The 62,943-nt window shown below is 44.3% G+C and overlaps 2 protein-coding genes across 2 annotated transcripts; both read left to right on the forward strand.

Annotated features, from left to right (window-relative positions):
- Positions 1 to 1,531: 1,531 nt before the first annotated feature.
- RTEL1 (regulator of telomere elongation helicase 1) lies at positions 1,532 to 46,000 on the forward strand (the record flags this gene model as incomplete). The annotated part of the gene is made up of 36 exons (XM_082292591.1): positions 1,532 to 1,552; positions 2,140 to 2,256; positions 3,766 to 3,964; positions 4,337 to 4,430; positions 5,347 to 5,428; positions 6,039 to 6,099; positions 6,339 to 6,414; positions 6,581 to 6,665; positions 7,791 to 7,856; positions 9,311 to 9,464; positions 9,790 to 9,828; positions 10,470 to 10,548; positions 11,178 to 11,275; positions 12,317 to 12,372; positions 14,977 to 15,054; positions 15,865 to 15,946; positions 19,216 to 19,348; positions 19,653 to 19,766; positions 21,208 to 21,248; positions 21,893 to 21,978; positions 22,593 to 22,670; positions 23,368 to 23,445; positions 24,626 to 24,769; positions 25,527 to 25,642; positions 26,491 to 26,614; positions 27,786 to 27,939; positions 29,487 to 29,641; positions 31,631 to 31,726; positions 32,863 to 33,070; positions 34,270 to 34,407; positions 35,091 to 35,207; positions 36,982 to 37,224; positions 38,662 to 38,832; positions 39,686 to 39,871; positions 40,377 to 40,480; positions 45,926 to 46,000. Exons 2-36 carry the CDS (start codon positions 2,155 to 2,157, stop codon positions 45,998 to 46,000), a joined length of 3,912 nt encoding a protein of 1,303 aa, XP_082148717.1. The 5' UTR covers positions 1,532 to 1,552; positions 2,140 to 2,154.
- Positions 46,001 to 51,221: 5,221 nt separating this feature from the next.
- Positions 51,222 to 58,093, forward strand: TNFRSF6B (TNF receptor superfamily member 6b). Its single transcript, XM_082292740.1, has 5 exons — positions 51,222 to 51,356; positions 52,038 to 52,114; positions 52,592 to 52,970; positions 55,132 to 55,326; positions 57,686 to 58,093. Exons 2-5 carry the CDS (start codon positions 52,073 to 52,075, stop codon positions 57,961 to 57,963), a joined length of 894 nt encoding a protein of 297 aa, XP_082148866.1. The 5' UTR covers positions 51,222 to 51,356; positions 52,038 to 52,072; the 3' UTR covers positions 57,964 to 58,093.
- The last annotated feature ends 4,850 nt before the right edge of the window (positions 58,094 to 62,943 follow it).

The raw sequence follows: 62,943 nt of genomic DNA on the forward strand, positions 1-62,943 counted from the left end.
GGAGTTTTAAACCTTTATTCTCCCCTGAAGTTATCCCACACTCTCATTTCCCAATCTTTACAAACTAATTTCTTTTGCAGCTTAATCGTGCATGACTGATACCACATTAAAGAGTTCACAGTCAGAAACATGAGCAAAACCAGCTGTTAAATGTTGTGTGGAGCACATGAAGAGCCACAGGAATAGCTCTGTGTTCTCCAGCCCATTTCCTACAATTAAAGACAGTTTATGATCCAGGGAAGTTCAGCTCAAGGAATTTAAAGGCTGGCAACCAAAAGAGCAACACCCATGAGCTCCCCTGACCCAAAACCACGACACAGAAGGTACCACATGTTTGGGAAGACAACAGATCACACAATGTTTAACTTCCATAGTTTCAAGTCTGTTCCTTTTAACCCCAGAACTGTTCCACACACAAACAAGCTGTGCAGCTGGCCAGGAATAAAGCATTTTAAAATTACAATAAAAGAAGCCACATCCTGTTCTACATCTACGCAGTGGCAGCACGAGATACAGCAATAAACCACAGAAATGAGTACAAAATATTTTCTTCCCACCTTGTCTCTCAAATAGCTGCATAAAACACAGTTGTACAAAATTTGAGGATCCAGGTAATCCATACCTATGCATTTATTAAAACCAGATTCTTACAAAACTGGGTAATCCATCAATCCAGAGCAGTTCACCACAATCACACGGCCTGAGCACCTGGAATGCCGACAAAGCCGTTCCTGATGTGCCTGGATACACTGTCAGGGGGCTGAAGGGTGGGAGCACCGTGCTAGGGAAAAGCCGGGAACAAAGGAGCGGCACATCCACCCCTAACAAAAGAGACCCGTCAGGATTCATTACTGTTCCTACGGCAGGAGCTGCGAGGCTCAACATAAAAGCCACAGAACCCTCCCACCTCAAACGCCGAGGGTTTCACAAAGAATCCTGCCGTGTTCTGTCCTCTCCGGCGTGCCGCACCGCCCAAGGGTGGCAGACCCCAGCACAAAGCCCAGCACGGCCCTGGAGGCAAACTCTGGCCAAGGGCATCGCTTATCACACGCTCCCGAGCCGTTCAAAAGGGGAGAAACGCCAGTCAGGGGCGGCCCTGGCGCGGGGGACTCCGACAGGGCTAGGCGGCTTTGGATATGCAGCTTTTAGCGAGCGAACAGCCGATATTCTGCCTCTTCGGCGCCGAACCTCGACCTCCGCCCCGGGAAACGCGGCTGCGGAACCGCCTGGCTGAACCACCCAGGGCCTGTCTGGGGAGCGGAACCCGCTTTCCCCAGACCCGGCAGGGCTCAAACCCCACCGGGCTTGCGTCGCTCCTTCCCGGGGCCCCTCATGAGACGGCACCAACCCCCAGTCCCGTTCGCTCCCCGACACTCCGGCCTGGGCTCCACCAAGATCCCCACCGGCCCAGGCCCGCCACGGCCGCCGCCTCCCCGGCCCGTTACCCGGGCAACGGCGCGGTTCTCGCGAGAGCGCGCGCCGGAAGTGGCGTACAGAACGCGGGGGGTGTCACGTGACAGGGGCGCGGGGATTCCGAACGGAGGAGCGGGAGGTGCGGAGCTCCGGGAGCGCGGGGACGCGGGAATGCGGGGGCACGGGAGCACTGGGGTACAGCAGTATGGGGACGCGGGACCTGGGAACCCTGGAGCACAGGCATCTGCAGGAACACGGGTCGGAGTGGGCGGTGCGTTCCGGGATTCCGGTAATGGGACCGGGTCCCAAGTGCCCGTGAGTCTCCTGCAGAGCTGCTGGTATCGGCCCGTCCCGGAGCGGTGTGACCTAAGTGCTTCTTCCCGTTCCTGATGGAGCCGACAAGAAAGATGGAGGGAACCACTTTGCAAGGGCCTGGAGTGGCAGACCAGGGGGGGATGGCTTCAGCCTGACAGAGGGCAGGGTTAGATGCGATGTTGGGAAGAAATTCTTCTATGAGGGTGGTGACAGCACAGGGACAGGTTGCCCAGAGAAGCTGGGAAGTGTTCAAGGCCAGGTTGGGTGGGGTTTGGAGCAACCTGGGATAGTGGAAGGTGTCCCTGCCCATGGCAGGAGTTGAATAAGGTGAACTTTTAGGTCTCTTTCAGCCCTATCTTGGCATGTTATCACCATGACAGCAGGGTCATCATGGTCTTCATTTCCTTGCAGGCACCTCAGGGAGCCATGCCCAGGATCACTCTGAACGGGATCACGGTGGATTTCCCCTTCCAGCCTTACCCATGCCAGGAAGCCTACATGGCCAAGGTGCTGGAATGCCTGCAGAAGGTGCGTGAGTGCTGCCTCCTCAGGGGTGATTGTGTTCATTTTCCAACTGTGTGTCCTTTCTAACTGTACAAAATGATTTCTCTAAGAAGAGGTTGTCACGATTCAAATTTTCTTTATGCACTTTGTATGCTGCCTGTCCAAATATTTTCTGACCTTTTACGTGTGTTTTTATTTTACTCTGTGGTTATTAAAATCCTGGCTGGCAGGTGACAGTCAGTAGAAATATAGACGGGATGTTCCTGCCTAAACTGAGAGAAGGAAGAAAGGCTGAGAAAGCAGTGCTGGTATTCATGCAATCTGTCCTTGGCTCTCTGGGGTTCCACAGAGTTACAGAATCATGAATTGTTAGAACTGGGAGGGATCTTAAAGCTCATCTTGTTCCAACCCCCTGCCATGGGCAGGGACACCTTCCACTATCCCAGGTTGCTCCAAGGCCTGTCCAACTTGGCCTTGGACACTTCCAGGGATGGGGCAGCCACAGCTGCTCTGGACAACCTGTGCCAGGGCCTCACCACCCTCAAAGGGAAGAATTTCTTTCTAATCTCCAATATAAGCCTACTCTCTGTCAGTAGGAATCCATTCTTCCTTGTACAGTTACTACAGGCCCTTGTAAAAAGTCCCTCTCCGTGTTTCTTGTAGGCTCCCTTCAGGTACTGGAAGGCCCCAATTAGGTCACCCTGAAGCCTTCTGTTCTCCAGGTTGAACAATCCCAATTCTCTCAGCCTTTCCTCATAGGAGGGATTTGGTCTTTTCTTGTTGATATTTGGACTATTTGTATAATTTTCCATTTGCTCTGGGAGAGGATAATTTTACTGAATTAATGTCAAAATAATGAAATGTTTTTTCACAGTAGTTATCTTTTTTTCTGGACACATCTTCGTGGTCCCTGTTCTCCTGAGGGACCAAACAATCTTATTGTGGAAACTTCGGCTTTCCACTCGGCTCTGCATTCCTCTGTATCACAGTACGTGCTTGGCGCCTCCTCTCATTGGAACTCAAAGTGTTGTGAGCTTGTTATCTATATAAATTCCCTTTATACACTTGAGCTCAGCTGCTGCTTTTTTCCAATTTGTAGCATTGTCACACATTTTAAAATTGTAACATCCAGCAGGACAAGGTGTTATAAGTGCTGGCAAAGTTCTTTGCCCAAACTGACATGGGATATAAACTTAATCCTAAAGGAAACCATCACTCTGTTACCTGGGAGTCGTTTTTCAATAACTTCTCGTATTTTCATCTATTTTTTGCTGAAGTGTGACACACTCCAATTGCTCTAAGAGTGGAGAATTGAATTCCTGTGCTAAATAAATGTGATGGCTGGCTCTGGGTTTTTGATTGAGCCTCATTAAGTTGATTAGAGGGTCCTACAGGTTGACAAGACCTCGTGTGTGGATGTTCCTTGGTGGGGCTGCCAGCTGGTGTTTGCTCCTTGGCAGAGGACGTGCAGTACTGCACCAAGACCTGTCCTACTGAACCCTCAAATCACTCTTTTATTTCTCTCCAATAAAGAAGGTAAATGGCATTTTGGAGAGCCCCACAGGCACAGGAAAGACCCTCTGCCTGCTGTGTTCCACCCTGGCCTGGCGGGAGCACTTCAAGGACACCATCTCAGCCCGGAAAATTGCCCAGCGCATGAATGGGGTGGAGCTCTTTCCTGACAGACCTGTGTCCTCCTGGGGCACTGCTGCCACAGATGGAGATGTCCCAAGTGAGTATCACCATCTCTGCACTCCAGGATGTTAATCAACACTTGCTTTTATTTATCTTTTACAGTAAATATGCACTGATAAAGCTACGGAGCTATTGGTGAGCAGATGAAGCACAGTTTCAGCGTTTTATAGATTTTCAAGGTGTTTTATGTAGTTTGAATTTTTCTTGGAGCTCATTTAGTTCTTCAGCTTCTTAGAAACTCATTTAGCTCATTTTTTGTGTGTGAGTAGTTAGATGACAGAATTTCCTGTTGTCTCTACAAGGCAAACTGTTACCATAGTACCAGCTGGGGAAGGAGGCTAAGAATATCCCTGGTTCTCCTTTCTATGCTTATAATGTCTTTCTGCTTTTTTCCTCTTCTATTTGGCAGCTTATTACACTGACATTCCAAAAATAATTTATGCCTCCAGGACTCACTCCCAGCTTACACAGGTCATTAATGAGCTAAAGAACACAGTGTACAGGTGAGTATGATTTAGGATGGTGTCCTTATTCAAAGGAAAGATAGAGAAACCCCTCTGGTAGAGTTATTGTTTGAACTTCTGTGGATAAATGCATGAAAGATGATATCCAGAGAAATGCAGTTTCTTTAATATGCATATTTAGAACCTGGTTTTCTTTGTTGATGGGTTTGGTTTATTTTAATACTTCACAGCTTCTCTCCTTCAGTCATAGAATTTTCTGAATTTAGTCTGGTTTTGGTTTTTTACTTGACACATTAATTTATAAAATTACTTTTTTTAGTTTTCCCTCTTTATATTTTTCTGGGGGCATTTTTTAAAGCAGTGGGGAGCCATTGCCAAGTAGAACTCCTTGGGCTGATGTAAATCTATGAAGAACTTTGTGGTTTTGTTATAGCAATGCCTGTCACAGTTTTCAGCTGTTCACATGCCAGTGTGTGGCTGAGCTCTTTGGACAGGCAGCAGTGATTTGTTTATGTAGTTCTTGTAAAGATACAGCCTTGTAATAAGCAAATAAACCCATAGTGAATGTTTGTAGTGAATCAGTTCTGTCCTAACCTTACTCTGAACATCACAACCAGCCAGGAAGAGCTTGTAGTGGATGACAGGCCCCAGCTGACTGGGCTGAGCTGTCATAACAGAACCCAGATTTTGTGGTGGATGGTGGAAGTTGCTGCTTGTGACTTCTTGCTGTGAGCTGCTGCTGCTGCTTATTAACACCCACCACTGCCAGCAGAAATGCAGTGCCTCAAAGTCCAATAACGCACGCATTAGTTACAGACAGACTAATTTACTTGTTCTGGCTCTGACCCTTGCTTTGGGCTCATCTGTTCTCTTCAATCTTTCACTTTTGCTATATTGAGCATGTACAACTCTGTTCTTTCTTGCCTTAGTTTTAATGCCAGTTTTGTGTACCCAGGCCAAAGATTTGTGTGCTGGGATCCAGGGAGCAGCTCTGCATCAATCCTGAAGTGAAGCGACAGGAGAGCAACCACATGCAGGTGAGATCAGAACCTGGAGAGGATGTTCAGGGAGAACATGGAGGCTTTTGTATAATTTGTGTGTCATTTGTGTGTCCTTCTTCCCTCTGACATTGTTTAACTACAAGAGGCTTCAGGGAAACCCAGTAGTTGTAAATATGTTTTTAGGAATGTTTGGTTTCCAGTTTTGTGAGTGCAAAATGTAATTCTGAGTCTCTGGTGACATTTTCTCTCCAGAGGAGAATGTCACTGTGTAGAACATGACAGATGGTAATTTGTAGTTTACTTTCTGACCTGCCATTTATGTGTTTGTCAAGAGCAATAATAATTTCAAAATACTACTTCAGTTACTGATTTAGCAGTTATTTTTACAATATCAAAGATTACTATTTTGAAAAGTATTAATGGTAAAATGTAACACATTTTTCTCTGAGCATCTGAGTGTTCTGTGCTGCAGAAAAAGAGCCTAACTTGCAAGGTGAGCAGAAGGACATGTGATTTTAAAGCCGAAGAACTGTGATTAGCATTTATTTATTAGCTGGTGTTAAAGAGAACTGATTTCACTCCTCAACGTGCTTCCAGTGCTTGACAGGCTGTGCTACTCTGGGCTGAAACAGGCTTTGTTTTACAGATCTACATGTGCCGAATGAAAGTGATGGCTCGTGCTTGTCATTTCTATAACAATGTGGAAGGTGAGTGTGGCTCACCTTAACTTCCCCTGGAAACAAAGCCCTATTTTTTGGAGAGGGAGAGATTTGCTAGGCAGGTAGAGAGGTTTGGAAGAGTTGGCAGAATCCACCTGTGTGTGTATTTTTCTGTTACTGTCTTTCAAGAACAATGTATTAGTGGATGAGTGGGATGATCAGGGTAACAACAAATCTTTGTGTGAAGCCTTCACCTAAGCTGGTGGTTTTAATGTCATCTTTTACAGAAAAGAGTACAGAGAAAGAACTGATTGAATCAATCATGGATATTGAAGACTTGGTTAAAAATGGAAACAAGCACAGGTGAGTGATCCTCTCTGACCTTCCTCCCCCTGACTTGTGAAAATAATGAGAACTGTTTCTCTGTTCACTTTTATTAATCCCTTTGTGTATCATAGTGCATGAATGTTGAATGCTCTCCTGATATTTCTGCAAGTATTATAGTCTGTACTGTTTTGTTTTTAAACAGGGCTTGTCCTTATTATCTCTCTCGAAGCCTGAAGCAGCAAGCAGACATCATTTTTATGCCTTACAACTATTTACTAGACTCAAAGGTAACATGTAACTTTGCTTTTAAATACAATTGTTCTTCTATTTGTCTAATGTTGGCTTTTAGTGGATAAACAGCGAAGAGTGATGCCTAGCAAGTGGATGCATTATGTATGCTTCAAAACTGATCAAGCCCCAGTTCAAGTTCAGGACCATAGAGGATGCCATTTGGGGGTTTCCTCTGTAAATTCTTTCCCATGGTTAAAAAAAAAAAATTGTTTGAGGTTTTTCTGTATTTCTAGAATTAGCTTTGCAGAGTGTGGTGCCCTTTTTAGGTGATATTCACCTCCTTCCCGGATCTTCAGTCACACATTGTACAGTGTTCTTGCATGCATTCTGAGGCATTTTGGTTTCTGCAGCTGCTGCATGATTTTTAGAATAAGGAAGCTTTCAGTAGAGATTGGACATATCCCTTGGAAATAATTTCTGGCTTTGTGTACAAACAGTTGCAATAAGTTATCCATATTTCATGGATAGAAAATGCAACCTTTGAAAACTCTGCTGAGGAAACAAGTGTGCTGACACCTTCATGCAACTTAGAGTAATTCATCAATTATAGTAAAGGCCAGATTACACTCCACTGCTGCAGGAAGACAAAAGTTTAATAAATTAAAAAATAAATTTAAAAAATCCCTTAAGCCCCATAAGCAGAGAAGCATTGTGAAATGATGTGGTACTGGAGGGGGTGTTTCCAGAATATCCACTTGCAAAGACAACACAAGCATAAATTTGTAAATACAAGGCAAATCCTCTTCTTTACTCCCCACTCCTCCCCGGTCTCTGTTGCCAAAAATGACTCAAAAGTGACTCAAATTAATAGTTAAACTTGTGCATCCCAGTATGACACATCTGTTTGTTTGTTTGTTTGTTTTCTTTATTGCAAATTGTAACCTCTGTAAACATTTGCATGATACATTTTAGCACCTTTGGTTCCAGAGAAAGTGATTCTGTGGTTTCTGTATTGGGCAGCCACAGCCATTACTTGCTGTTTTCTCAAAGGAAAAAACCAACCCAGCTTCAAAATACATGAAAACACAGAAGTATCTCATCATCCAATTTCTTAGTCAATCAAATCCATGTATCTCAGTGGCCTTTTTGTCCATTTCCTTGTTCCATTTTTTTGTCTTTAGAGCAGGAAATCACACAGCTTGGACCTGAAGGGGACTGTGGTGATACTCGATGAAGCTCACAATGTGGTGAGTTGTTCTGGACTGTTACCATTTTTCAATCTTCATCTGAAAAATAAAACAGACCCCTGTATTTTTATAAACAGCTGTAAAATCTGCACTCAGATGTATGTTGTTAATATTCATTATCATGAACATTTCTTATTTCTGTGACAGTTAAATCTTTGTAGTTTAATTAACAATCCTTTGACACTGCTGATGTTTTACAAGGTGATAGTTTCTTTCTAAAGGGTGCATCTCCAGCATTATGAGGTGCTTCTTTTCTTGGAGACTTGCAAGAAAACACTGTGTAAGAAATGATGAAAGATCCATTCTTGAAGCTCAGCTGCATCAGCTCTCCCAAGTACACTTGATGGCAAACAGGACTCTTGTAATATTTCCAAGTCCTCACTCATAGAGGAAAACAAAAAAAATAAATAATGCTGCCGTATGAGTTCTTCCTTTTAGCTGGCTTGAAGCTGCAGCCCTTTGCCTAAACGATGAAATGCAAAGGAACATTTGAAATATGTCCCTTTCTCTGCCACACAAAGCCACAGTCTCCCAGTGGGATTTCTGCTGAACAGCTGTGGTTTGTTGTCTTGAGTGCCCGCTGTCCTTTCAGTAAACAGCCACTTGGGTCTGCTCTGCTTCACTTGAGAGACTTGCATAGCTGCGTCCAGGATTTGCTCCTTTCATCAGAACATCTCTTTTTCTGTTGAAAAATGTGTTGAAATCCTATTAGAGTTGTTTGGGTTTGGGATTTTTTTTCCCTTTGTAGTGTGCAACAAGTACTAATTGTTGCCTGCATGCAGAAATTAGCCAGAACAGCTTCTCCTTTTGCCAGAGTTATCTGATGGTACTGTGTTCCACGTTAATATGTGGAAACTTAGTGATTACCCTGAAATAAAATTGATTTCTTTCTGATTAGATTGATTACACATGAGGCTTGCTCACCATTTATTTTTTCTTTATAACTTACTTCTTCATAGCTATTACAGTCAAATATTTGTGTAGGTTAGGCCTTACTATTTATTGTCATTCCTCAGGGAAAATGATTCTTTTTGTGAATGAAAATTTCTGGTAAAGCAGTATGTGACTTAATTTTCAAAGTCAGAGAAAGTTTTGTCAAACTTATTAATCCTGAGTATTTAAACCATTACTACTTTTTAAATGGAAAGTATAAAAATAGCTTTTTTTGAAGAACAAACCAATTCTCTAAGTAAAAAAACTTCCTGCTTGAACATCAGACAATTACTGTCTGTACTCTCTAGAACGTTGATAATGTGGAAGAGGCAAAATCTGTTGTGCATTTCAGAAAAGATGATGCTTACTAATAGTCAAAGTCTTCAGGTGTTTATAAAATATCCTCTGGCCTGAGCTGGAGATCAAAAATGAAATCAAGCCTGGTTATCTGGACTTCATCATGTTTGAAACTGCCTGAACAAACAGCACACAGAATAGTTCTTCCATTCCTTATATTTTAGGAGAAGTTGTGTGAGGAGTCCTCTTCTTTTGACTTGACTCCCTATGATTTGGCTTCAGCAATGGATGCAATAAATGTTGTCCTGGAAGAACAAGCCAAAATGGTTCAACAGAATGAAATCAATGCTGAATTCAACATGGAGTTGGCCAGTTCAGGTGTGTTGACAATGACAAATCACTGTTTCTCTGGAATTATAAAGTTTCACTACCAAGAACTGGAAAATAACTTTTAGGGAAAGTTTGGGAAGTTTACACTCTCGTTAGTAAATAAATTGTTGTTAGTTAGTAATTGTTGCCAGACACTGAAAGATTTGATCAAATCAATGTGACGTGAGGGGTTATGAAAGAGAACAGTGAGGGGACACAGAAAATGTCTTTCCATGCACACAATTCTGACCTTCATAGCCATAATTTCTGGAAAGAAACTGGGAATGAAATAGGTGTGAAACAACCTCTTTGAAATCTTTACTTTTTTCAACAGGACTGAACATGGAACTGGAGGATATAGCAAAGATCAAGAGTAAGCTTATTTTTTGTGTTGAAAATTGTTGTTGAAACGGTTTTAAAAGGACAGCAGCTATAAATCAAGCTCATGTAGCATTGCCATATACATTACTTATAACTGAGACATTCATAGAGGCTTAAGTTGTTGGGCTTTTTCCAAGAACTTTCTGGAATGTTTAGTTAGTTTTTTCTGAAGAAGAGAGATTTGGCAAATGAATGTGTTGTCTCCTTCTTTGTTAGAAGTCCCCGTGGTTTCCAATCCTGTCAATGTGCTGGAATTGCATCAGTTGCATGATTCTGCTCTCAGAATATGATGCTACCTGAAGTTAACAGCAAAAAGCTTGAGATAGCTCATTTATACAAAGCATTCCCAAGAACAACTTTCCCTGTCTGTAAAGAAGAATTTAACATTTAGCTGCTGACTTCAGCTTCGTCTAGGAATTGAGGTCATGGAAGTTCTTAAGAGTTGAATATGAATATTTAAAGTTGATATCCAGGAAATTGGTTTTGATCATTTTGGTTTGTTTACAGAGAACAGCTGGGCTACTGTCTTTGGTAGCAGCCTTTGTAATAAAGTATGTTTTGAAAAGAGACTTAGATGTGTCCCAGACATGAGTTCTGTGCACCTTAACTTTTTTCCTCTTGATTCTCCTGAAGAAATCCTTCTTCAGCTTGAAAGTGCTATTGATGCAGTGGAGCTGCCACCAAATGGTAGTGGAGTCACCAAAGAGGGAAGGTAAATTTCTTCTCATTAATGTGTTTAAATGTTAAAAAGTACAGCAAATTGGAGCTGGGTCAGCTGTTGGGGTTATAGCACTATACTAGTTTCTGGGAATAGTATTTCTTCAAGGTTTTGGTTTTCCTTAAATTCTCCATCTGTAGTAATCATTATTTTTGGAGGAACTCCCCTGCTTGGGTTTCCTGAGCTGGAAGAAGCTCCCCACTGTGCTGCTTTCAATTTTGTGTCATGATTTAAGCAGAGGTACCAAAGCTGCAGTGATGTGTCTGAGGCACCTCTGAGCTCTGGAAGCCTGTTTCTAGACTGGTGCCTGTTGTACATCGTAAAATAAAATCATGGAAATAGCATGCCAATCTGCTTCTAAATTAGTATGGATTGTATGTTAGAGAGGAATGATGGAAAAAGGGAATGACGTGGTCAGTGTGCTTTCTGCCACGTCAGTACTGTCCACTGTCTTTATAAGCAAGGACTTATTTTTATTCTTGTAAATTTTTCTTTCTCATGGAGACAGAAACATGTTTTGCTACTTGATGGTGAAATTGTTGTTATGAAAGAGTAACATTATTTATGCCCATTTGATTCTTTACAGTGTTTACCCATATCTGCTTTTTCTTTGTAAATTGCAGCTACATCTTTGATCTGTTTGCAGAGGCCCAAATAACATTCCAGACCAAATCCTCCCTCTTGGAGTCACTGGAGCAGATTTTACAGTTTCTTTCAAGCCGTAAGTGCATGAACTTTTTAGCTGTTTTACTCAGACTTTCCTCTTTAGTGTGAGTAACTGGGAATTTGTGTTGTTATAGGAGAGAATCAAATGATAAAGCTTTTATAAGCTAAAATCTGACCTTAAGGACTTGTGTCTTTTTATTAAGACTTGTAGGGTCCTCTGCTGGGAAGCATATTTTATGTCTGTTCATGTAACTGAACTAATTTGAGAACCACTTTGTGTCCAAACCTGAGTGTGTACCCACGTAGGTGTCCATCCATGTGCACACATAGAGGATTTTTGCACAGACACTATTTTTCTCTAAAACCAGATGGATTGTGGTGTGAAGCTTGTTGGCATTTTGCTGATGGTACTTTTAGTGTCTTGAGTTCTGGAGTTAAAAAACAGGGATGTAGAGAATCATAGAATATGAGGGGTTTTTTCCTTGATTTAACAAGCTTCTGTTCTAATGTCTGCCAGCATCTTGTTCTTAATTTGCCCTTCTGTAAAGAAAATTCTCCAACTTCTTACATGTGTTAAGAAAATGATTTAGCTCTTAGCAGCAGACTCTTCAGAAAAAGCATTGAAGGGAGTAGAATACAGACTGTCAGTTCTGCAACGCCGTCCTTGGACAACACATGCACCCTTCCTTTTTTCTTTGCCCAGCACCTTTTAGGTGTTTGCATTCTGGCCTGACCAGTGCATCTGTTGATCATTTCTGCTGCAAAATCCCCATCATCAGTGTATTTCATATGTTTTTTTAGCTGCTCCTCTAATTGCTGTTTTAATTAGTTCGTTTCCCATTTTTAATGCAGAGGAGCTTTAAAAAGTCCATTTAATTTTCTTGGGTGACAGCTTCCCAGTGTGTCAGACATGGAATGCCAGTTTTGTATTTCTCTTTGCATCTTGAATAATGATGAAAAACTTGAAATAAGTTATTTGTTTCAGAGAATATTTTCAAGTCATATTCAGAGTGTTGAGCTGTTCAGATAAGGTGTGGATATATACAAGAGGATGGATATTTGTGTTTTAAGAGTAATCTTGTGTTGCTTTCTCCAGGTACTGGCATATTTATCAATACATCTGGATTGCATAAGCTCTCAGATATTATCCAGGTAAATAATTATTGCTGTTTCTGTAACTATCTGAAGGATAGAAGAGTTGGTTTAAAAGATGTGGAAAGACATTGGATCAGTTTTATTCTTGTTGGTATGTACACTTATGCAATGGTGCAAGTTTTTAGTTTTTGAGGGGAAAGTAGCTGCCTGATGGGCTGGGCTAATCTGATTTTTACCCAGGTTGTTCTTTTGCAGTTCTGGTCTCCCTTTTTGGAGATGCTGGATTTAAATTTTCACTAGGCTTAGCATCCACCAGGTGGAGCTGGGTCATTGAACTTGTTTGCAGCAGGGTTTGGGAATATGAGACCATCTCATGAAATAACAGGAGAGGCTAAGGAAAAAAGCAAACAAAAGAGAAAATGTAATGTATTTTTTCATTTAATTATTAATTTACAACATCGCTAAACCAAAAATATTTTCAGTTTTATAGGAATTGAATATGACACTTGTGGAAATACACATAATGCTGTCAGTCATCTCCCTGTTGTGCACTTCCAAAACTTTGGTTATGAAAATCCCAAGCCCCATAAAATTCAGAGGTGCAGTGGGCCAGTGGTCTGTCCAACATACATGTCCAAAAGGGCAGCAGAGAATTACACCCTGTTTAAAACTGAAAATGAAGACGTGTATTGAAACCTTACAGAGCTGGATGATAAAGACAAATTACCTGGGTGTGTTTTGAATGGTCCTGGCAGGTTTGCAGCCCTGAACTCTGAATGCATGGGTGTTTGTTGGTGTGCATACACAGGTTTTCATTTTTCTAGCAGTGGTTAAGCAAAACCTCTGTGTGTGTTCCAGTACAGTAGTAGCAGTTTGTGTACACTGGTACCAAAATGGTTTTTACTGGGAGATGTCGCTGTTCTGAGGGGAAGATCAAGTGAGCCTGATTTATGTTCGTTTCTCAGGGTTTCAAAACTGAGAGATGAGAAAATTCAGAAGGAGAAGCCAGGTCCCCTGATCCCAGTGGACTGTTCTCCAAGGCTGAGAATCATTGTCTGTGTGTGCTCTTTTGGGCTGTGGATAGATAAAAGGGGATTTGAATTTGGAAGAGAAACCTCAGATCCCTTTTCTGCTGCTGAGGACCTGCACGTGGACAGTTGCTGCAAAGGATCTGCCAAGTGGTAGTTTGCTATCTTGAGATAGGTAGGACTAGGACAGAGCTTTTGTTGGTTTAACACAGTGTTTGCTTCTTGCAGAGCCTTGTCTTCAAGTCTTAGTTTATCACCAGCTTGTTTTAATTAATAGTAAATGTTCTTCTTCCTTTTTGAAGAACCCTTGCCAAAAATCTCTTTTGTATACCATATCTTTGGCTATTTTTCAGAAGTAAATATTTCCAGGAATTGTGCTTTTTTTCAGATTGCTGGAGAACATCTTGTAACTAGCTGATACTCTTATGAGCTTGGGTAATTCCTTTCAGTGTCTGGAGAAATATTGTTTAGAAAAATTAACAGAGTTGTAAATATTTGAGAACCACAGCTGTTTTCACTGAAGTTGCGCTGGGATCCTTATGTTTGAAAGAGCATCATCTATAGTCATGAGACATCACACGCAGGAAAGCGGGAAAAAGCATAACTCTGTTGATAGAAGCTTTTAATTTAATATGTGGACAATTAGATATGATTACAACTTGATTGTTTTTCTAAGCAGAGTATTATTAGCAGAGGGATCAAAGATGAAATTTTAAGCTGAAGGAATCCAAAAAGTTCTTCTACACTTGGTTGTGACTGATCTCATGGGTGTGTTTGTTTATCCACAGCCAGAGTCATGAAGAGTGTGAATAATAATATTGTCATTTGTATAGTTTGAGTGTATTTAGGTCCTGGCTTGCAGTTTTTGGTACAATGAGAGCACCATGTAGGTAGCAGGAAGCGCCCGGAAGAACCATATTTATTCCAGGTTCTCGGTCTTATTTGATAACAGGAGTAAGGAAATAAATTTAAGGTTATCACAGCAGTAACTTTTGTGGAGACACTTCTCAGTGCAAAGATACCCATTAGGAGTTTTACTGGAAGCAAAAATCAGAAGTGTATGTATGTATCAAAAATAACGTGGCCAGCAGGACCAGGGAGGTGATTGTCCCTCTGTGCTGGGCAGTGGTGAGGCCTCACCTCGAGTGCTGTGTCCAGTTCTGAGCCCCTCACTTCAAGAAGGACACTGAGGGGCTGGAGCGTGTCCAGGGAAGGGAACAGAGCTGGGGAAGGGTCTGGAGCACCAGGAGCCATTGAGGGAGCTGGGAGGGGCTCAGCCTGGAGAAGAGGAGGCTCAGGGGGGGATCTTCTTGTTCTCTACAATTCCTCAACAGGAGGGGGCAGCCAGGTGGGGGTCGGGCGCTGCTCCCAGACAAGAGGAAATGACCTCATGTTGTGCCAGGGGAGGTTCAGGAAGAATTTCTTCATGAAAAGGGTGGCCATGCATTGAAGGGGCTCCCCAGGGTGTGGTGGAGTTCCCATCCCTGGAGGCGTTTGAGGAATGCCTGGACGTGGCCCTCAGTGCTCTGGGTTGGGTCTCAAGGTGGGGATCGATCACAGGTTGGACTCAATGATCTTGGAGGTGATTTCCAACTTAATTAATTCTGTGATTCTGTTTCCCTCCATTTTCCAGACAGTGTTCAGCATCGATCCCCCAGAAGGAGTCACAACAGCGTTCCTGCCACGTCAGGCAATATCTAAATACTACAAGGTACGGGAGGCTTTGTGTGCTGTGTTTTCCCTCGTGGCATTTAATGTCTGTGCTTAGTGTATCTAAGACATGGAAGGATGTGGATAGTACAGCAAATTATGTTGATTATAGGGAGAAAAAAAAAAAAGACACAACAAAAAAAAAATCCACCAAAGGAACTGTATTTAATTTAGATTCTGAAGAGAAACAGAATTTTTAAAGGAACTTCTAAATTAAATTACAAAAGTGCAGCCAATGGGAATTTCAGAAAATTTTTATATTGGATATTGAGCAAGAATTGATGTGTTCTTCCAGTAATCTGGTTTTAGTTTAGCCTAGTGCCAAGCACGTCCAGCAGAACCACCGAACCTCCTCCCTGAAATTGTTTTGTGTATTGTTGTGATGAATTTTAGGAACAGATCTTTTTCTAGGTATCACATTAAGACTTGATACTATTTTTGTTGTCAAATGAAGCAAATCTTTCCACCACAATAGTGTCCTACATTTAATCTGTGTTGTTTATGCTGGTGGAAATACCCAAATAATTGGGTTCTCAGTCTCTGCTCAAGTCAGCCCATGAAAAGCTGCTCCCATCATCTGACTCAAAAATGACTGGTTGAATGGTGATACACTTTTTTCCTCCTTCTTAGAAAGTTATGAAAGATTGGAAGCAAAATAGAGAAGAGACCGGAAATTATATAACCTTAGTAACACTATAAAAGTGACACTAATTGCATTAATTACTCTTCGTGTGGGTGAGGTTTTTTTGAGGGATGAAGTGCAAGTTCATTTCTGCAGCCCTTGCTAGAAACGTTTGTCACTTTCCTTCAGGTGCATATTCATGTGGATAATGGTAATCAGAAAAAGAAGCAAAGGACAGATCTCTGGAATTCATCATCTTCAAAAAAGCAAGGTATAGGAGTCGCCTTGGGGAGGTTCATGCAAAAAGCTGGATTGAAAACTCAACTGCTCCTTTCTGATTCAAATAAAAGAAAACAAGTTCAGCTCCACTGTGGATATGATGAGTTGGGGACAAGCTTTTCACTCTTATAGTTATTTCTGAAGGGGAGATGACAGTGTGCCATCTTAATATAAAAATTTCTTGTACCGCTGGTGTTTTGTGCACTGCTAGAGTTCTTTTAAGGCAATTATTCCAGTGAAAGATGATCATCTCCATTATGTAATTGTTGGTTGTATTGATGTAGGGAAAACCTTCAGACCAGCCAAGAATGGGGAACTCTCCTCCAACCCTCAGGTTAATACTGAGGTTCATGACATGTTCTGTTCTCCTCAGACCAGCTCTATTTCTCTGTACAACTGTATTGAGTTAAACACAGTTGGTGTTGAATAAGGCTGTAACTGCCTTTGGGAAGAACGAGGTTCCGTTGCAGTTATGCCAAAAATATTTGTCCAAGGGTGGTGTTAGAGTAAATTCTGTTAAAGTTCTCATTCTCTGTTGAAATGATTCACAGTGTGGAGGTGTTACAGTTGGCTCATTTAGGAGCCCTATAGGGAAGGTTCATGTGCTGTGCCAGAGATCTTGTCCAGATCATGTGAATTCTTAGGCAGAAAATGCCATGCCTTAGGGCACACTTATCTTTTCTGTGATGACCTACTTTGAGAAACTTCCTACTTTGAGCAACTTCCTAAATTCTTCAGGATGTGTTTGTCAGTTCTTGATAGTTTCACCTTCAACTATACTTTGCAGTTCAACTGGGATTTCTCCCTCTCCTTGTCTCTCTCCTCCCACCCGTTTTGTTCCTTATGCTCTGCAGAATCCATCATCTGGAATTATTTCAGTATAATCATTCTTCAAAACAATATATTTAGCAGAAAAGAATCTTTGCTTCTGAATCAAAGGCTTGTCCTAATGGTCCTATAAAGCATCACCAAGCAGCACCAGTGAAGGGCAGCATTCATTCTCTCTGATTTTTCAATTTATTTTTTAATAATTAGGTTGAAAACAAAACATTTTCTGATTTGAGAAGACAGATGCAGGTCCATTTACCTCAGCCTTCTTAACAGAGCACTCTCCAGGGATTTTTGTAAATACTTTGCCTCATAACTATCTACTTAATTACTCAGTAAAGTGCTCGTGGGTATGTAGGTATCTGTTTCACAGAAGTCCTTTTTTTAAGGACAAAAGTAACATGTTTCAAAGAATGAATTTACTGGGTTTGCAATAATGTCCCCTTAAATGTTTCCACAAAGTTAATGCTGTTTGGTAATCTGCAAATGTTGCTTTCCTGAGATATTGCTCAGTTAGGAGTTTTAAGATACAGGAATAATTCTAAGTAGATTGGGTTAATGATGGGTGCAGCAAGAGGCTAATACAAACACTTCTAAGTGTTTTGCACAGTTTGGAGGATTTTTACACAGAAACACAAAGCAGCGAGAGAATTCTGTGATTTAGTAGATGGATTCTGATATATTTGTTTTTCAAATAAAAACAGCATTTGCAAGTATCTGTGCAACACACCTGAGTATGTTGAGATTTGTGCTTTGTGCAAGCCTAGCAGAGGCCAGATGTGCCTGATCAAGTGTCTGATTTCCTGTAGTGATACAGCAAATGGTATAGAAATAATTCAAGCATTTAAGAACAGCTGTTTCCCAGGGATTTTGTGGAAATTATCAACTCAAACATCATTCTGTACAAACTGTAATTGGTGAGGAGAAGGGGCATAGCTTGAGATAGCTGATGAGATTCATGCCTGAGCCATTTGTGAACAGATGCTGTTTATGTCAATGATATTGGACTGTTGCAGTTTAGCATTAAGTTAAAATGCTCTTATTCATGGTTTGCTCTAAGTCATCATGTTGTAAACTATCAGCAAGCCACTTCTCCTTGCTTTAGCTGTCCTTGTACCAGGAATGGAAAAAGCTGCTGCAGAGATCTGTTTTGTTTAATGCCCAACATTTCCTGCTGGTGAATGGGACCTTGAAAATGGATTTAATGTTGTTAAGCTTAAAGACATAATTGCAGCACACCAGGCTAAAAATGTACAGCAATCTCAGCTTGTCCAGGAACTGGGAACTGGTGCCTGGCAGTTGTCATGCTGTGTTACAAAAGTGTGTTTCCAGCTGAGCATTGGAGGAGCAAACATGAGGGGTTGGAGTCCTTTTCCAGGCCATGCCATATCAGCCCAGTTTACTTTTATGCTGGGATTTCTTGGGTTCCTGGCTAAGTGACTTTGTTCTTGTCTGTAGATACTCACTGGCCTGTCCATACACAGATCCAAACTAATTTGCACTGTTTGTGTGAGTTAGAAAGATACAGAATTTGCTAAATTTTGAAATGTGAGTCTTCTAGAATTTGGACATTGTCTGGATGGGTTTGTCCAAATGAGATGGAAGGGTAAAACTTCAGCTAAGAGTAAATGTTCACTTGTAAATCTAAGCAGTGAGTGACTCACTGGGCAGATATTAATGGGGATTTCCTGAAAACGTCAGCTTTTTCTTTCAGAAACGCAGGCTTTGATTGAAAGGCGTAAATTTAAAAGACATGTACATGATACTTAGATGACTTTTTATTACTGAAACTAATCATGCAAAGCAGAATCAGAAGCAAAAGCTGATGTTTTCTTTGGCTGCTCTTGTTCTTCACATTATTATTTTCATTCCCTGGTGCCTGTGTCTCTGAGAAGCTGATGCAAAGTTTTCAGCAAGCTCAAGCTGAGCAATGAAGGAATAGACTGATGTGATTTATTTATTTTTCTTAATATTCTTTCTGTTGATAACTTACATATTTTCAGAGTCACACACTAATATATATATATATATATATATATATATATATATATATGTCTCCACATCCCACGAAAGATTTGAGCAGAACTTGAAAGGTTTGGGAGTTGACTGTGGGGAAAGTGGGAAGTTTAGGTGAAAGATTTATAGCCTATATAGATATATAAGAAATTACTTATTAAAAAGGGGTTCATTTTTCAAGCAAGTGCAAGGGTGGGGATACTTTCTTATTATAGTAAGAGGGAGCAATGATGTTTTTATTAAAAGTCATTAAATCTGGGAAGAACCAAAGCAGGACATACCATACATCTGGAATTTTAACTTTGGATGCTGCCTGGTTTACTCTCAGAAGTTGAGGTGCAATGTGCCGTATGCTGGTCACAGTCTAATTTTTCCACTTTGACTGGCTTCTTAGTGTTTTCTCTTTATTTAATGCAGGGAAGACTTTAAGCTATTGGTGTTTCAGCCCTGGGTACAGCATGCACGAGCTCGTTCGACAGGGAGTCAGGACAATCATCCTCACGAGCGGGACACTCTCCCCCCTCTCTTCATTTACAATGGAAATGCAGATGTGAGTACCTGGATGTGGGAACAGTGCCATTCCTGGAAAATGCACAAGCTGCTCTCGTGGATTTAGGTTTTATCTCAGGATTTTAAAGTGTTCTGTTTGCCCAGAGAAGCTGTGGCTGCCCTATCCCTGGAAGTGTCCAAGGCCAGGTTGGATGGGGCTTGGAGCAACCTGGGATAGTGAAAAGGGCAGAGGGGTGGAATGAGACGAGCTTTAAGGTTCCTTCCAACCAAACCATTCTATGGTTCTGGAACTGGTAGGGAGTCATATAATGGGTATGACTGGGATCTTCCTCTTTTTCCTCCAGCCCTTTTCCTGTATGCCTGGAGAATCCTCATGTAATCGATAAACATCAGCTCTGGGTTGGGATCATTCCCAAGGGACCTGATGGAACTGTCCTTACTTCCACCTATGAAAGAAGGTAATGAACTTCCATGTGGAATCCTGCTTTGAAGTTTTGGGTTCCAACACTTTGGGCTCTGCTAACAGGAGGATGCTAGTGAAGCAAGTGATCTCTAGTGGTTTTCTTGGATAAATGCTGAATAACAACACCATTTAACCACGACTACTGAATATTTAGAACTAGAGGGCTGGAAGGGATCAGATATCAAGGCACCGATAGTTCTTGGTGACCCTGACCAGCCCTAGCTGGGACCTGTACCCACAACCATCCCCCAGGAGCTGCACTGAACCCCATCCAAATTTTTTTTTGCTGAAGGCTTAATTGACTTGAAACATGGCTGGCCTTTGCAATAACTGTTTTTATACTTAAAGCTTGGAACCATGCCTGGCCTCTCTTTCACCTCTGGGTTGCCTGCTTAAGGAAAACATATCCAGATGTTTGTCAAGCTTTTCATCATCATTTTTCTTGCTGTTCTCTGGTCTTCCATCACTCTGCATCTTTCTGTTGTTTAGAATTGGCAGTGCTTCTGCTGCCAGCAAAGGCCAAATGTTCCGTAGAACTGGAAAGGCCCTCAGCAATTGTAATGGATTTTTACAGAGAAGTAGTAGTCTGGAAAACCCTCCAGCTGGATTTGTCATTTTCAGAAGTTTCGAGTGCCGTTTTGGTGTATTTCTGTTGAAGATAATGTCTTTTAAAGAAGGAGGGTTGGGGATTCCACCCCTCCAAGGCTTTAGAACCATGGCGGTTTTTTGAAGGAAAGGGATTCACAGTGTTCACTGTGTTTTGACAACATCTGTGTGTTGATACTAGTATCTGTAGGTCTTACAAAGATATATATGTTAGGTTTTTTCCCTGCATATATAAATCTGCTGGGAACACAGTACACAGAGCTACAGGACACTAAAAAGAAAGGAACATAAAGGCATGAGAGAACAGGTAAGTTTTCAGTCAGAGCCGGAAGAACATAAATGGGGCTCATTGGAGAGCAGAACTTCTTCAGGCAAAGCAAAAGTGATTTACTAAATAGTAACCATAGTGACCAAATTCACCCTTTTTTTTTTGCCCTGCAGCAACACCACACCTAATTCATCAATTATTATTTTAAATGGTTGTAGCGTTAGTCAGGCTTGGCAGTGCTGCAGACCTTTCTGGCACAACTCTCACATATATGTTGTTACTATTAATAATAAAACTTATATGGCTGCCTGTTTCCACCCGTGCACTTTGAAGTATTGAAGCTTCGATCACCTTCAGTGCTATCAATAAGAATATTTCATACTATAATAAAGTGTTGTGAAGTATTACTAATTCTTGCCCTCGGTGTTGGTGCTTGTCACAGGAGGGAGAGCAATTGGGAGTCTGGAAATGTGGCTTTAGATGAATATCTAAGGAAGTCAGTGTGGATGAAAAACATAGAAAAGGAAATGCAATGGTGTTGTTTGATTTTTCTTCTTTGTAGGTTTTCAGAGGATTATTTATCTTCTCTGGGGAAAACAATTGGTAAGTGAAGTGTGTGGGTTTCAGAAATGGTTTAATGCCCAGGATTTTTGGAAATCTAGAAAGGGCAATGCTAAAGAAGATTCAATAGAGAAAGGTAAAGGATTGCAGTCCATATCTCACTGCTATCTGGTTTTGTGTGCTTCTGCTTGCTCAAGGCAGCTGGCTGCTTTAATAGCACACAAAATTGAGTCCCTGGCTTAATATTTCCAAGTCAGGACTCCATTTTTACCGTCAGAAGTTTGTTTTTTGGATCAAAAATGTGGTTCCTAAGCACAGTCAGAAAATGAAACTAGGAAATCAATAGCCAGAGATGATGCAGCCAAGGATGATTTGCGGAGAGATTGAGGATCACAGGAAATCAGTGCAATTTCTTGTGATATTTTAAACTGTGTCAAGCCTGTCTGAAGTCAGCATTTATTGTTTTGGTAATATATATAGATATAATAGAATTACAAAGTCATAACACATAAGGACAGAATAACAGAAGAGCATTTGTGCAGCTTGGCTAACATGATTGAAAAGAATCTGTTAAATCTAGAAATGTTAGAAGGACATGGAGGAGAAATGAAAGCACTGCTCTGAGGTGTTTGGCTTGGCCTAAAAGGTGAAATCCTCAGCTGCACCCTTGTCTTATCTCACTGCAGGTAACCTTGTGCGAGTTGTGCCACATGGGCTGTTGGTGTTCTTCCCATCGTATCCTGTCATGGATAAGAGCCTGGAATACTGGAGAGTATGTTCATTGCTCTGCCTGTATTAGGTGGTTTGGTTACATGCATCAGACAGCTTGTAGTTATTCCATTTAACCATGTTAATTAAAAACCATCTAGTAGATGATGTTCCCTGCTCATGGCAAGGGGTTGGAACTAGATGATTATTAAAGTCCCTTCCAACCCAAAACAATTATTAGAATTGGTCTCTGTGTTTCAGCCCTTGGGGGAAAAAAAGCAATATGAGCATTTCTCCTTTATTTTTGTTTTGTAACCATTGCAGCTGTAATTTTTGGTACTTCTGTGCTCATGAGTTGAATGTCCCTAGTGAGACTTGCCAGAACAGTTCTGGTTTAAATGCTCCTTGAAAAGGCAGGGGCGGAGGTTCCATTCTGTGGAGTTGGACTGGGAGGTGAGTGCTGGAACTCCCCCATCTGCCTGATGTCTGAGGTGCACCAGCTGCAAGGAATCACTGTTAGTGCTCTTAGGATTACATGTTTCTGCCTCCATCTCTTCCTGTGTTTGGCAAGAGAGGAACATGCTCTGGTGGGGAAGTGTAGTGATATTTCTGAGTGTTTCTGTTCTTGTGGTGTGTGCTTACTTGGCATTTCTGTCTTGTTCCCTCTCTGTTTAACAGGAGCATGACTTTGCCAAAAGAATAGAAGAAGTGAAGCCGATGTTTGTGGAACCCAGGAACAAAGGAAGCTTTTCAGAGGTTGATTATTTGCATTACATACTTCTGTGATTTTCAGAAACAGTTTTTATGTTTCATGACCTTCTCTAAGGTGTGTTTGGGTATGAAACACCCAAATTTTTGGCCTAAGGTGAAAATAAAACTCTCTGAGTGTTTCTTGGAAGTGTAGTTTTCCTGTGCATCCTTCCTTTCCTCTCGTCTGGCCATGCAGGGTTCAGTCTTCGTTTGAATCTGGTGATGTAACAGCAGCTAACATACACAAGTGCTGAGTAATCGAGCTGGTGGAAAGCTGTCACTTCAGTACTCAGCATTTGTGAATGTTCTGCAGGGCTTTTCCTCCCAGCTCATCCTGCTTTGGATGTTAAAGGATTGTGCAGTGTCATCCTGTTTATAGCTGTTTGCTTCTTAGAATAAATAGTATCTGAGAATTGCTTTCCTGTTTTGTCAATTTTACTTAAGGATCTGCAGAAACACAGGATGGTCCATCTTCTCATGAGAAGTATCTGACATTAATTTTTTTATGCCTACCAAGATGTGTTCTGGATTTCACAGTGATACAAAGATTTTGCTGGGAGAACGACTTCTCACATTTGCAATTAGTTAAAGACAATTATATGAAGCCAAATTAATCACAGTTTAGATCTTAGTGTACAAGTCAAATTTAGCTAGTACAGGATAATACCATTCTTCCTCCTGCTTAAAGTTGTTTATATTTTAGGTTATTGATGCTTACTACGATAAAGTCACCTGTCCTAAGTCCAATGGAGCTGCATTTTTGGCAGTGTGTCGGGGCAAGGTAATGTAACTGAGAGTTTGTTTCATCTGAGATCAGATTATAAAATTGATAGAAAAACCCCCTTCATTCTGGATTTCAATACATTTCTGTTTGACTGTAATTATATGTGGAGAAAAAAAGAAATGCTCTGAAGCTTTTTCAAAATTAGGTCACATTTCTGTGTGATTCACTCCTGTTTTTATTGAAGGGACACATTTTGATTTCTCTGAAGTGGATGAGCATCATACTTGCATTTCATGTTGGCTGCTGACTGAAAACATAACGCATTAGATGAGAACAGCTGTTCTGGAGAACTGTAATCAAAGAAGTTAAAACAACACTGCTGCAAACCAAACATAATGCTTCCCTTTAAAACACTTGCTTCATTAACTTCATGTTCTCTGGACACATTTGGTGGCCTTTCCTTTGCATCTTCCAATGCTGATAAATTGACTTATGTTTGTCGGTGGAAATATTTGTGAAATTACTCTTAGAGCCTTTTTGCTGCTGTTTACTGTGTACCAGGAGAAGATCCAATTTCTTTTGAACCTTTGGTCCCAGTCTCCAAAGAAGCTGTTGGAGTGAAGAAAAGACATAACTTTCTCAAGCCTTGTTGCTGAGATTTGGAGAACTGATTCAGCTGAAAAACAAAACAGCTTTTTTTTTTTCTTAATTGTTTTTCAGTCAGTTCAACTCTGTTAATTTCACGGAGTGATTTGCCAGCACAGTGAGCATGTACAGGGGACATGAGTGACAAATACTTGATGGGATGTCAACAGCACAGCTGCTGGACATGACACTATATTCTGGTGAATCTGATGGCTTTCTGTTGTTGCTTTGAAATGATTCTGTTAATTTTTACTGACAGAGAAGGCTTGCTATGTTCTTATGTCTTGTTGACAACTCAGGGTGTGGAAGGTTTAAACAAAGGTGTTGACATGTTCTCAGTACAGCTGTTCTGCTTATCCAGAAACAAGACAGCCATTAACAGGGATGTCTGAGCTGTGCTTTGGCAGAGGAAAAAGCCAAGTTTAAACTCCTGGTAATAAAAGAAAAAAAATCTGGTTGAAACTATTCATTGAAACAATTGACAAACTACACTTGGCCAGGAGTTGAATGGAGAAAAAGGGCCAACAACTGCTGAATCGCTCTGAAATGTCACTTCAAACCCTGCTGATGATGGAAAACTCTGTCTCTGCAGGCCAGCGAAGGCCTGGACTTTGCAGACATAAATGGACGAGGAGTCATCATCACTGGGCTTCCATTTCCCCCTCGTATGGAGCCCAGAGTCATTCTAAAGATGCAGTTCCTGGATGAGATGAGGAGAAGTGATGCAGGTGCACAGGTAAGACTGGGCAGCTTCTCACTCCTGGCTGTTTGCATGTTTGTGTCATTGGTTTTCCCTCTTGTCCCAGTGGGTTTTGGGTTTTGTTATCCTCTCAGCCTCGTGGAACTATGAATATCAAAAATTCAAACAGGCTTGGGTATCTGTCACAAATACAGCCACCATTTTTTAATAGTGTTGAGGGTTCCAAATTCTGGCACAGTCTTAAATATGAGCCCAAAAAAAGAATATAATTAAAGTTTACATCAAAATCTTTGTATGTGTGTTATCCATCTCTCATTCTGAGGGATGTATTTCATCCAGAGACAGTGTGGGCAGGAAGAATGGCCTGTGCTGGCTGGTTTGGGAATTACTGTTTTGGAAGTGTGGTGGTGTATGTTGGGGTGTTTGAGTTTGGTTTTTTCTATTGCTTCAGGCACAAGCATGAATGATGTTACAATTTAGTCTGTTCTGCAGGTCTTACAGGATACGGTGAGTCTGCTGTACTGCCAAGGCTCTGAGTACACCATATAGGAAATAGCCTCTCAAGCTGGGCATTGCTGCTCGAGTTTTCTGTGCTCTATAAATCAGGTGTGACTTTTGAATCCACCTGTGTTTGGTTTTCCTCAGCTCTTTGAGATTTATCAGTACATCTGGTTGATACTATCCAACAGCTGTTCTGTACTTTTTATTTCTATAGGAAAAAAATGGTGACTGTACAGCACAGAATACATTTTACCTGGTAAATAATGTTAATTGTGCATCCCACCTCTTGCAGTTCCTGTCTGGGCGTGAGTGGTACAGTCAGCAAGCGTCCCGGGCTGTCAACCAGGCCATCGGCCGGGTCATCAGGCACCGCCAGGACTACGGGGCCATCTTCCTGTGTGACCACAGGTAAACCTCAGCTCACTGAATCCCAGAATATTTTGGCTTGGAAGGAACCTTAAAGCTCATCTCGTTCCAACCTCCTGCCAAGGGCAGAGTCACCTTCCACCAGACCAGGTTGCCCCAAGCCCCATCCAACATGGCTTTGAACACTTCCAGGGACGGGGCGTCAACAACATCAACAGCTTTATATCCCAACATAGGTGTTGGTACTTTGAACATAAATGTGCTGGTGTTGCTGTTAGGAAAAGGCTACAGTTCGTAATAATGAAATCAGTTTATTTAACAGGCTATATAAATATTGCACTACTTCAAGAAAGTAACTAGGTTGTTATCTTCTGCTCCTTAGCTATATAGGCTTGAAGCTGCAGAAGGAGATTAATGGTTTTAGTGGAAAATAAACCAATTTTTTGAATTCATGTTTGTAATACCACAGGGAATTATGTGACAACAACTTATGGTCTTGCATTTTCTCCATCTTTCATTTGAGATGACAGTCAGCAGCACTGCAGTGTTTTGAGAGAAGGAGGATGGAAATGAGGACAGATTATGTTACTGAAACAATACTATTTATATTCAGATTTTATATTAACATTATACTGCATTAATATCCATTTCTGTAATGCTAATTAGTATAGTATGTATATTATAGGCAACAGGAGTTTAATTGATAGAACATGGTATCAGCAAAGCCCTTTTCTCCTGAGTGAAGGCATCACCCCATTATATTTACTGCACTGTTTGTCTTTATTTGTGTTGCTGCTCCTCCCTTATCCTTTTGGATACTGATCTAGGGTTTGTTTAATTAATTTAGCCCAACCTGGCAAATAATTCTCAGGTTTTCCCATCCTGCCCAGGTTCACAACTGGTGATGTCAGAGGCAAACTGCCTTCGTGGGTCCGTCCCTATGTGAACGTTTATGACAACTTTGGGCATGCAGTCAGAAGTGTCTCCCTCTTCTTCCGTGTTGCTCAAGAAATTGTAAGTGTCTTAAAAAAACCCCCACAAAATAAACAACTTTCCTGAGTAGTGCTGGAAGCTGGGAATGCTGAGATAGGTGAGAGGTGTGAGAGAATCCCAGAAGATCTCAAATTGGAAGGGATGCATAAGGATCAGAGTCCAGCTCCCTGCTTCTCACAAGCCTGCCCAACGAGGAGTCACTTGACACTTCTAAACGCTGGAAGATTTACTGGAAAGGAGATGTGCCTCATCTTTCTCCGAGAGTGATCTGGGACAGGATGTCGTTCTTATGCTGGGCAGCTCATTAGGTTAGATCACAAAAATAACTTCCTCTTCCAGTTCCTCCTAAAAAAACATGTATTTATTGGCTGGTATGCAAATCCTGGAACTGATACTGGCATCCAGAAGCTTTCTAGCTCAGGGAGAGGTTATGTGTGGGAAAGGATCACACCCTAAAATTTAAATTGAAGCTGACTAGTAATAAAGAGAAATACAAACCATCAGTTGTTATTGTAGTTCATGACTGGGTCATCTTTACTAATACAGCTTCCTTATTAGCATTAAGAAGCTGATGTTCCCTGTAATAGTTCCTTGATGTAAAAAGTAATATTGTAAAAAGGCTTCCTAATTTACTGGAGAAAGTCATAGCAAGAAATGGGCTGGAAGCCAGAATGGGAAATTCTTTGCTCCCAAAATGGAGGTTAAGATTAAAATAAGCACTTAAAATTTAATATACAGACTTGGATGACTTCCTGGAAGATGCCGTAGCCAAATACAAGTTGTTCAGACTAATTAGTTACAGATGGATGATGCTGCAGGACTTGATGATCTTTTCTGATCATGAGTGAGAGTTCCATGGTAAATCAAAACCGCAACCCGATGTGCTTTGTCAGAAGGAGCTGTTATTGCAGAGATAGCATTAGGAAGTGATTGTTCCTCAGCAGGTCATGATCCTTTTTCTGGTTATCAGGTCACTTAGAGTTGAGCCTGCTTACTGCACTTCAGCTATGTCACTCCTGAGCTGTTTATCCTTTCTTCAAAATCACATAAACCCAGAGTGTGTAACAATCTTTCTACCAAAGGTTATTTGGGCAAAAAAGAGATGTCTTTGGATTGTTGCTGAGATTTTTGGTCACAGATGGAGTGCAAAAGTGGCCTTTGCCTATTGCAATGCTTTGTAAACTGCTTGCAGATGCCCCCACCCCTGTCTCAGTGCCCTCCTGGACATACTGGTTCCTTAAGTGAGAGCAATGCAGCACCATCTACTTCATCTGAGCAGATCCTCTCCCTGAAAAAAGCTAAAAACCTGGATGATCATGTTCCCAGTTTGAAGAGGAAAAGGAAAGGTATGTTTGGGTCCTCACAGATAAATGTTTTTTTTTGTTTTAAGCTGAACCATGAAAAGGAGAATCAGGAGGCTAGAAACTGAAATGGGAGAGAAAGCAAGAAGAGCTCAAAGACTGATGTAAAAGTCTGATCAGAAGGGACATAGTTAAGCATTAGAAAATGGGGGGAAACAGTTGCAGTTACAGAGAAAAGTGGCAGATGGGGGTGGAAAAAGTGTCCCACAGAACAGGAAGAGTTTTTGGTGGAGTGTCACAGATAGTTTTGAAAATAAGAACTGGAAGTCTCTTTCTGCCTAGCACAATATGTCCTTCTTCCATCCTGTTGAATAAATGACTCTTACTCAGTAATCTGTCTAAGAAAACAAAAAGGACATGGGAACAAAACAATATTTAAAAATTTGTGGATAGCTAATGCCAAAGAATAAAGCATTTTTCATGTCAGATATTATTTCAACACTCTAGACTGCTGGTTTGGAGCAGAACAGTGAAGTTTGGTTAAAGCTGTGGTTCCTAAGCAGTTATGAGTGAGTGTGAGTTCACATTACATTTAAGCCAGTGTGATTGCTGATTGTCACTGAAAGGGATTACTTTGGCCACCACATTTTTCTCCCTCTCAATTTCCAACTGTGCACTTTTTACTCCTTCCTTTGATTTGAGTCCATCTTTTGTGCAGCTGCAGAGTGAGCAGCTGAGCTTTGCTGAACCAGTTGACCTTCCATCCCCTTGACTGGTAGCTCCATCTCAAAGGATGGGCTGGAATGTGTGATTGGAGGTGAAGGGAAGAAGCTGCATTTCCTGTTTAATAGAGATTTTCAGTTGCATTGCATCAGCTGTAACATCAAACTCACCTGTAGTCACAGTGATCATAATACACTCCCATTCTTCTGAAAATAGTGACTTTCCTTAGTAACTGACTGTTAAAGTAATTTCACAAAGCAGTGGAAATACATTTTGAAGGTAATGCCTTACAGAAATATCAAGCAGATACTAAGTTAACCCTACTTACAACTCAAAATTCTTGTATTTAAAACCTGGATCTTGACTAGTGAGAATATGTAATTTGGGACCTTGGTGACTGTGTCTTATGGGTATTGATACTGTGAGAATTGTAGGCTTTTATAAAACTTGCTCTGTTTAAAAATAATAAATTGTGTTTTGTACCAAAATCTCTCCAAAACTCTGGAACTCAGTTTTGGGAAAATCCATAAATCTAAAATAATTGAACAGAGACAGCTGCTGTGGTAAGACTTTTTCCCATTGATCCTAAGCCATTTTGAGGTTAAATGTGACAATCACTTAAGGATAAGTTTGAGAGCAATCTGCCAGGTTGTGGTAACAAGTGCTTGAGCAATTTTAGAAGAGATTTGTAAAAGCAGTCTTCTTATGAAATTATGTAATGCACTTTTGCAAGAGGTGGAAGATTATTTCATTCACCAGCACATATTTGTGGGTTGCTTCATAAGACTTGGAGCTATCACCAAATCAAAGAAAATGCAGGAGAGAATGTGGAATGTTAATTTGTCATCTGTGTTCTGCTATGGTGGCAGTAAATGGAGATGGAGCACCTAGCCTGTGTGTGGAATATGAGCAAGAGTTTGTCTCACCCCGAAGAAAATGTGTTGGGCTCTTGGATGCCTTGGAGCGCAGTGAGAAGAGCAGTGAAGATGCAGAGGAGGAAACTGATTTGCCAGGAGAGGAAAAGGTAATGGCAAAATACTACCTTGTAAGTAAAGATTGCAGGCTCTAAAGCAAAATGATTCTGGCATCAGGAGAAGCAGCTCAACCCTCTTTCGAGAAAAGCTCACTGTAACCAGCACCAGTAACTTCAAGTTCTCATAATTAAATTGATCAAAGGGTTTCCTTACCATGTTCAAGTAGATGATCAGCAGGTGTATGCTTGTTCTGTGATCCAAGGCTGCTGACCAGGAGGAGTCCTGGAAGTTAACCATGCTTTCTGAGAGCAAGGAGCTCTCAGAGAAGAGGTTGGTGAAACACAATTTGTCCTGGGTGGAGTCTCTGTCAGCACGTGGTATGAGACCAGATATTGAATTCAAAAAAGGGTGGGGGAGGGTTTATGGATTAGAAATTGCACTTCTGGATGAAAATTTTTGATTTGCCCCAGAGAAGGAATGTTGCTGACTTGTGGAATATTTTATCTGAATCAAAATTCCACTATCACATTAAGATCAACAAAGCTGCTTCTGTGATGTTCATTTTCTTTCCTCTTGGATTGGTATTTTTAATACATCAGTGATTGGGCTGTGTTCTTGCTTTCCCAAAACCTGTTTGCAGTTGTTGGAGGGGTGGCTCCCTTACCTGGCTGAAGTATTTTACTGCTGGCTTGCAGACTTGTGCATGGACTTAAGGAATGCCTATTGCAGCATTCTTAAGTACTTCCCTTAGGGGAAGAGTGCCTGAGGTAAAATGTGGAGGTGTAGGAGTATCTGGGGAATATCTAAGTAGGCCCAAGGACATGAATGGAGACATGTACAAAGGGCAGCGAATATTTAACTTGTGTGCAGCCAAGTGAGAAATGGGCTCGATCACCCATTAGGCTGCCATGACATAGACACCGAAGCCTTTTCTTTTGAAAGCTTGGCACAATTCCAGGGACTTAGTAGCTCAGCTACAGTATGTTCCTAACACAGCTGCAGTGCTTTTGGCAGAGCTCAGCATTTCCTGGAGTCAGATAAGCTGATGGACCCAATGGCTTGGCAGTCGCTCAGGTCCAATTCCTATTTGCATATTTGGCATTGCTTGTCTTGAAGCTTGTGGGGACCTCTGGGGTCACCCTGTGCTGCTCCAAATTTGGTGGCCTGGTCCCAGCAGTCTGGTGGGTGTAGTCCTGAGACAGGCAGTGGCTCTCAGGCAGCCAGGTTTCATTCTGGGTCCAGCACTAAGCACTGGATTTGGACTGAGGATGGGGTTGGTGTCATTTCCTGTTATCACCATCCAGCATAGTGTCTGTGTTACCATTTTTCCTTTTATCAAAGTTACACTGTACCCTTGTTCTGTAAATCATGGAAGTTTAGCTGCTCTCATTCTGAAAGAATTTGCTTTGTCACCTCAAAACTTCACAGTACAAGAATTTTTCAATCCATTTAAATGACTTAATAGTTCCCCATAATCAGATTTCCTCGCGAGTTGCGCCTCTTGTAAACTTGTCTAGGAAGCCGTATTTCTGCTGAATAATGCTTTTCAAGGTGGTGCCTTTACATAGCACAGGACTAAGAACATGGTTTTGATAATTTTTCTGACTTCCTGCATGTATCATAGATATTTGACTTGCTAATTATGTTCCAATTCTTCGTTCCCTTACGTACAAGGAGTTTCAGGCAGGAAAGTGAAGGAGAATATGAGCCACCAGTTACACACAGGTGTGTGTACACTCTCAGGCTGCCCTGGAACAGTCTGCTGTGAGTCCAGCTTTGCTTAGGCAGGCATTTATACCCTCAAGACCAACTTTAATTTCTTCTGGTTTGGTCTCTCTGAGTTGTCCAGTAAATTTCTACCCTCTAGAAACAGGTATATGTCCAGGCTCTGTGACAATAATTCAGGTTGGACTTGTTTCACTGTCTTGAATGGTGTCACAAACTGGATTACCAAGTTTTACTGCTGGAAATACCTAAATTAAATGGACAGTAACTTTGAAAAGCATTTTTTTTACCTTACTTTTTTTTTATCTTCACAGGCGTATCGTCTGTCCACACTTTCCCTTCAGTATGAAAAGAGATTAACGGATGAGCAGAAAGGAGGAAGGAAGAAAATAAAGCTAGTCAGCAATACAGTATGTGTTTCCCTGTGTCTGTGCTATCCCTTTGATCTGTAGATTGGTTTAATTTGAACTGGAAATTTCCAGGCAGACAGATGACTGATGACAGAACAAGTATGTTTTTTCTCCAAATTGTAAATATTCATCAGTGCACATCTGAAGTCTATTTGTCATGCTCTTTCCCAAATCCAGATGTCCCAGACCAAATCAAGCACAGGTCCACATAGGGCTGGTAGGTGAAAAGAATTTTCTGACACTGATTGCTTTGTGAACAACTTGATCAGGTGTGGTTGTGTGGTTTCCTTCTTTTTGATTAGAATGGAATAGTTGAGTTGGGAGGGGCCTGCAATGATCAGCAGGTCCAGTCCAGCTGCTGTGGTAGAGCCTCAGATGGTTTAACTGACTGGTTTTGGGTAAGGGATCACATCCTACCCCTCCTGAGGTGGGTCATGGTTGTGTGTTAGCTCTGCAGCTGTGCATTATTGTTTTGCCCTGTCTCCAAACCCAGTTAACTCATTATGCAGCTATTTGCTTAAGAATCACAATAAATTCAGGAGAATTCCCTGGGTGAGGTGTGTGCCAGTAGTTGTCCAAGGTGCTGTCCTAACCGGATGTTCCCTGTGTCAGTCAGCTAAGCATCTGGCAAACGAAACTGATCCTGAAGCTGAGATACAATACCAGAGAGAAGAGAACAGGTTCATGCAGATTGTTGTGTTTGCAGTTTGTTGCTATCTGATGTCATGATGAGTCAGCTCAGCCTCCAGCTTTGGAGTAAATGTCTTTTTGTTATCCCTTCTCCTAAGAGTAGAATTGTGCAATGGTACTTTGCTTCCTTCTCTAGGAATTTTTCCCTGAAGCTGCCTGTTCTGTCAGTGGGAAAGGTGAATAATACATGAATTACGGGGGTGACTGCCATAATTGCAACCTGTTAGGTGAAAGTATTCGTGCTTTAGTGGTGAGCACAGTGGTGCTGCTGGCTGGGCTATTGGACTTGATGATGTTAGAGGTCTTTTCCAACCTCAGTGATTCTGTAATTCCTTTCATTATCCTATGTGCTGCTGATATTGTAAACATATTGCTCCCACCTGAAATCACGTGAAAGTCACTCCTCAAGTGTTGCTTTTTACTGAGGAGCCTTTCCTGCCTTGCAGCAGGACCGGAGAGTGGAGCCTGCGGAGCCAAAGAAGGCATGGGCCACGTTTTACATTGCCACGGTGAAGGACACCCTGAGCCAGCAGAACTACGAGCTCTTCTCCAAGGCTCTGCAGCAGTACAAGAAGACAGATGACTTCCATGCCATGCTGTCCCAAATGAGCTCCCTCTTCATAGAGGATGAAAGAAAGCACGTTTTGCTGCGAGGTACACTCAGAGTATCTGTGTATCCCTGGTATATTTGTGTATGTGGCTTTTGTCTTTTAAACAGACTTGGATACTTCAGAAGTGTTTTAGATGTGAAGTGCAGCTCGATTAGAATGGTTCATCACTTTATATCCCCAGATAACAGAAGACTCTCCTCAGTCTAATTATCATGTGTTAGCTCACATCTTGATTTGAAGAAAATCATATTCCATGGAAGTTTGTGTTATGTTAAACTTTGTCTAAAAGTACAGTGACTTATTCCTGGTAGTTTAGGAGACCAAGAGCGTGGTGTGTGAGTAGGAGAGATGCCTTGGTAAGGGTTCTGTGCTAAAGCAGTAAATAGACAGAATATACAGAGAAATTTTCTGTTTAAATAATTGTGAGTATAAAACAAAGGGTCTGGGCAAACATGGATAGTTACTGCATTAGCTGGTTTCTTAGTGGCTTTTAACAGTGGTACTGACAGGAACTGAATTCCCACCAAGATTTTTTTTCTAGTTTAACAGTATTTTCTGTGTGATTTTTCATTTCTCTCACAACTTGTGAACAAATGGACAGATTTCTCTGTGACTCTTTCATCGACTGAAATAATAAAAGCCTAGTTATGCATCTTGTAAATTGCTTCAGGTAAATTCTAAGGTTAAAGAATGGGAAGCTCAGTTTGTTTCCCAATTTTCAACGATCTACATAAATAAGAAAATATTTGATCATCAAATCAAGGTCTAAGTCTAGTTTTGAAAACTGTCAGGCACCTGAAACCTAAAGTTGATTTGATGTTTAGGCTTGGCCAGCATTTGTGGTAAGTAAGTGATATGAGGTGTAAAGTTAACAGTTTATCGGTTATTTAGAGTATCAGCCTAGCAGTTACTTGGATCTCATGATTTATGAGGCACCTCAAGGCCAGCTTCACTGAGAGGTGAGTTACTTTATATTTACAGTGGAAAAAATGACAGCTTTTACTTACTGGTGATATTAATGCTCAGTGTTTGCATGATGGCTGATCTTTGTGTAATTTGTAAGTGTGCTTATTGTATAAATATTAGATAAAAAGACTTAGATTTTAATTTATTTAGTTGCACCTTTTTATCGAACCTTCAAGTTCTGCTGTTGCAGGTTTTGGTAGCATTTACTGCCTGTTGTGGATTGATTTTTTTTCTTTCTTTCGTTTTTTCCCCCCTTTTCCCTCTCTCTGATGCAAGATTTTTACCAGTTTGTTCGACCCCAGCATAAAAAGCAGTTTGATGAAGCGTGCTGCAATCTGACTGGAGTGGGCTGTGGCTACAAACCTGAGCACAGCCTCCCACGGGAGGAGAGGGAGATCCTGGTCAAGAGAACGGGTGAGGAGCTTGGTTCAGTTGTATCATTTGAAGGAGAAATGTCCTTTTTCACCCAGTCATAGAGCAGGATGTGTCTGACATGTAGAAATGCAAGGAAATTCCATTTAATCAATACTGAGCTAAGTCTCTGCTCTCCATGATCCTTTTGCCTTCCCTTGAGCTGTGCCGATGCCTGAGCACTGGTTACTGCAGAGTTAATAATGATGTTATTTTTTTTCAAAAGGGGATTTTACTGATGTGTAAATCATTTAGTCTGGGGAATTCAACAACTCTGTGTGTGTGTCGTCTTTGCTGCCCACTTAGTGCCACCAGAATTGTGAATAGAGGGTGATTGTGTCCTCACAGAGCTTGTGAAATCTGGAGCAGTAAAGTTCTAAAGAAGTGGGGTGTTAGCTCATCATCAGAGAAATAAATCTGTGTGGAATCCCAGACTGGTTTGGGTTGAAAGGGACCTTAAAACTCATCCCGGTCTAGCCCCCTGCCATGGGCAAGGACACCTTCCACTATCCCAGGTTACTCCAAGCCCCCTCCAACCTGGCCTTGGGCACTTCCAGGGATGGAGCAGCCACAGCTTCTCTGGATTGCTCAGGTGTTTTCAGCACAGGATGTCATACTTTGAAATGCACCATTCCATGTTCATTCTTCCCTAAATTCACTGTTAATGGACTGGTTTGATTTAACAGAAGAAAAACAGAGCCATCAGAAAAGCACATTCTCCAAGGCCTCATGTGCTCAGCTGAACCCTGGGCTCCACCTGAACCAAGGAGGATCCCACTTGGCAACAGGACTGAATAGTGCAGGTACCCTCCATGTTTAATAAAGCCCCTGTCTATTCTGGTTTATTTCATCACTGTAAGTTCTCCTGGGGCAAACCAATGTTCTTTGTGCTCACCTAGCACAGTGGCTCACTCTCTGTGGGTGGGAGTGGTGGTAATTCTGAATTTTCAGCAAGGATTGTGCAAAACAGAACACAAAAGTCAATAAATCAAGGTGTATGTGAAAGAAAGCAGCTGAAGCCAGACATTTGTACTAGAGACTGAGCTGGGAAAAGTGGGAGTTGAGCACAGGTCTGCTGGGCTTCCTGTTTGCCCAGGGTCCATGAAAGGGAGCCAGTTAAGGAATGTGAGTTTAGATTACATCAATGTGAATTCACGTATGAAGAAGCTGTTTCATTTTGTTCTTGGTGTAATATGTACACTCCCTCTGTGGACGGCCTGCTTTTTCTACAGAAACAGAGAGTAGTAAACGTAATCTCTGTGTGCATCCCTCTAATCTCACTCTGTCCAGTATTTATCTTCAAACTCATGGGCTTATTTATTATTTAATTACGGGTTTTCCAGAGAACAGCTGGGAATTTTTGTGTTTCTCGCAAGGAAATGAGTAGGATCGTTGGACAGCTTAGAAGGCTTTCTTTAGAGGACAAAGAATACTCAAAGGCTAATCCTCTCCTTAAAAAAACAAGCCAGTTTCCTGGAAGACTTTAAATGCTTTTCAAGTGTGAAGCCATATTGTTTCTTTTGATTTGTTTTTCCATTTTCTTTTGTATTTTAAGAATATTTGAATAAAGCAGAATCTTTAGCAAGTATCTTGTCCCAGAACCATTGGAATGGTTTCACAGAAACTTGTTTCTACTAAAAGTAATTGAGCAAAGAATAGGAATAAATGGATATGTTATTTCTGTGACTCACTCATTAAGAAGAGAATGCTTCTGTGGAAATATGAGAAAGCTCTAGGATATGCAATAAAAGATATTGATTATAAAATTCACACCCAAGTTTTTCCCCCTCCAGCAAATTGAATGAAGCCTATGTTTTGAAACTTAATTCTCTTTATCATCCAATAAAGAACCTTTAAAGGTCCAGATACCAAAAGATATGGCAGGTTAATATAAATCAGTTTCTTATCATATCCTTCATCCATATTTGCATGCCTGTAATATGCAAACCAGACCTTTTTTCCTCAAACATAACAGCAATCAGAGAGTTACATTGTAAATGAAGTTCACTTGGCATTTAGCAGGATGTTCCAAGCTTCTACCTTTTGCTGACCTCCTATGTTGCTCTTGTGCTTTTTTGAGTTTTATTTCAGGTAAGATAGTATATCTGGACATTGTTTTCCTGTTGGGAAACACCCCCCCCCCCCTTTGTCTGCTCTTATTGTTAAGGAGTGAGGAATCTGTACCTTGAAATTGCCCATTTCAGGCCAGCAGAGTTGGTTAACCCATCTGTTTAAGATGCTTCTACTCCTTCAGTGGAACACAAAACCTGATTTATTGCTGACCTCCATGCCCCTTTTGCTCAATCCCTAGTGACCTTCTGACACATTTCTCCATTTTAAATGATCAAGAAACTCCAGAAGATGCTATAAGTGATCTCCAGAATTATTTTGCTCTGTTGCCATTTCCAGGAGCAGGTCTGGCCGTGCCAGAGGGAGGTGCATGGGTGGGTGGGGTTGGATTTACCACTTCGAAGTAGTTCAGGAATTCCCTTCAAATGAGATGAGAAGTGGATATGATGGGGTGACCTGTTTGTCTCTGTTCCTCACCAAGCCCTGCTCATGCATTTTGTCTCTCAGGGCAGAATGCCAGTGCAGCTCCAAGGAAAGAGGCTGAAAAGGCTCCAGGCTCCAGGAGAGAGCATCACCAGGCCCTCAGGACTGCCTATCTCAATGATGTGCAGAGGGCTTTGGACAAAAGCACCTACAGCCAGTTCTATGAGGCTCTGCTGGCTTACAAGAAGACGGATAATTACGATGCCATGGTGTCGGTGATAGCAGCCCTCACCACGGAGAGGCCACAGGACTTCCATCTCCTACAGAGTAAGGGATTTTTTTTAAAAATCACTCTTATTTATTTGAAAGGAAAGTGTGGGTGCTGTGATCTCATGTGAGGTCTCACCTGGTATAGCAATCCAGATCAATGGAGCAGCAGGAACAATGTGTTCACTGAATGCCATTCAGAGAGCAAAAAATGTCGAGGTTATAAAGTGTTATCTCTGTTAGAAATTGTCCATTAAAAACATTATACAAGATCTCAGTAATTCCAGTCCTTATCTTCATCCTGGCTAACTTCAATCAGATGCTTCCATGACTGATTTTTCTCCTCAATTACTGCAATTGCTCTTTAGAAAGGACAATGCTGACTATTGAACTGACTCAATTTTATTCCCGTGACCAGTGATTGCTATACTGTTGATAAGTTCTTAGATCACTTCCAGGTCTCAGGATAAACAATCAGACTTTTGATTCACTATTCTTCTACAGAGCTTCACCTGGAAATAGTTATGGAACTATGTCATAATTTATTTTCTCAGAAGTGCTTTGTTTTGTTTTATTTTCCTTTTATGGGTTTAGTGATGGAAGGATTTAGGGAGCTACAGGTTTTAAAAATTTGAAATTGGCCTTAATTGTTTAAAACAAGAAGAAGAGGAGGCATTATATGCTGGTCCTGATTGCGTCAATGGTGACAACTTGTGTGACATGACACCTCAGTTCCACCTTCTCCCTGTCTCTGGGGTGACTTTGCTGCCGGAAATGATGCATTTGGTGTATCCTGAGGAATGCCAATGGAATTTTGTTTGTTATCTTTAGCATATAACAACAAATATTCCACTGACCTTGAACAGATACCATAGTCTGCAAATTGTGGGAGAATACCCTTTTTCTGGTGCATTAACTAGTTAGGTTAGTCTTGGCAAAGTGAAGAGTGGGAGGGAAATGAGCTGTGTGGCACTGAGTCATAACCTCCCCCTGAGCATTCTTTCAGTCACTGACTCTACTGAGCAAATGTTTTGACCTCAGACAACTTCGTGGTAGAATTGTCTGTGCTTGGCAGTAAGTCATAATTGGGGTTTTTTAGAATTTCTGTATGTGTGTTGTGAATCCTTGTCAACCAAACAGTAACAAGAAACTTCCTGAGAGTGTTTCTGGATATTGTGTGTATAGCTGATCTGCTTAGATCACTTGTCAGGTGAAGGGCTGGGGCAGGTTGTTTATTCTGAGCTGTAGAGAGTGGAAGAATTTCAAGATAAATTGAGGTTATTTTCAATACTAAATACTCATCTGCCTTCTGGCAAGGAAAACCCTGTAATTATAAAAATCACGAGAACGTCAAGTGTTCCACTAAGCCAAGGATACTCTGAGGAATCTGGCTGATATTATTCAGCTTCCAAAGAATTTCTTCCCTCCAAAGCAAGGACTCTTCCATGGTCAGGCAGTGATTTTCCTATGCACTTGACTGTATTTTCTTTCGGCCAGGGTTTTACATGTTTGTGCGTCCTCACCACAAAGAGCAGTTCAGAGAGCTGTGTAAGGATTTGACTGGAATGGTCTGTGGCGATGGAGAGAAGCAACCACAACAGCTGGAACAAAGTGAAGGGAAACCCCAGAGCTTGAAGAGCTGCACAAAAGGGATCAGCCACGTACAAGGTGGGGAATGAACAGCTGTCTGAAGTTTAGAATCTTATTTATAATTATGATGAGTAGTGCACAACAGCCTTAGAATCATAGACTGGCTTGAGTTGGAAGGGACATTAAAGCTCACCTAGTTCCACCCCCTGCCATGGGCAGGGGCACCTTCCTTAGACCAGGTTGCTCCAAGCCCTGTCCAACCTGGCCTTGAACACTTGGCAGCCACAGCTTCTCTGGGCAATCTGTGCCAGGGCCTCCCCACCCTCACAGGGAAGAATTTCCCCCTAATCTCTAATTTAAACCTGCTCTCCTTTAGTTTAAGGCCATTTGCCCTTGTCCTATCACTCCCCACCCCTGTGAAAAATCCCTCTCCTGGGCTAGGGCCTCCCTGGACCTGAGACCTGTCAAGGAGAATCAAAGCCATTGGTTATCTCTAAATTGGGTTAAAAAAAACCTAACTCAAACAGGAGTAAGATAAAAGGTAACATGAGATAGGGAAGTGGAAGGAAACAAGGAAGAAATAGTTATCCTTCTGCCATGTTTAAGCTGCGAAGTGTGTTAAGGGGGAAGGCAGAATTTTTCCAGCTAAGTGGGGTGGGAGTGGACATGGATCAGGGTCCACTCTGTAGGAAGAATTTCAATAGAACTATTTCAATATAAAGGGTCTCTTTCAGTAATATTGAATGTTTTAGTATCTATCAGAAACCTCTATTGCCAAGCAGTGTGACATAAAAAGTAGTTCTTCAAATTTGTTTTTCTTCTTACGCAATGACAACAGAGTGAATTTACTGCAGGCTGTCTCTTGCAGAGTCTGTGTGTTGTGTTCTGCATGATGCAGGTTTGTACACTGGTTTTCTCTTTTTCTCTCCAGATGCAGCCCCTTCTAAGGGTGGGGCACCAGAGAAAATTCAGAGTAAGATTTCCTCCTTCTGCTTTAGCCAGAAAAGTGAACTTGAGTTGCCAAAGATGGAAGTGTCCAAAGAAATCAGTAACATGAGAGCACCCACAGACTGTGGAGTTGTGCCCATCTTTCCCCTAGAGATGGAACCAGAGTGTGGTAGGTACATGGGAGGTTTGGGATGTAATTTTCTAATACTTGGGAATAAAGATAAGTTACAGAAATGAGACCAAGATTGATGGTATATGAAACCACAGGTCCGTGCCTGTATTTGCTCAGGTGCAGTGTCCTTAGTGTGGTTTGCTGAGTTGAATCTGTACTTTCTGTGCCTTGCATGTGCTCTCAAAGTGCTTCATTGTCTTCGTCACAATGCTGTAATAGTTTCCTGAGAACTTAGGGATTTTTTCTTGAAAAACTTCCTTGTAAAGGAAGGATGTAACCCGAGTTCCTACTGGGATCTGAAGCACCAAGAGACTGTGAGGTCACTTGAAAGAAATGATGTGGCAGGGCACTGTTGAGGTAGTTCATTACACTCATGGTCATTGTTTTCTGGGCTGCACTGGATGTGTGGATACATGAGGATTTCGCAGGTGATTACAGGAATTTAGTCATTTCCTCCCTCTCTTTCTCTCTTCCCCTGTCCCCACCTTCCCCTCTGTTTTAGGAAGATTCCACTGCTCTAACTGCAAATCTGAGGATGATGTGCCTTTTAAGTGCCCATTATGTGACTTCACTTGCTGCAAAACATGCTGGGAGCAGTTATTAAAGGTTCTCCTGTTCATTGGTTTGGTTTTTTCCAAAACTGCCGGGGAGTTTTGTGCTTTTCAGGAGAATGATGTGAACAAGCCTGGAATCAGAATTCTTCTGTTTCCAGAAAGAACACCCAAATGCTGATGGATGATTTACCACTTGTTCCATTATTTCCCATGGTTTGCAATGTGGTTGGAGGCAGATCTCTATCCTAATCTGGGGTTTTTACACCTTTGCATCTTTCTGAGCTGCCTCCATGTGTTTTCTGGTCTAAAATTACAAAGGCAGCAAGCCATGGAGTCAACTTGAAAAACTGTGTTGTTTTTTTAGTATTGTAATCTTTATTTTAAATTTTTTTCTTGCTTAGTTTCATAAATTTTCCCCCTCAAAATCCTACTGTAAAGCTCTGTCATGAGAATGAGGCAAATAAGGAACAGGCTGCCCAGGGAAATGGTTGAGTCACCATTCCTGGAGGGATTTAAGGCGTGTAGATGTGGCATTTAAGGACGTGGTCTAGAGGTGGACTTGGCAGTACTGGGTCAACCTTTGGACTCTGTGACATTTAGGGTCTTTCCCAGCCAAATGATTCTGTGAATCTGTGATTCCGAATTCCTGCTCAAAGATCTCCTGTGTCATCCTGTCTGTTGGTTTTCCCAGCTGAGTAAATTGGTGGTTGAAATTCTTTAGGTAAGAGGATGTAGCTGGTCCCAGGGTGCTTGGGTTTGGGAGCATCTTACCCAACATTTAATTCAGCAGCCAGGTGTTAAAAGACTTTCAAAACCAGATTAATGCAAGAGCTGAGGGGTTTCTAAACATTCATATATGATGAGAAGGCCGCTGATCAACTGAGTTCAGGAATATCCAAAAACAGTAGAGAAGGAAAAGAAGCTTCTTCAACTTGTCAGGTCTATGAGCAAGTACAAAATAATCAGTTATTCCAAGTTCCAGAGAAAGGTCTTTTTCTCAGGAAGAAGACACTGAATTGTCAGCTAAGCATAGAAAACATTGTACTGACATCCAAATAAAATGTAACAGCCAAGACAGACTTGGTCTGAGAGGAATATAGAATAAGCATAGGATCAGGGTGGTTTGGGTTGGAAGGGACCTTAAAGCTCATCTCATCCCAAACCCCCTGCCATGGGCAGGGACACCTTCCACAACCCCAGGTTGCTTCAAGCCCCGTCCAACCTGGCCTTGAACACTTCCAGGGATGGAGCAGCCACAGCTTCTCTGGGCACCCTGTGCCAGGGCCCCACCACTCTCACAGGGAAGAATTCCTTCCCAATATCCCATCTAAACCTGCTCTCCTTTATCTTAAGGCTACTCCCCCTTGTTCTGTCACACCAAGCCCTTGTCCAAAGCCCCTCTCCATCTCTCTCAGAGTCCCTTTAGGCACTGGAAGGGGCTCTGAGGTCTCCCCAGAGCCTTCTCTCCTCCAGGCTGAACATGCTCAGCTCTTTCAGCCTGGCTTCAGAGCACAGCTGCTCCAGCCCTATGATTAACTCAGTAGCCTCCTCTGGATTCATTCCATAATGTCCAGACTGATGTCTCAGACACATCCCTTAGAGAGAATTCAGAATAGCTGTTCAACTAAATTGTCTTCTTCTCAGTCTGCTGTCATATTTCTTTAAAAATGTTAAAATCCAAAAGTATGGGATTATAAGGAACATACGTAAGAAAGTACAAGAAAGTCTTCTAAAGAAAGGCATCTCAGGTTTGCTGCAGATGGGACAGTCACATTTATTGCTGAATATGTAATTATTCCTTTTGTGCCAAAGTGTGAAGGGGATGAACATCTAACAGGCAGCATCCTCCACTGCAGAAAGGGCTCCAACAAAAGTCATGACAAGAATTTTACACATATGTGTTCGTAATCTTTGTCACTTGAGACTTGAGTTGATTTAGGACAGAGTGAGGTCCCTGGGGAGTTTTTTTGGTTAGACAAGCATTTTAGCATCCCACAGCATGGTTATGTTATCTCAGCTAATGAATGCTGACCTTATAAAGGGGGAAAAACTCTCTCCTTTTGCCAGTAAGATGGAACTTGTTTCATCAGTTTAAGAGTCCATAAAATTAGAACTGTTGTATATTGAGCAATTGTACTGCCCTTTTCTGGTTTTTGTCTTGAAATTGGTCATTTTATAGTCTGGATTTCTTCTTAATCCTCAAGTTAGTGTGTGTCTTCATAGCTCACAGATAATGAACTTGCTCAACCTAATTTTTTTATTAATCACTCCTTTATCTGATTGTACATTTCTCAGACCAGAGATTAAAATAGTCTGACCTGCCAGATTAGATTGTGTTTCAGGTTCAGGTGCTTGAGAGTGTCCAGAGGAGGGGAAGGGCTGGAAGCACCTCCTGGGAGGGGTGGCTGAGGACTCTGGGCTTGTCTGCTTCAGAGAAAGGAGGCTGAGGGGTGAGCTCGTGGATCTCTGCAGCTTCCTGAGGGAGGGACACAGAGAGGAAGGTGCTGGGTTCTTCTCCCTGGGATTTAATGTCAGGATTCATGGGAATTGTCCAAAGCTTTTATCAGTGAGGTTCAGACTGGATGTTAGAAGACATTTCTATACCAAGAGGGTGATCAAGCACTGAAAGGGGCTTCCTAGAGAGGCTCCAAAGCCCTTTAATATTATAATGCCATAACTTCTCTTCAGCCCTGAAGTGGTCAGGCACTTGGACTATGGGATCACTGTAGGTCCCTTCCAACTGGAAGTGTTCTTTCTCTTCTATTTAGATATCCCATGCAAAACCATGTTTGAGGAATTGAGTCGTGGGTCATTTGTTATTAATGATTTCCACATTTGCCACTTGCCTGATTAATCTTACTTATGACAGACATACCTATGTAGTGCTTAATGTTCTTGGTGTACAGGAGTGTTAGGTGGCTCATTATGTGATTCAGATGTTGTTTGGTTAATGAGGAGTGAAATACAGAGTCATAGAATCATTAATGTTGGAAGAGACCTTAAAGACCATCAAGTCCGACCATCAGCTCAGCACCACTACTGTGTTCACCATTGAACCGCGTCCTGAGGTGTCACATCCACGTTTTTTGAACACTCCCAGGGATGGTGAGTCCATCACTTCCCTGGGCAGCCTGTTCCAATGCTTTACTACCCTTTCCATGGAGAAGTTTTCCCTAATGTCCAAGCCTCCCCTACCCCCTTGTAGACTTGGGCTGATGCAGAGATGCTTTTCCAGTGATGGGGCAGAGCTGTGCTGGTCATGCAGCTGAGAGGGAAGCGCAGGATTGCAAACAGGAAGATTATCCTGGGTTTCTCTGAAATCAATCACAGAGGAGCCATCTCCTACCACATCCATCCACATTCCCACTCATGCCCTGGGAGGTTGGACAGTCAGCCCCATCCTTGTGTTTGGGATAGAGGTACCTTTACCAGCAGGAAATGAGCAATTGTATCCGAGCTCTGAACTTTCATCAGATGGGGTTGGGCTTTGTCACCTCTGACAGGGCTGCACTTAAAACTCCTGGTTTTCTTTCCTAATAAGTTACTCACTGTTTTTTCAGCTCAAAAGCCCTTTGGTGCATATTGTGCCCCCCAAGGAAGTGACTCAGAGTGTCATTTGCAGCGCAGGGTTTGCAAATTGTGATCTTGTCCAATTTGTTATTTGAGCAAAGAGTGGCAGGGAGAGGTGGTGAATAATTTTGGAAGCTTTTAGAAGATTTTGGAGGAGCAGAGCAGACAGAATTCCCTACAGCTAGAGGGGGATTAGGGGGATTAGTGCTGGAGCATGTTGGGTGATTCAGTGTGTTGGGGAAGACTCACAGAGACTGGGCCAGGATATGCTGTTTTGGCATGTAGTTTCTCTCCAGATGTTCTGTTGCTGCTTCCTAGTGTTTAAATGTATCATTTATTCACGCAGATTTTTCAGGAAGACTGATTTATTCTCATTTGGACTATCTGTAATATGGGCAAATAATTGAAGATTTCACAATTAAATGTTACAGTTAAAATTGCCTTTGGTAAAGCACTGTCTGTTGGGAGATAAAGTGACTCTTCCTCTCCCCTTCCATTTATGATATTTCAGTTAATGTCTCCAGAACCAAAATCCTACTGCCTGAGCCTACTTTGCAGTCTGCACCTTTTCTTTCAGTGGCTTCCCACTGCCAGAGGTTAGATGGGATATTGGGAAGGAATTCTTCCCTGTGAGGGTGGGGAGGCCAGAGTTGCCCAGAGAAGCTGTGGTTGCCCCATCTCTGGAAGTGTCCAAGGCCAGGTTGGATGGGGCTTGGAGCAACCTGGGATAGTGGAAGGTGTCCCTGCCCATGGTGGGGGTTTGGGATGAGATGAGCTTTAAGGTCCCTTCCAACCCAAACCACTCTGTGATTCTAATGATGGACTCCCACACTGCAGAGAAGCTGTGCAGTGGACTGATGTAGCTGACCATCTTTTTAGGCCTCTTGAGCTGGCAATCTTCTCCCAAAGATCTTTTTTTTTTTTTTTTTAAAGAACAATTTACTATTTCCCTTTTGAAATAAACAAACCAGTTTCGTTTTACCAGTTATTTGCAAGCTGTGAAAAGAACAGTTGGGATTCATCTGCAAGTCAAATGACTTAAAAATTGTAGATTAGTGAAGAAGCAAACTGAAACCCGAGTAGAGAAATGATGCCTCGTGTGCCTTCATGTCTCCTGCTAATAACAAGAAAGGTGTGGGATGCTATGAAGAAATAAATGTACTTGGTTCCCCTACAAAACACTCGGTAATGACCACGTGTGTCACCCATGTCCGGGTATGCCCAGGAGACATTTCCTTGTCATCTGTGCAAGAGGAAGCAGGAATTCAGGGAACTCGTCAGCCACCTGACAGGATTTTACTCACAAGCGCAGCTGTGCTTCACAAGAGCTCTTGCTGCTCTGCCTTTCCTTGTTCCTGTATTTCAGTCCTCCAGATGTGTCATAGCTGGGACAAGTGCTGTAAAGTCTGGTGCCACTTTGCTGGGAGGCTTTTTCCTCTTCTTTTTGTTACTACCAAAGAAATAATTGACTGCATGGTAACAGTGAGGCTGCAAACAGCAGATATAATTTTGGGGACTGACATGTGGCTGCCGTGGCTTGTAGTTCATATTGGGCAAAATGTGATAGAGATATTTGATATCAGAGAGTCATGGACTGGTTTGGGTTGGAAGGGACATTAAAGTCCCACCCCCTGCCATGGGCAGGGAAACCTTCCACTATCCCAGGTTGCTCCAAGCCCTGTCCAACCTGGCCTTGAACACTTCCGGGGGGGCAGCCACAGCTTCTCTGGGCACCCTGTGCCAGTGCTTCAGCACTCTCTGAGTGAAGAATTTCTCCCCAAAATTTAATCTAACCCTTCCTTGTTTCAGTTTAAAACCGTTGCCCCTTATCCTGTCACTATTTGCCCACATAAAAACTCCCTCCATTTCTGGCATTTCCTCCAAAATAAATACATTCTCCATGTGTTTTGTTCATTGATTCCTACAGGTGGTGAAGAAGTGCCCCAAGTGCTGCAGTGATATGAAGAGGCAGCGATTAATCCAAGTTTTCTTCTGGTCATGATCTCACCCACAGAAAGGGCAGGAAGCCCTTTGTGCCAGCAGAAGGCAGTGGCTGTGCTCTGGCTCTTGCTGAGCAGGAGTAGGATGGAGGTTCCTTTAAATCCCTGTGATCCTTGCGTCTGGATTACGAGCTGAGCACCCACACGGATCGTTTTCTGACAGAGGCAATCAAGTCTGAAAGGTCTCACTGCAGGAGGAAAAGCAGAACATTGTTCTCCGTTAGAACTAAAAAGGTTAATTTTTTACTGTTTCATCCTCTGAATTCTCCTGTGGCCACTCGGGATGAAATTTTATATCCTGGAGGCACCTGTCATTTATGGGCCTTTCAGGTAATACCAGATCATGGAAAAACCCCGGGAATGCTACTGCAATGGAACTGAGCTGGCTGAAGAAGTCAGACTACCCATCCCTACCCCACTGGTGTTCCTGGAAGAGGTGATTCACATTCACTGTTTGGGGTTTGGCAGCAGCCACTGTCTCCAGTAGCAGAAGCTACTGAAAGGATCATTTGTTTACAGACAAATTCCAGTAGTGGAAGGTGAGCAGAAGGTCCCTCTCAGCTGCTGTGCCCCCCAAAGCCTGATTCCATCATCCATCATGGTGGGATTTTTTGGAATATGTTTCGAAGGAGGCTTTATTCTTCACTCACTGCTTCACTTTATGCTTCACAGATCCATGTGCCTGTGTTATCTGATTTGCTTTCCAAGAAGAAAAGGGAACTAAATGATTTAAAACTTTAAAATAAGTAAAGTTAGATGGGTTAAAAAAATTTCTTGATACTTCCACTCTCTGAGAGTAGTGGGTATAAGTGGCTAACTTAAAAAATTGTATCAATTTTAAATCTTCTATAGCTGCTGTAAATTATACTAGAAAATAAAACCATTTTTTCTAAATTAGATTTGGTTTGATAAAAAAAAGCAATTTAAAAAAATAACCAGATATAAAAACATTGGCCCTGGTAGGAACAAGTGGAAAGGTTATACCCTGTAGGTGATCTTCATATTGATGGAATTTGGAAGATTTTGTGTTAATAAAATTTTATTCTTAATTGATAAAATTGAAAAGTGAGCTGCATTTTAACAAAGGTTCCGATTTCCCCTGGTTGTAGAATTCAAACCCAGTGTCCCTTCAAATTTCAGAGTTGCTGGCAGTGAAATGGGAACTTTTGTACTTCATTAACAATTAAAATAACAAAGACTTAAGTAGGAATTGAGGTAATTCTGGGCTATCATATATTCTGTCATGTTTAAATCTGTGGATGAACATTACCTTCTAGCCATGTACCTATTCAGTGCAGCAAAACAAGAATAAATAATGGAGATAAAGTCCTGGATGTTTCACATATAAGTGGGGGAAATGACAGAAAAATGTACGTAAATATTGGTGTGTTGTAAAAATGAACAGAAAAATATTTGGAGTGAGGCTGGGAGCAGTGAGCAGTAAAATGTTGTTTATTGGTGGATGGTTCAGTGCCTGGTCTGCTGGGAAGGTCTCTTCCAGGAAAGCTGCAGCTGATTGCTCGTGCCACTGGAGGGAAACCACAGCACGACCATGAGGGAGCAGTGACGCCATGGCTCTTGTCAGGTTTGCTGATGGAAATTATCTGCAAAAATGCTGCCAGATCCAGCAAGACTGAAGGAAGTACTTGAAAAGTATTGTGGGATTAAATCACCCCACACACTTGAAAAGGGGTTGACTGGGACAAGTATTATGATGCTGTTTTTTCCTCTCAGCTAAAGTAGTTTTAAAGCTGTTCTTTTTCCTGGAGTTGTCTTAGTCTGAAGTCTGTTCCAACCTGGTGATGCTCTGTTGTGAGACAGCGCAGAGAAACAATGCTAAGAATATCTCAGAGCCTTCACGAGATTCACAGAATGGTTGGGGTTGGAAGGGACCTTGGGAGATCACCCGGTCCAACCCCCCTGCCAAGGCAGGGGTCTCCTGGAGCAGGGGGCACGGGAACGTATCTGGGTGGGTTTGGGATGTCTCCAGAGACAGAAACTCCGCAACCTCCCTGGGCAGCTGTTCCAGTGCTCTGCCACCCTCTGGCAGAGGAAAGCTCTTCCCCATGTTGAGGTGAAACTTCTTGCATGTGTAGTTTATTGCTGTTGCTCCTTGTCCTGTAGCTGGGCACCAATGAAAAGAGTCTGGCACCCCTTGGAGATATTTATGTGCATTGATGAGATCCCTCTCAGTCTTCTCCAGACTAACCAGGCTCAGCTCCTGCAGTGTCTCCTCATCAGAGATGCTCCAGACCCTTCATCATCTCTGTGGCCTCTGCTGGACCCTCCCCAGTAGCTCCTTGTCTTTCTTGTACTGAGAGGGAAACTTGCTGAGGGTGCTTTCCATCCCTTCATCCAGCACATTCTATCTCTTTGTCCAGGGAACTCCTTCTCTTCATCTCTTACTCTTCAACAGAGGGTTCATCTTGCTGAAGAGATTTACAGTCGCTGTCCTTCACTAGCTGAACCCACCCAGACAAGCTCTGAAACACCGCAGTGTCCCACCCGTAGACGTGCCAGTGCAGGATTTGGTTTGGGGTGGGTTTGGGTTTGGTGCTGGTTTCTGGTGCAGTGGGAATTGCGCTGCAGCGGATCTGGGAATCAATCCCTGCTTTTGGCAGCTCAGGACAGATGGAGGCTAATGGGTGCTGGAGATGGGAGAAGTGGATGAGCTTTGAGGTCCCTCTCAGCCCAAACTGTTCTGTGGTTCCATGAGACCTTGAAGAGGGTCTCCAGCAGTCAGAACTGTCCTATCATCTAGAAACTTGTTGAATTTACAAGAAGGAAAGACAGGATAGTTCACTACTTATAAAGAACAGAAAGTGAAAAAACTGGTTCAGAAAAATCTGTATTGCTTTAGGTGCTTCGATGCAAATTACTTAATGCTTGGGGGACGAAAACCCATCCTGGACACTCCTTGTTGATTTTCAGAAGCAAATGACGTGTGGGTTACAGATCATGAAGGAAGTAGATTCTAATTTTTTGATTGCTCCTGCCTTGCAGTGCTATGACTAGACCTGGACCTGTCTGAAGTTTTAGTGGTGTGTCATTGAACAAACCTTTCCTGCTGTTTTCCCCCCCCCCAAAAAAAATGAAAGGACTCACAAAAGAGACCAAACACAGCAAAGCAAGATATTTTATCAGGGAAGAGATGAGCCCTGTCTTTGGCTGGCAAGGTGGTAACTGATGGGAAGCAAGGGATTTCTTTGCTTCACAGAATTTTCTCTGAATATTAACAAGGAACCTTATTTTGCGAGAGTGGTTTCGGAACGTAGTGCTGCTGCACGCCCTGAAGTGTGAAACTATGCCTTGTATGGGGAAGAGAAGTCAGAGCCATGGGAATATGATGCTGAATTCCTTTTCTATGCTACCTCCACTGCTCAGAGTCAGTAGTGAGTCACGTTGTTGCTTTCTGGTGATCGGGCACTGACCCATAAACCCATTCTGGGAGGTTTGTTGGACCAACAAAAGAACAGACAGAAAAAGATTAATCAAAGGCCATCGTTCCATGAGACTCCCTAAAAGCTGGAGGTTGCCTGAGGAAGCCCTTTCTATCCCATTTACATGTTGTTTCGCTCTCTAGGAGCATCCACCTGACACATTTTTGTTGTCAAATTCACAACAAAAATAATTGTTGATGAGGCATCGCAGTGCAGCGAGGAGCTGTGGACTCAGAGTTTCCCGGCACATTGTGTCCATCCCAGCAGGGGCATGGCTGGGACACAAGGACAGCCATCAGGTGCCATCCAGGATGTATCACCTGCTATTGTTTCATGCACCTTGTGGGTTCCATGTGAAAGCCAGGGAAGGAAAACTGAAATTGTGTTTCTGCCTCTGGAGAAGGAAACGCTCCGTGGCTCCCGGATGGTCAAGCCGCAGGCAGAGGGATCCCACTGGAACTCTCCAGCTGGATGAGCCCAGAGCAGGGCTTTCTACTGGGTCCAGTCTAGTGGTGAGTATCAGCCAAAAAAATGTCCTCAGAGGGCTGTGCCTCAGTGTCAGAGCAGTGCTGGGAGATTAGCTGATTAATTACTGATCTGATGCACTATGACGAAGCAAAATCCCAGCAGCCCTTGGCTCAGGGATTATGTCAAAATGAGTTACAAAACATCAAGATTACTTTGGACAGCTACAGGGAATCGAGATAAGCAGTAGAATGAAACAACACTTTAGAGTGGCCTGTGAAAATCAGCCCATCACCTGTTCTGTATAAAGTGCAAATAAACACACCCAGACCTTGATGTTGGACTATAGTACTGACCCCCCTTGGCTCCTGCTGGAGTCAGAGGATTTTCTTTAACCAAGGTGATCAGAAACTGATCTTAATGGAAGGAGCTTTAGATTCCTCCTAACCACTGGGGTTTCCTTCTCCTGGGTAGTGGAGAACTGGGTTTAATTTTCTTGGTGAATGGTGTGTTTAGCTCTTGTAGGTTTGATCTTCAAGAGTGTTCAGAATAAAGCCCATAAGATTCTCCATCTGCAGCCCCAGTGGTTGAGAGCTGGAGGCGAGAGGCAGAAGGCAAATGCAGAATTGTTAATTCTCTGTAGTGCTCTGCAAAATGAGCTGGTGGCTGACTCCTGAGGAGAAAAACCTCCACGTCCTCTCAGGTCCTCATTGTGGTTCCCTCATCTTGCCAGAGACTTTGCATTTGCTTTTTAAGCATCTGCTCTTGACTATTCACTGATGTCTGTTCAGAGGGAATCTGGTGAGACAGGGCAAGACAAAGTGCAGGAGGTCCGTGTCTTGAAGCAGGCACTGGAACACACACTCTGCCAAGGCTGTACCTGCAAGGTTGAGTTCAGTTTTCATTTGAGTCCTTGGAGTCCAAGACTTAACGTCACTGTCACCTGTAAGGGATTTAAGTGCTGACCTTCTTAGCTGCTGGATGTTGTTGTCCACAAAAGGTAGGTGTTTAGTGTTACAGTTGGAGCTGGTGTCATCCTCGGTGCTCCTGAAAGGAGAGAGTTAAAGCTTTAGGAATGCAGCGCCCGGGCACTGAGGATCGGGACCGTTTTGGCAGGGTCAGTGCCCTCGGAGGGGGCGGGAGTGGGATGGGGTCTCATCCCGGAGCCCCTGGGCAGAGCCGGAGGGATGCTCCCCACAGCGCTGGTTTCCTTGCCTCCAGCCACAGCCAGAACCGGCCCCTCTGGGGCGGGGCAAACTGTGCCCTCACAGCGAGAGGCAACTGCTGTTACTGGGAAGTTATTTGGCGTTTACAGATGGGGAACAGAACGTTCCCGGGGGAATTTCCCTGCCTTTTCCCCTTGCCAGAAGAAAAATTCCACACCAACCCCCTGTAAAACTTAAAGAGCTTTGAAAAACTGTGCGAATCCCGCCTGCCTCCTCCCTCCACACAGGTAGATGAACTTTATTGCTCTGAAAGCTTCACTTTTAGAGGCAAATGCAGAAACGAGAGTGAAAGCGGCGCTCGGGTGAGGGAGCTCTCCGGGATGGGAAGGTGGAGACGGTGCCGCCACAGCGGGGGATCGGGAAGGGCTCGGGGGCCGGGATGGAGCAGTGATGTCGCCTCCCCTTGCCCAGGAGGGGTCTTTCCCACGGGCCGGTCTATAAAGGTGCTGCCGGCCGCGGGGAGCGGCGAGGAGCGGCGCGGTGCGGAGGTGCGGGACGGAGGTGCGGTGAGCGGAGCCGGTCCCGGCGGATGGAATGGGAAGGGGAGGGAAGGCGGGGAAAGGGAGACCTTGGCTGTTTCCCCACCAGCTCCTGCTCCCTCTCTTTTGCGGTGGGTTGGGGGTGACTTCCCTCCCCCGGGCGATTCTACGTGTCTGGTGTTTGCGTGGGTGATCGGAGCGCAGTCAGAGCCTCCCACCCGCAGCCGCTATAAGGCTCTGCTCCGTCCCTGCGCTGGGGAGAGCCGGCATCTCCCTCGGAGGAAAGCAGGCGAGGAAACCCGGTCTTTCCCTATTAGCCCTTTCCCATCTCCGTCTGTTTTGACGCTGGCCGGCTGGGTTGAACCTGCTGCTGCAGGAGCTCTGGCCCAGCCAGCAGCAGCCTCTGAGGAATTCTCTCTGTCTCCCCAGATTCCTGATCGCGGCTCTCGGAAGCCCTCGGTGCGATGCCATCCTGCCACGTGCCGAGTTTGAGGCATCCATCCAAGGTAATGAACCTTCTGCTTGTCAGGCTGGGCACGCGTGCTCTGGAAAGGAAAGGGTGGATAAACAAACTCTGGGATTCAGTCCTGTGCCGAGCATCTGTTTTTCCAAAGAGCGTCAGAGATCCTAGGGAGCATGCTCTGTATCTGCTGGTCTGGAAAACTCCCTTCTGCTTCTTGATTTGCAAAGGTGTCTCTTACTGCAAATGGTGGTGAAGGAGGAGAATGTGCTGGAGCTGCTTCAAGTTCTGAATGAGGGAAACTGGGTTGTGAAGGCATCACAAATGGGTTTGGGAAGGGTGCTCTGTCACCTGGGATGGCAAAGGAGGGCAGCGGCTCCTGTGGCTTGGGACAGCATCGGGAGGGAGAACAATTTCTTGTACTATCAACAATAACAAGTTCTGTAACAGCAGCAGCCGGGTTTGCTGCTCCCGCTTCTGCCAGAGGATGAGCTCAGGGCTCTTTGCGCTGTCTTTGCTGTAGTGGATGTTTCCCCCTCTCCTCCTTTTGCTGGCTGAGCTGGCCTGCGATGCCCAACCCACGTACCAGTGGAAGGATGCTGTGACGAGCGAGAGGATCACGTGCCAGCAGTGCCCGCCGGGGACCTTCGTGGCACAGCACTGCTCCAGGGACAGAGCCACGGTGTGCGAGCCCTGCCCGGATTTGCACTACACACAGTACTGGAACTACCTGGAGAAGTGCCGGTACTGCAACGTCATCTGCGGGGAGAAGCAGGTGGAGGTGCAGCAGTGCAATGCCACACACAACCGTGCCTGCCAGTGCCAGCAGGGCTACTACTCGAACATGGAGTTCTGCATCAGGCACTCCGAGTGCCCGCCAGGCTCTGGTATTGTGAAGCCAGGTAAGTACCCAGACGGGCACTGTGCATCCTCACAAGGCTCTTGTCACGCCCCAAAATCTCTGCTGGAGCTAGAAATCGAGGAGAAATACAGCAGCCAAAAACAGTGCTTGCCCATAACCTGACCTACTCCCTTTTAGCTCATTGGCACAGTGCCATCCTTGCTGGCACGCTCCTGCTTCTTATCCGAGGAGGAATTTGGTTGGGTCTTTCCCCAGCTATCACTTTGAAAGCTTTTGAAAACCCCAGCACCACACTTAGATGGGATGTGTCAATCCCAGTTACCTGCCTCACCTGAACAGGCACAGCCAGGCTGTGACTTGTCCATCCCTAGAGCAGCTGCTGACCCTCTTCCACAGGCAAGTGGAAAGGTCCAAGCTGCTCCTGATCCTCCATCAGCTCCCTTCTCCTTGCATGGGCAGCCCAGGAGCTGGGAATCTGGACTGAAAAAGGCAGCTGAGGATGTAAGGGCAGGGCTGGTGAATGTGTGTAGCTCTGGGGTTGGGTTTTGTGGGTTTTCATTGAGCAATTTGGAGTGGCTGAGTTGAAAACACACAATGGCCACACAGCCAGGTTCTAAATCCACAAAACCAGCCTTGTTTTGATTCATGAGTCTGAGACTCCATCTCCTTGTGTGATGCATGGCTCCTCTGCCCCAAATCCCAAGATATTTCAGGGAATTTTCCTGTTGTTTCCCCGCTACAGATTTCTCTGGTCCTTTAGTTGCTCCAAATGTGTGTTAACTTGTCAGTTACTGAGGACCAGGCTCTGCCTGGAAACCACAGCAGGGGACAGAAAACCAGTGTGGGCAGCACCAGCAAACCCAGCAGCAACTTGCTTCACACTTTGAAGAGCAGAGCCTTTTGAAATATGGAGGCTTTTGAAGCATGGAGGCTTTTGAAGTCCTTCCATGTGTAGCATGGAAGAGCTCCGGGCTCACCAGCCAGAGGGAAAAATACCTGTTGTCTTCAGATGATGTTTATGATTGAGGTTTGGGGTCTAATTTTCTATAGGACATGACAAAATGCAGTAACATGGTAAAGGGGGAAAAAGATCTCCAAGCATTACAGGGAAGCACTTTGAAATTAAATATGAAGTTTGCCTGGAGGGTTGGCTTTAGGACAGAGGAGCCATGCAAGCAAGCTGGGTATTTGAGGAGAAGCTGGTTTTTTTGTTATTATTATTTACTTTTTGCAAATGGATTCTTGTGTGGGGAGGACTGTGCCCCAGCTCAGCCACCTGAACACCCCAGCAAGGACTGGGTGTCCAGCGTGGTGGGCAGAGCCCTGGGGCTGCTGGTGCTGGTGTCTGGATGGGGAAGGTATGGCCTGGGGGCTGTGGGCAGAGCTTGCTGGTGTTTGGATTGGATGAGAGCTTTGATCTGTGTGTGTGGTCCCCCCATGCAAACTGGCTTATTTGGGATTTCCCATTTGCAAATAGTGGCTCAGATGTTGGGGTTATGGCTGGGCCTTAGAATCCTAGAATGGTTTGGGTTGGGAAGGACCTGAAAGAGCACACTTCTGGGAAAGCCAAAGCAACAGCCTGAAGTGGAGTGCAACAAGGCAGAAACTGCTTGTAATCTGGTTTGTGAAGAGGAGGTGAAAGGGGTGGACAATCTCCTGCCCCCAGAGCCCTTCCCTCTGCTCCCAGGGAAGGTGCAAGAGACTTGGTGCAATCCTGCCTGCGTGGCATCATGCCCATGACACAACAAAAGCGGTGGCCTGGAGCCAGGGGGAGCAGTGACAGTGCAGCTGAGGACAGCCGACCTTTCACCTCCACAGAAACTTTTACTTTCACTTGCTCGGGAGCCTCTGGGAAGAAAGGCTCTAGGAAGCAAAGGGCTGGCTTGGCAGCTCAGCCACGAGCCTGGCAGGTGACTTCTATTCAGGTGGTGGCTTTTTCATAGCAGATGAGATGTCCTCTTGTTGTCCTTTCGTGTCTGGGGGCTGCTGACAATTTACCAGCACAGGTTTGGGAGAAGGCTGGGGGAAGCACTGCTGTTTGCCCTACATGAGGACATCCAATTCCCAGGGGAGCTGCAGGCAGGGATCATTTCCAAAACATCACCCTCATGCTCAAATGATGTCTGGCATCATCCCCAGCTCCTGCCTCTGCTCCTGTGCCAGCTTGTCACCTGATGGTCCCATTGTCTCCCCATGAACAGGTACCCCCTTTGAGGACACCCAGTGCCACGACTGTCCCCACGGCTTCTTCTCCTCCAACTCCAGCACCAATCCATGCCAGCCACACCAGGACTGTGAGCAGCAGGGGAAGGTCACCAATGTGCAGGGCAACAAGTACCATGACACCCTCTGCATGTCCTGCAGACTGGAGAGAGGCAACACCACACAGGGACCAGGTGAGCCATGGGCACAGCATGCCAGGACCCTGATACTGCCAGGACGAGGGCAAACTTCCTGGTGACTTTCTCCCACTTAGATGCAAAATTAGGAGAAATGGCTTGTAAAAGCATGGAGTGATCCATAATTAATAATAATTATGGATAAAATAGTCTGTCTCCCTTCATCTTCTTCCAGTGTCAGTCCCATAGAGCAAGAACAGGGTGCTGGGCTCCAGCAACAGCCACTGCTCAGGGAGAACAAAGAGCTGACAGTGAAATGCTGCTGGATCTTAGCAGGGACAAATGGGAGTGCCAGGACAAGGTATAGTTTTTGCAGCTGAGGTAGCCAGCTTGGCTGCTGGCACGGCTCCTGAGCTCCCTTTTCCCGACTTCACCTGTTTTCCGGAAGCTTTTATTGCAGCCACAGCCTGGTCTCGTGCAGGTTGAGTGGAGCAGAGCCCAAGGTTCATGGGAGTTGAGTGTTGATTTTGACCTGTCAGGTGTAAAAGTGGAGACGTGGTGTCAACCACGTCACCGTGATGGTGCAGACATAGTGCTGAGCCGTGGCAGAGGCAGAAGGTTGGGCACGAACAGCCAGTGGGCACAGATCAGATCAGAGAATCTCAGAATCCCGGGTTGGAAGGGACCTCAAGGACCATCTGGTTCAACCTTTCTTGGCAAAAGAACAGGGGAAAGGTGCAGGGCAGAGCAAAAGGCTCTGTTCCAAGGGTTTTGTAACACACTTCCTCCCCAAGTTAGCGGGTGAGAAAGGGACTGAAAAAACATCTCAAGGGCCCCCAAACCCATCCCAAGGGTCTGATGCCAGTTGAGGTGAGTCTGGAAGCTGTTTGGAACCACCTGCTCTACTCTGAGGATCCAGACATGGGAAACAAATTCCATGTGACTGATCTAGGTGGCAGTGAACCTGCACCCTTAACTTCCAAAAATATAATCAGTCATAAAGCCACAGAACAGCCCAGGCTGGGATGGACTTGGATAATTCATCTGGTCCAACCTTTCATGGGAAAATGAGCCTGGATGAGATTATCCAGTGTCATGTCCTGGAAATCTCCAGTGATGGGGACTTCACCACATCCAGGGGAGGTTGTTCTGGTGTGAAAAAAATGTCATTTTTCCATCAGGATGAAGCTTGGTAGAAAAGCTTCAATAAAACTCCCCCACAGAGTGGTCAGTCACTGGAACAGGCTCCCCAGGGAAGTGGCATGGCACCAAGCCTGACAGAGTTGGCCAAAGCTCTCAGGCATGTTGTAGGGTTTTTGAGTGGTCTGTGCAGGGCCAGGACTTGGACTCAATGAAGCTTGTGGATCCCTTCCAACTCAGGACGTTCCATGACTCTAAAAGATTCTCCTCTGTGGTGAGAGAACGTGGAGACTTCCCCCCCTTGCAGCTCTTGCCTTTTCATCTTCTGGCACCACCAGCCCAGACACTACTCCTTACAAAGCCTGACTCACACCGTGAGCTCCCTGCCAGGAGCATGATCCCAACACCGAGAATGGAAAGCTCCGTCACCAGTGGGGAGCGGTCCTGGGGGTGGGGGACAGTCAGGTCAGAGCAGTGTCAGCAGCATGTGCGTCAGGCACCGGCCCCCGCGGCCAGACCAGCCCTTTGCAGATATTTATAGAGAGACAAGGCCCCAGCAGTGAGAGCTGAAGGGTTTTTTTAACTCCAGTTTATCATGATTCCTCTCAGGAGACACACGGGCACCTGCTCATCATCAACCCGAGCCTGCCAGAGAGGCAGAGCCTGAGCAGTGGAGCCCAACTCACTCCACTATAACAGTGAAACCAATCCCAGTTTGCAATGGCATGAAACTGGGCTTATCTCTCCCAGGCTGAGTAATCTTTTGGCCTTGGCCTCTTTAAAATTCTTTCTGTTTTCATTCCTTCTGCTGGATGCACTCCAGCAGCTTCCACCAGCTAGGGCTCTATCTGTCCCATCCCAGCGCCCTGATTGGGGCTGTGCTTAGGAGGGGTCCTGTTACAAGATTTACAAATCTGTGTGGGAAAACAGAAACTTTCAGGAAAAATAATGTGTAAATACTTACTGCAACTACTTCAGATTTGTCTGGGCTTTTCCTCTATTCCCTGATGGGGAGGAGCATGGAATAGGTATATTGACTTTCTTCAGAACTTTCACATGTTGTTTTCCAACTGCCCCGCATAGGGTGCGTCACTGATGGGAAGTTTGCCCTTCTACCAGACCAGGTTATTCCAAGGCCCATCCAACCTGGCCTTGAACACTTCCAGGCCCAGGGCATTCACCACCTTCCTGGGCAGATGTCCCACAGGGAGCCATGGAAGGGCTGTGCCCTGCTCTCCTGTGTCCCTTTAACCTCCGAGCTGTTTTCCCCCACCAGCCGCAGAAGACAACGACTGCGAACAAGCCATGATAGACTTCGTGGTGTATCAGAACATCCCCATCAAGAAGCTGAAGCGTCTGCAGCAGATCCTGGAGCGCTCACCAAAGAAGCAGGCACCATGGACCAGGGCAGCCATCCAGGAGAAATTCCGGGCTTTCCTCACTCACAAGAAGGAGGAGCACTCCGAAGTCACCAAGGAGCTGCTGGTCGCGCTGCGCCTAGTCAAGCTCCACTCTATCGAGGAGAAGGTCCGCAAGCGCTTCCGGTTGCCCTGAGAGGACAAACTGGACTTTTTGGGTGCTCTTTGTTTTGGTTCTTATCTTCTGAGGCTTCATTAATTTATTCATCTTTCCAAATGTAACTTGAAAAGCAGCAAGAGAAATGAGCGATGGAGTTGCACCATGCCATGGCACCTGTGTCACTGCTGACGGGATGGGATGGGATGGGATGGGATGGGATGGGATGGGATGGGATGGGATGGGATGGGATAGAATGTGTGAGCAGCAGCATCCCTGTGCCAGCAGTCAGGGCAGTTCCTGGGAGTTCACCGATTTTCCAGCCCTCAGGAAGGGTCAGTATTTTATCAGAAGAAAAACCTGCATCCAGGGCCATTATTTCTGGGGAAGAACCTGGTCGCATTTATAGAAAACTGTTTGGCTTTGTTTTAAACTGTGTAAGTTTGGGGGTTTTGGGGGTTTTAGTCATTTAACAGTATTTCCCACTGAGGATTTGCTTGCATTTTGTTGTCATGCTTCTGTTTGAGAAGGGAGTTTGCTGCTGAGGCACAGGGAGGGAGAGGATGCTCCAAACACACTGGTACAGCTGGCTTGAAATTTATTTCTTAACTACCTGTTTTTATACCACGCGTGAAAGATGTTTTCTAAAGAAAGAAACCAAAGAAGTTATTTTATCATACAACTCTCTGTCACCAGAGTTCTTTCCTAATCTCACTTTGAGGTGGTGTTGGGAGACCCAGATCATCGTATCTGACCCTGCTTACCCTTGCCTGTTTTTCCCATGTGCTTTTCCACACATTGGCATCCCTGCCCATGGCAAGGCATTGGAACAAGATGATCTTTAAGATCCCTTCCAACCCAAACCATTCTGTGATTCTTTGATCACACACCCCCAGCCACCCTCCTGCCCCCCTGAGCCACAGTGAGGCTGTGTGCCAGCGAGATGCAGACTGTCTGTGCTGGGATTTATGGCAAGGGTGAAGCTCATGTCTCTTGGGTCAACCCAGCCATGTCCCCCTGAGCCCCAGAGCTGTCCCCAAACCTGACTGCATGCTCAGTCAGCCAAGAGTTGGGCTTGGAGCAGTCATGCTGACTGCAGGAGGTTTATTTAAGCAGATGTTGCTTAGGGAAGTCAACAAGAGTGACCCCTGCGGGCATTTTCCAGCCCGTAGCAACGATGACGCAGAACTACATTTTATGTTGTGAATGAGTTTGACTTTTTATAGCTCTTTCTTAGCTGAGCAGTTGCCAGGAATAGTTTGTGGTTCAAAAGAGGAATATTTTCCCCCAGCTTGGAGCTGTTTAAAGCTCTCTGAAGCGAGTGCTATGTGGAAGTGCCCCTGCACTGGGATCCCAGACTTGCAACATCTTACCCCAGCTTTGGGCTCTGAGGATGAAGCAGCCTGGGGACCCTGGCATTATCCTGGGTTAGTTCAGCTGGGGAAGAAGGGAAGCAAATGGCTGAAAAGCAGCTGAGGGGAGCACTCACCCCTCTGTGTTGAACCTGGGCTGATCCTGGGAATCCCCTCAATCCTGGCAATCTCCTTGAAGCTTTGTCAAGCCTGGCCTTGAAATCCTGCCAAGGAGCTTCACAGGTGACCGGAACTCCCCCTCCCAATGCTCAGTTTTTACCATGTCTGATCTCTGCCCTTCCAAGCTGCTTTATCCCAGTGGATGCAGCTCAGTTCCTTAGTGTCACTTACTCTGAGTCCCTTGGCTGGAGCCAAGAGCTGCTGGTGTGGTCCAAGAGCAGCTGGGGCAGGAGATGAGGAGGGTTTCCATCGGAGCACTGTGAGAACTGAAGCACAGCTGCAGCACTTTGCTCCAAGGCAGAGTGCAAAGCAGGACACCCAGTGTTGATGGGTTGAAGGCTGGAGCAGCCAGAGCCTCCGGTGTTGGCTGCAGCTCCTTGAGGGATTCCTATTGTGCTGCATTGCAGTTATCCTGACTCAGCACAGAGGATTCAGTGTCCTTGGTCTGAAGGGGAACAGGAATGGAGAGCTGTTAGTGCAGGAACTGCCTCCCACACCATCCTGGCTTCTTCAAATATGTATTTACCATGGGAGTTGAGAGGGAGGGAAAAACAGGAATATTATTGGCAAGAAGCTGGATGCTGGTTTAGTTGTTTAGTTGGGTGACTTTTCCAGAGAAAAAGGTGCCTTTTCTGTGTAATTTTTTTGCTGATAGAAGACTTCAGTGCTGAGGTGGAAGTCCCTGTGGGGCCTGGCGGCTGAGCTCATGCTGTCATGTTGTCCTTGGAGTTTGCTGCCCTTCTCACCAGCAAGGAAAAACCTGGGGTGTGTGCTGGAGGCTTCCAGCAGTTGTGCAGCGAGTCTCAAGGAGTCAGCTCTGGTCCCTGAGCTCCTGGGTGAGCTGTGGCTGCTCTGGTGGTGTCTTGTGGCCAGGGGCTCAGTCACGATCTGGATCCAACCAGGTGCTGGCAGAGGTGGAAGCAGAGCAGTTGTGGTCCAGCCATGCCCAGCCCTGTGCCCGCTGAGCAACGCCAGAGCCCAGCAGCTGATAACCACAGCCTGGGCAGTGATCCCGCTTCTCCCAGCACCCAGCCTCCCCCTGGGCTGCCCTGGCCTAGAGAGGAGCCCAGGAAACAGGTTTTTTTGCTGAATGCTGGAGCAGAGGAGGGAAGTTTGGGTTCCTTTTTATTATCTGGGGGGTTTTACTTAATATCCTGAGTGCTCCACCCCACCTGGACACCAGTCAGCACAGAATCTTTGTCCCTTCAGACAGAGTGGATTCAGCAGATGCTTTGACAGGCTTGCTCTCACCCGGAGGTTTGCCAGAGTTTATGTCCCACCCCTGTGCCTCCGAGGGTCACTGCCCATGTGCAGGTGTGGAAGGGCAAGGAGAGCTGCCAGCTCCTCCCCATCCTGTCCGGAACTGATGCCTTTCTGAGCCCTGTGGCGTCCTAGCACTGGGTGAGGGTCCAGCATGTCTGACCCCCACCATGTCTGGCACTCTTGTGCCTTGGCAGGTTGCAGTGGGGACCACAGAGCTCAGCTCGGTGAAGGAGAGGGTGATTAAATAACGGGATGGCGCAGACTGTGTCAGAGAGCTCTGCACTTACTGCCAGCAGCCACTGCAGCGCTGAGGGGCTGGCAGAGGATGATGCCCTGTGCCACCAGCAGCTGCCCAGCTCAGTGCCACCGGTGACTTGCTCTGCCAGGGCGTCTCCAGAGCATCCACGTGTTGTTATTGTGCTCCACTCAGGAGGTTTGGAGCCTCTCCTCAGTGCCCCCCGCTCTGACCCAGGTCTCCTCATTGCCAAGTTAGCTGGAATTTCTGCACAGGGAGTTTTCTGCTCACGTGGGCTCGTGGGCAGGGTGACTGAGGAGGATCTTTCTGGTAAATATTAACCTTTATAATGGTGGCCAAACAGCCAGGCACGTGAGTCCTGCAGGGCTTCCAGGAAATGTGCTTTGCTGGAAAAGCTGGGATAAGCACCACGTGGTGCCAGCCCTAGCATTCTTGACCTCTAATTCCATTGTCTGGCACCCAGACCACAGGGAGAACTCCCAAACCACCCTGGCTTGATCATGAGATATTTTGCCTTTTCAGTTAATTGAAGTTAAGAGGATAAAAACGCCTTTTGTTTTCCACTGTAGTTTCCAAAGTCCAGAGAGAGAAGAGGAAGAGATGGCAGTGTGAGCTTTTCCCTGATGGTCTAAAAGACCCTTTCCTCACAAGCTGTGGCAGAGGACAGCACGTGGTAACATCTAAAAGTAGATGCAGTGCTATCCCAGGATGACTCAAATTCTTAGTACACAGAAGACAATTTTCCAAATGCTACAAGCACTACCTAAAAAGCCAAGCCCACACGGTTCTCCACGTCAGGCTTCCCTCTGCTGTTAAATGCTTAAGAGATAAAATCCCACAAAACCACCGGTTGGTTCAAAGTGCTGAGGTGGATTAGGTTGGTGCCATGGGCTCCTTGGCCACCTGTTACCACAGCCAGGTGTGGCAATGACTCAGGCTGATGGTGATGCCTTAAACCCCGGAGCACTGGTGGCAGGAGCTGACGTGCTCCCAACCTGGTTGCTGCAGGAGCAGTTCAGACATGTCCCTTTTCATCCAAGGAGAGCACCGTGGGTGCTGGCCCAGCTGCAAAGCTTGGAATGGGCTCAAGGAATGACTAACGTGAGTAGAAGGAGTCAGAGGGAGTTTTTCTAGTGAGGTCACACATAGCTGGCTCACGCCTTGACCTCCAAGCGGGGAGAGCCAGGATTGATAGAGGAAACCAAGGGGGGGAACTTTTGAGGTGTGCAGAGAGATGCAGAGAGGATGAAACCAGTGCAAATGCATAATCCAGCTTGTTGAAACAGCCTGGAGCCCTCTTGGCCCCGGGGCTGCCACCTTGTCATATGTAAGACAGATAAATTCACTCTCCTGTCTGCAGATTTTCCCACCCTCCCATGTTGCTCAGCAGCTGACAGCGGGTCGAGCCCTCCACACACTGTGGGAGAGCACTCAGGGAGTGCTAACTCACACCAAACTTGTTTGCATTCATCCATCACCATTCCAGAGGCACCAATTTTATCTTATTTTGAAGCATGCTTCTATTTTCCTTCTGATGGTAGCGTTTTCCCTTCTGGCTGTAATCCTGTGTGGTGTGTCCAGGCTGTGCCTGCTGAGACTCATCCCTCACTGCAGTGACCCAACAATGGGACCAAACTTCCTGGTGCCAGGGCTGGAGTGGGACAGTGCCAGCCGTGTTGGAGAAGCAGAGGCGAGCCTGAGGAAGTCAATCCTGTTCTAGAGCAGGAGCAGAGAGAGCTGAGATGTGCAGCCCGGGGCAGCCCAGCCTGTGGGGCAGAGAATGTGGATGTCAGGAGGTCCTCTTTTCCCAAAGGGTCTCACCTCATCCCCTGCCCTCATTCCCACTCCTCCTCAATTTATATTTTCTGCTCCTTTCTGTGTTCAAGGAGCTTTCTAACAGTGGGAAGTCTCCAAAAGTGAGCAAGGAGAGGCACAGCAGGTGACCTGTCCCAGATGGGGCCAGGGGGA

Source organism: Coloeus monedula, assembly GCF_965178545.1.
Source record: "Coloeus monedula genome assembly, chromosome: 17".
Taxonomy (NCBI): Eukaryota; Metazoa; Chordata; class Aves; order Passeriformes; family Corvidae; genus Coloeus; species Coloeus monedula.

Coding starts and splice junctions, on each gene's coding strand:
- TNFRSF6B (XM_082292740.1), top strand. CDS start 52,073: ATGCCATCCTGCCACGTGCCGAGTTTGAGGCATCCATCCAAG. Junction 52,971..55,131: donor CTCTGGTATTGTGAAGCCAG/GTAAGTACCCAG, acceptor CCCCATGAACAG/GTACCCCCTTTGAGGACACC. Junction 55,327..57,685: donor CAACACCACACAGGGACCAG/GTGAGCCATGGG, acceptor TTCCCCCACCAG/CCGCAGAAGACAACGACTGC.